The sequence below is a fragment of the Pelophylax lessonae genome, assembly GCF_965119305.1.
Source record: "Pelophylax lessonae genome assembly, chromosome: 1".
In the NCBI taxonomy this organism is placed as follows: domain Eukaryota; kingdom Metazoa; phylum Chordata; class Amphibia; order Anura; family Ranidae; genus Pelophylax; species Pelophylax lessonae.
Genome location: NC_138768.1, coordinates 807,125,887 through 807,197,975, shown reverse-complemented (window position 1 = coordinate 807,197,975; position 72,089 = coordinate 807,125,887).

The window sequence follows — 72,089 nt, the reverse complement described above, 5'->3', positions numbered from 1 at the left end:
CCTCACATCATAGACCCCCTACACAAAGCCCCCCTTACATCAGAGACCCCCCCACACAAAGCCCCCCTCACATCAGAGACCCCCGACCCAAAGCCCCCCTCACATCAGAGACCCCCCACACAGAGCCCCCCTCACATCAGAGACCCCCAACACAAAGCCCCCCTCACATCAGAGACCCCCGACACAAAGCCCCCCTTACATCAGAGACCCCCCACACAGAGCCCCCCTCACATCAGAGACCCCCCACACAGAGCCCCCTTTACATCAGAGACCCCCGACCCAAAGCCCCCCTTACATCAGAGACCCCCCACACATCAGAGACCCCTGACACAAAGCCCCCCTCACATCAGAGACCCCCGACCCAAAGCCCCCCTTACATCAGAGACCCCCCACACATCAGAGACCCCCGACACAAAGCCCCCCTCACATCATAGACCCCCGACACAAAGCCCCCCTCACATCAGAGACCCCCCACACAGAGCCCCCCTCACATCAGAGACCCTGACACAAAGCCCCCCTAACATCAGAGACCCCCCTCCCCACGGAGCCCCGCACATCAGAGACCCCCTTACACAAAGCCCCCCTAACATCAGAGACCCCCTACACACACACACACACACACACACAAAGCCCCCCTCACATCCTCACATCAGAGACCCCCCCACAAAAAGCCCCCCTTACATCAGACCCCCCTCCCCACGGAGCCCCCCACATCAGAGAGCCCCCCCTTACATCACAGACCCCCCACAAAAAGCCCCCCCCACACAGAGCCCCCCCCACACATCAGAGAGCCCCCCCTTACATCACAGACCCCCACACAGAGCCCCCCCCACGCATAGAGCCCCCCCTTACATCACAGACCCCCCCCTTACATTTTTTGAAGGAGAGAGATGTCACTTACTTTACGTTGTCTGCAGCATTTTTTTTTTAAACTTCCCGCCCACACATCCCCGGGAGTGTGGGCGGGTGGGAGGAGGAGAAGGGGCGGGGCGAGGAGGAGCTGACGATCTCTCCTCCCTCCCTGCACTGACGCCAGAGGAGAGATCGTCAGCTCCTCCTCGCCCCGCCCCTTCTCCTCCTCCCGCCCGCCCACACTCCCGGGGATGTGTGGGCACTGGGCAGGAAGTTAGCGTGGATTCCGTGGAAGGATCGGAGGCTGAGCTGTGTGAGAGATACACAGCTCGCCTCACTGCAGCAATAGGTGATCGAGGCACGGCTGCACAGCGGGAGGTAAGCGGCGGCCGCGGCCTGTGTTAACCCTGTCCAGGCCGCAGTCGCCGCTCACCTCCCGCTGTGCAGCCGTGCCTCGATCACCTATTGTTGCAGTGAGGCGAGCTGTGTATCTCTCACACAGCTCAGCCTGATCCTCTGCGAGCTGTGATGGCCGCACGGCGCCCTTGTTGCCCATGGCGCCCTGTGCGGCCGCACAGCTCGCACACCCCAAAGGCCGGCCCTGAGCCCCGGAAGATTTTACCCCCTTCCTGACCAGGTCCTATTTTGCGATTCGGCACTGTGTGAATTTAACGGACAATTGCGCAGTCGTGCGACGCTGTACCTAAACGAATTTGACGTCCTTTTTTTCCCACAAACAGAGCTTTCTTTTGGTGGTATTTGATCACCTGTGCGATTTTTTGATCATGCGCTATAAACAAAAAAAGAGCGACAATTTTGCAAAAATAACAATATTTTTCACATTTTTTATATGAAATTCCCCCCCCCAAAAAATGTAAAAATCTAAATTTTTTAACATTTTCGGCCAATTTGTTTTATGCTACCTATGTTTGGTAAAAAAAATCGCAAAAAGCGTATTTTGATTGGTTTGCGCAAAAGTTATCACGTTTACTAATAAACGGAAAGATTTTTGTCATTTTTGTTGGTTTTTTTTAACGAGTAATGGCGGCGATCTGCGATTTTTTTTTTTTTGCGATACTGCGACATTGCGGCGGACAGATCGGACCCTTGACTGACACTTTTGGGGTTACCAGTGACATTTCTACAGTAATCAGTGCTATGCATATAAAAATACACTGGCAGTGAAGGGGTTAACTTTTTTTTGAGAGGGAGGGGTTATGTGTGTCCCTAGGGGCGTGATTCTAACTGTGATTGGCTGTGGCTTGAGGTGTAGGAACAGTGATCAACGGTCCTACATAGTAGAACCGTATGATCACCATTCCTACACAGGGGAGAATGACAGGCGGCTTGTTTACATTAGCCGCTTGCCTTTCTCCCTCTGCACCGACGATCGCCGAGTGACTGGCGGACATCGGGTCCGCCGGTCACACGCGTGGGGGGGTCCGTGACCGCGTGGGAGCGGGAGCGCACGCTCGCTCCCTAGACCCTCACAGGCTAGCGACGTAGTACTACGTCGGTCTGCCTGTGAGGGGCTGACCACCGCAGTAAATAGTCGTGCGGCGGTCGGCAAGCGGTTAAACCCCTAACTTTACAGTAGATCTCTCCTAGGAACAGTTGACACCCTGCAACATAAGACCCACCACAGGAACAATAGACTCCCCACCAGCAACAATAGACCCCCCACCAGCAACAATAGACCTCCCCAGCAATAACAGACCCCCTCCAGCAACAGTAGATTCCCCAGTAGCCAGCATGAATAGGCCCTCCCGCAGGCAGCAACAAAGACCCCCCCCCCCAACAGGACATCCCTCCCAGCAACGACTGACCCCCTAGCAACATAAGACCCATCCCAGCAACAATAGATCCCCCACGAGCAACAGAAGAACTCCTAAGCAACAATAGACCCCTTCCTTTGCAAAATAAATCGCCTCCAGCATCAATAGACCCCCCAGCATACCCTAGCACCTTTTGCCATTACATACATCCAGTTCGGGAAGTGCTGGAACTGCGTTCCCCCGCGTTTCCGCTGAAAAAAGCCCTGGTTACAACTAACAGGACATGATCATAAAAAAATTGTTTTACATTTTATGTAGACATAGAACACTGCACTTACAAACATAACCCCTGCTATGGATTTTGTAGAAATATAATTATATTACAATCTACATAGACATTGATTATTATAGCATCCACATCCAGACTGTAGGATATCACCATAATGCAGTTCTATCATATTCCAAACAGCTAGAAAATACTACAGTCCTAACCACTGCATTTATTTATAACACAGTGCTAATACAGTCATATAGTACAACACCACCTAATGTAACTTAAAGCAGAACTGACGTTTATATGTAACAAACAGCAAGCAGACATGTAGGCAGATAGAGATTACAGTGAGAAGGTAAGAGATATACTCCAAAATTATATTGGTATGTATATCCCTCGCACCTATGGATATTTTAATAAATGGATAATAAAATTATAAAATATAAAAAATATTGGATATTAATATACAAAAAGGGGGAGGTTAAAAGCAGCTGCTAAAGGAAAAAAAGGTTGAATGAAAGGTAAGACCCCAAAGGTAATGGGGGTCTACTAAAGCGCTTGCTAGGATTGAACCAGGGATAGGCAATGGCTTGTCGGTATCCAAGGTTAGGAGATGGTAGGCGTATGAATAAAGTGCTGAGTGCTACTGTGTGAAAAATCAGAAAATGTGGAATCCAATAAATAGATAAATAAATATATGAATGGGTGACACGGTGGAATCAATGCTATGGGTGAGAGGAAGGTAATGATATATACATATAAATAGATAAGAAAATCACAATAAATATGAATATATTAACATATAAATGTGCCTTTAGTGCAAAAATTGTGCAAATTAAAGTCCAAGTAAAAAGTTCATAAGTGACTTGGGTGAAAGTACAAATAAATCTTGAGTGCCAATAAAGGAAAGTGCAGGTGCTCTGTGCTGAATCCTCCAATGATCCAATGCTGGTACTTGTGCTGTCACCGTGAGGAATAATAGGGGGATGCACTCACCAGAAGTATTGGGTCTTAGATACCATACGGTATTAAGACCTATATAAGCCTTATGGCCACCGGGGCAAGAGAGGTCACTGCTGGGCTTTGTAGTACCGTGGCGATCCGGAATCCCTCTCCTGGATGGCCTGGATCCTCAGGGTCCGATCAGGGTAAAAGGTCAAAAAGCTCCAGATAGTGCAGTACCGTTTAAAATAATCTTTAATGTAATAAGCAAATTCACAGTACATAAAAACGGGAGAATCGTAAGCCAAAAAATGGTGCCTGTGAGTGGAGAGCGGTGAGTGGAATGTGGAATGCACGCTGTACACGTTACGGGTGCCTGGGTGGAACGCAAGCCGGTACTCACCGCTCTCCAAATGCTTTGACTATTAAACTGGTTTGTGAATGTCACATGACCACCTTCAAATAGTACTGTAGTTGTGCAGGTCCCCATCCCCAGTGTTTCTCCTGGGATAGGTGGCACTGACAGCCAAGAGTGGTACCTGTGTTGTCAGATCAGCATTGTATGTCCAATATTCCACAAATATGGATTTAGCCCAACCCTATCTGCTGGCCAAATTTGATGCCATTTAGGGGTTTTTTTTACCAGGTGAATATGAGCACTTCTACCACTTGAAGTGCTTTTGTTATCACTGACCACTGGCATTTGTTCTGACATCAGTTTGAGATGTTATCGTGATCATTCCGAATTCATTGAAAGGTGTACTTGACCTCCTTCTGACCTGCATTTACCTGTGCTTAATGCCAATTTTGCATTCCAATAGACTTAAATAGGTATGGAAAACCTACTTGAAGCAAGCAAACACCTCTCAACACAGCTTAGAGTCAATTCACACCAGCCGTTGTGTTGGTGAAGCCTAAAGAGGAAGGGGTGTGGTTTACATAAGACGGGGAGGGGTCTTAAACAGGAAGGGGTGTGGCCTTGGCAGGAAGGGGTGTGTGATATTTAAAATTAGGGGGTGCATGAGTTTTGTCAGGCTTGGAGCAGCACAAAACCAAAATACACCACCGACTTACCCTGTGTATGTATATCTATCTATATATATATATATATATATATATATATATATATATATATAAAATAAATATATATATATATTTATATATATAAAGAGAGAGATCGAAAGAGAGAGAGAGAGAGAGAGCTAAACTAATCTGTGTCTTTCTATCTGCCTGAAGTTCAGCTTTAACCACTTTGCCGCTGCTCACTAGAGCTCTACTGTGGCAAAGTGGCTCTTGTAGGTCTGACGACGTAGACCTACGTCGCCGGACACTCCACCTTCTCGGCGGCGCGCGCGCCGCCAGAGGCTCGCTCCCGCTGTATTCAGTCACAGCGGGAGTCGGGCCAGGGGAGGAGCAGCGGCTATCACCGCTGCTCTTCCCCGATCGTCAGGGAATGGAGTGTGGAGATCCACCCGCTTGTGTAAACGAAGCGGGTGGATCTCCTAAGTGACAGGCAGTGTCAGATTGCAGGGTTCAGAATAGCTGAACATGCGATCTGTCCCTGTGTCACTCAGTCACCTCCCCCCACACATGTCAGTAAGCACCAGGCATACATTAACCCCTCCCTCTCCAATAAAATTAACCCCTTCCCTGCCAGTGTCATTTTTGCAGTAACAGTGCATATTTATAGCACTGATTACTGCAGTAATGTCACTGGTACCCCCGAAAGTGTCAAAAATGTCAGTCAAGGGTCCGATCTGTCCATCGCAATGTCGCAGTCCCACAAATAAAATTGCAGATCGCCGCCATTACTCGTTAAAAAAAAAAAAAAAACACCAAAAACTACAGAAATCTTTCCCTTAGTTAGTAAACGCAATAACTTTTGCACAAACCAATCAAAATACGCTTATTGCAATTTTTTTTAACAAAAATATGTAGCAGAAAACAAATTGGCCTAGAATGATAACAAAATTTGATTTTCACATTTTGGGGAGGGGGGGGGGGGGGAATTTCATATAAAAAAAATGTGAAAAATATTGTTTTTTTTTTTTCAAAATTGTCGCTCTTTTTTTGTTTATAGCGCAAAAAGTAAAATTCACATAGGTGATCAAATACCACCAAAAGAAAGCTCTATTTGTGGGAAAAAAAGGACGTAAATTTCGTTTGGGTACGGCATTGCATGACCGCGCAATTGTCAGTTAAAGTCGCACAGTGCCGAATCGCAAAAAGTGGCCCAGACGTAAGACAGCAAAATCCTCCGGTGGTAAAGTGGTTAATACCCAACTCTAGTCAAAACCTATTTTATGGTTTCAGTTGGAGTAGCTGGAGTCAGAAGGGACCTCTGCCAGAATTTAGCCTATTGTGGAGAATGGAGATGTACCTTTACTTCCTATACTGGTAACCACAAAGGATAAGAAAGAAGACCTTTCGAACAAGCATACAATTGTCAAAAAGGCTGTGCCAGGGGTTGTAATTTTTAGCCTCCAACCCATGACCTTGCAGCAAAGATGGCCATCTTGGCCGACACACACAGGACGGCAGCTTGTAATAGGAGCATGCTCAATTTCAATGAGTAAAAGTCTCTGCCAGGCCACTGTAGCTGTCACATAGACAGGTGCAATGACTGGCAGTGATGTGCTCAGTGAGGAAACTCCTAACAAGTCAAGTAGTAACTTGCAAAGCGCTATAGATGTGTCAGCACTGGTGCTTGTAGATCAGCTTAGAGCCCTCACGTGGAGGAAGTAGCATACTCCTCTACACCTGAAAGTACAGGAAAAATTCTTTGCTCCAGTGACTGAAATGATTGGTGGTGTGTGTGTGTGCTGTTGGAAAAAAAAAGGTTAGTATAGAAGGGACATTAAAGCATTAAAGCAAACCTGTCACGTTGCCCTGTATGGTTGAAGAAGAATAGAACTATGGAAGTTATACCCAAAAAAAAAAGCCAAAAAACAATGTCTCTGACTGTGTGAAGTAACCTTTCTCTAGAGAGGAAGGTTTTATTTCCTCTTGTGAGGGCATCCAGCAAGAAGAATGGTAAGCAGATAGGCAGCAGTGCCTTAGATCTTGCACTGCTGATATACATCTATGAGTCTGTAGGCACAGGAGTGCATTCCCACCCTCACATACTGTACTAGAACTTGATGATGATTTTTTCAGGTATTCTTTAGGCACAATGAACATTTCTAGATATTCCCTTTAACAGAGCAAATCTTCTGAGAGCTCTTTTGTGCGAGGCATCATTCACATCAGGCAATGCTTCTTGTGAAAAGCAAACCCAGAACTGGTTTTTTTATAGGGCAGGGCAGCTGTGATGGACACCTCCAATCTCATCTCATTGATTGGACTCCAGTTGGCTGACATCTCACTCCAATTAGCTCTTGGAGATGTCATTAGTCTAGGGGTTCACATACTTTTTCCACCTGCACTGTGAATGTTTACATGGTGTGTTCAATAAAAACATGGCAACATTTCATTCTTTGTGTGTTATTCCTTTAACCACTTGCCGACTGCTCACAGTATATTTACTGCGGCAGTCAGCCCCTCACAGGCAGAGTGACGTAGGTCAACGTCGCTAGTCTGTGAGGCTCTGGGGAGCGAGCGCGCACTGCCGAATGAGCGCTCCCGCTCGGTCACGGACCCCCCCCCCCCGCGTGTGTGCCCGGCGGACCCGATGTCCACCGGGCACTCGCGATCGTCCGTGACACCGGGAGAAAGGCAGGCGGCTAATGTAAACAAAGCCGCCTGTCATTCTCCCTTGTGTAAGAATGGTGATCATATGGTTCTACTATGTAGGACCGTTGATCACTGTTCTTACAGCTCAAGCCACAACCAATCACAGTTAGAATCACGCCCCTAGGGACACACACCACCCCTCCCTCACTACCCTCCCCTTCACTACCAGTGTCATTTTACAGTAACAGTGCATATTTTTAGCACTGATTACTGTAGTAATGTCATTGGTACCCCCAAAAGTGTCAAAAATGTCAGTCAAGGGTCCGATCTGTCCGCCCCAATGTCGCAGTCCCGCAAAAAAATCGCAGATCGCTGCCATTACGCGTTAAAAAAAAAACAACAAAAATTACAAAAATCTTTCCCTTAGTTAGTAAACGCAATAACTTTTACGCAAACCAATCAAAATAGGCTTTTTGCGATTTTTTTTTTTTTACCAAAAATATGTAGCAGAAAACAAATTAGCCTAAGATGTTAAAAAATTTTGATTTTTACATTTTTTTTGGGGAATTTCATATAAAAAAATGTGAAAAATATTGTTATTTTTGCAAAATTGACACACTTTTTTTGTTTATAGTGCATGATCAAAAAATCGCACAGGTGATCAAATACCACCAAAAGAAAGCTCTGTTTGTGGGAAAAAAACGACGTCAAATTCGTTTAGGTACAGCGTCGCACGCAGTGCCGAATCGCAAAATAGGCCCTGGTAAGGAAGGGGGTAAAATCTTCCGGGGCTTAAGTGGTTAAGCAGACTGTGATTGTCTATTGTTGTGACTTAGATGATGATCAGATCACATTTTATGACCAATTTGTGCAGAAATCCATATCATTCCAAAGGGTTTGCATACTTTTTCTTGCAGCTGTATATTTTTCACATTCTGCTATATAACATTCCCAAAAATAAATAAAAAAATAAAAATCACGTTTTCATCCTTTTAGCCCAAATTGTTTCCTGCTACATATTTTTGGTGAAAAAAAAAATCACAATAAGCGAATTTTAAATGGTTTGCGCAAAAGTTATCGCGTCTACAAACTAGGGGAAAGCTTTATGTAATTTTTATTTATTTATTTATTTTTTACTAGTAATGGCAGCGATCTGTGATTTTTAGCGGGACTGCGACATTGTGGCAGACAGATGGGACCCCTAACTGACATTTTTGACACTTTTGGGGGGACCAGTTACTATTACTATAGTGATCAGTGCTAAAAATATGCACTGTTACTGTAATAATGACACTGGCAGGGAAGGGGTTAACCTAGGGGTGATCAAAGGGTTAAGTTTGAGCCTAGAGGAGTGTTTACTAACTGTATGGGGGGATGGGCTTGTAAAATGATCATAGAGACCTGTGTTCCTATATAGAGGATCACAGGCGCTCTGTGATTATTTCAGAGAGAAGAATGGTCAGCTGTGTTTACAACAGCTGACTGTTCTTCTCACTCAGTGGGAAGCGATCGCGGGTATCTGGTGGCAATTGCGACCACTGGCCCCGTGCATCAGCATTCCCGCTGCCTAGGCGCGTGACCAACGTAGGGCTACGTTGGTGCACGCAGGAGAGGCTGCCTGCTGCAGTAAATGTGTGGCGGGCGGTCTTAAAGCAGTTAAATCCCGCAAGGCTAATTAACAGCCATGAGACTGTAGGCACAGGAAAGTTTACACACCCTCACATACCAGAAATTGCACATTCCAGATATAAAGTGGATCTTTTTAGGGCATTCTTTATGCACAATGAACATTTCTAGATACAGTGCCTTGAAAAACTTTTCATACCCCATGAAATGTTCCACATTTTGTCATGTTACAACCAAAAACATAAATTTATTTTACTGGGATTTTGTGATAGACCAACACATAGCGCCACATAATTGTGAAGTGGAAGGAAAATGATAAATGGTTTTCTAGATTTTTTACAAATAAATATCTGAAAAGTATGGCATGCATTTGTACTCAGCTCCCTTTACTCTGATACCCCTAACTAAATCCTAGTGGAACCAATTGCCTTCAAAAGTCATCTAATTAGTAAATAGAGTTAACCCGTGTGTAATTTAATCTCAGTATAAATACAGCTGTTCTGTGAAGCCCTCAGAGGTTTCTTAGAGAACCTTAGTGAACAAACAGCATCATGAAGGCCAAGGAACACACGAGAAAGGTCAGGGATAAAGTTGTGTAGAAGTTTAAAGCAGTCTTAGGTTATAAAAAAAATCCCAAGCTTTGAACATCTCACGGAGGACTGTTCAATCCATCATCCGAAAATGGAAAGAGTATGACATAACTGCAAACCTACCAAGACATGGTCGTCCACCTAAACTGACAGGCTGGGCAAGGAGAGCATTATTCAGAGAAGCAGCCAAGGAGGAGGAGGAGGAGCTGCAGAGATTCAAAGCTCAGGTGGGAGAATCTATCCACAGGATAACTATCAGTTGTGCACTCCACAAATCTGGCCTTTATGGAAGAGTGGCAAGAAGAAAGACATTGATGAAGAAAAGCCATAGGAAATCCTCATTGCAGTTTGCGAGAAGCCATGTGGGGGACACAGCTTACATGTAGAAGAAGGTGCTCTGGTCAGATGAGAACAAAATTGAACTTTGACCTTAAAGCAAAATGCTATGTGTGACGGAAAACTAGCACTGCATCACCCTGAACACACCATCCCCACTGTGAAACATGGTGGTGGCAGCATCATGTTATGGAGATGCTTTTCTTCAGCAGGGACAGGAAAGCTGGTCAGAGTTGATGGGAAGATGGATGGAGCCAAATACAAGGCAATCTTAAAAGAAAACCTGTTAGAGTCTGCAAAAGACTTGAGACTGGGGCAGAGGTTCACCTTCCAGCAAGAAAACAACCCTAAACATACAGTCAGGGCCGGATTAAGAGCATCATGGGCTTGGTGCTGAGGATTTTGAAGGGCCTTAAGGGCCGTGCCTTGGCATGCACCCAGAGGAGGAAGGGTGCAGCCATGCATGCCTAATTCAACATGGGATGCTGTCTCTGAAGCCCATAAACACATCCATGCATCGGCAACTGTCCCTCCTTGTCCGGCCTTCGTGCTGTGTGGGGAGGTTCTGAGGGAGCTGCCTGGGGAAGCGAGCATAGAAGCCAGACTTCTGTGTTTACAAGTGACAGAAGAGCGGTAACAGTGAATATGGCCAACCCGGGGCCTATATAAAGGTAGGGGCCTGGAGCTGCAGCTCCAATAGCCCCTACGTTAATCTGGCCCTGCATACAGTCAGAGCTACAATGGAATGGTTTAGATTAAAGCATATTCATGTGTTAGAATGGCCCAGTCAAAGTCCATATCTAAATCTAATTGTGAATCTGAGGCAAGACTTGAAAATTACTGTTCACAGACGCTCTCCATCCAATCTGACAGAGCTTGAGCTCTTTTGCAAAGAATAATGGGCAAAAATGTCACTTTCTAGATGTGCAAAGCTGGTAGAGACATCCCCAAAAAGACTTGCAGCTGTAATTACAGTGAAAGGTGGTTCTACAAAGTATTGACTCGGGGGAGCTGAATACAAATGCAAGCCACACTTTTTATTTTCTGTCCACTTTACAATTATGTGCCACTTTGTGTTGGTCTATCACATAAAATCCTGATAAAATACATTTACATTTTTGGTTGTAACATGACAAAATGTAGAAAACGTCAAGGGGTGTGAATACTTTTTCAAGGCACTGTATTCCATTTAACAAAGCACATTTTGCTTTTAGGTCTCCTTTAATTAATTAAGTGATATGATTTGTCAATAAACACTTACAGCTTGACCTTATGTAAACTCAACACAAGGTAGTGCCTTCATGTATTCCTATTATGTAGAATGGATTTTAGCATTTAAAAAAAACAAATTACGTGTAGTGAAATGAAAAAGGAATGCTTCAAGAAAAACTAGTTACACAGAAGTTTATGGAATATTTTGCATTCTGCAAAAACAGTAAAAGAATTTGGAGATTCCGCACAGACTGAATAGCAGACTGTCCACCCTGATCTCAATGTGTTATGCAAACGTGAACGTTTGGACACCTGGAAAAGCACACATTTACATACATGTAGTGAAAATATGCCTATTCATTGCAACAGCCACACCAGCATCTGTAACTGATGAAAGGCCCAACAATACACAACTGGCCTGGAATATGCCCAACTGTCAGATTAAACAATGAATCACACTGGCGCCAATATCCACTTATATACAATTAGAAGTTTTATAAATATACAGATTCAGGAATTTGTACCATATTGTTGAAAAATAATTTCTACAAAACGTGGCTCATTGGAGGGGATTAAATATGTAATAACTTTATGGGACATAATTATGTATGTATATACTGGTTCAGTCGTATTCAACTCTTGGCAACTTTGTGGGTCAGCTTTCTGGCACCATGAAATAAAGTTAAATACCTTTTTTCCAAAAATGTTCTGTGCAAATGTATTACAAGCTCAGGCTTGGGACTTGAATGCAGAGCTAATTTTTACACTCATACTAAGAATTTTTTTGACAGGTGCCACTTAACCCACCAGCATATCTTTGGAGTGTGGCAGGAAACCCATGCAGACACATGGAGAGAACATGCAAACTCCATACATATTATAGTGTCCTGGTCAAGATTTAAACCAAAGACGTCAATGCTGCAAGGCATAAGTACTAACCATTAATCCACTGTGCTGACCTCAAGACATCATGAGCCCTATGCATACTAAAGCTGACTATAAACATGGTGGCCAAAAGCTCTTTCTAAGGACCTGTGTAAACAAGCGTTTGTAAAATTTGTATGCTTCAAATGGGCTTTGTATTCCCACACAAGTTTATTGGTATGCAAAGCCTGCCTAAAGCAGGTGAAATGCAAGACAGAAGAAGGTCAACTGCAGGTCAAAAGAACCTGTCAATGAACTGTAAATGATGTCAGAAGTGTCTCAAACGGATGTCAAATTGATGCCATCAACACTAGCTCATAGCCTGCCAACACAGGCCCTAATGCAGCGTCCCACTCAGGACACGTGGGAACTGCAAATGTATTACTTCTTTGTCATTGCTGTATTGCCTGTCATTTTGCATTGCTACACCTGTTGCATCCCTGTTCATAGGCTGGTCAAGTGTGTTTAATACATCCCACCACTAGATGGGGATAGCACCACTCTGGGATATCTATCCCAGCTCAGGCCCTATTTGTGGTCAGTTGTTCTGTTCAGGAAGTCAGTGTGCAGAGTAAGTACAAGGTGGAGGGGTGAAGTTCAGTCAAAAGAGGGGACAAATTGAAAGTGCTCCAACCAAAGGGTAATAGCCACCAACCGGCAGCAAAGACCTTTGAGAATATAGGTGAAGGGTTTCTTAGCCACTGGCAACCTCACCGAATGTCACTGGATTCAAAAGGGACCAGAAACCGAGTCACTTACCAGTAAGCATTATACTGAACCACAGCCTGAGTCAAGACCTACCAAAACCTATTAACAGTGGATCAACAGAATTCCTCTATTTACCCAGAGACTGTATTCTATCTGGATGTTTATACAGCAACCAAAACCAGCCACAGTAAAAGTTGTGAGTTGTATCCTACCACTGTCTACCTCATTCTTCAATATTGCTACTACAACTGGTTGTACCACCATTAACGGTACTGGCGTCACGACAAATACCATCAAGGGACCTAGCCGCCACAAGCACCCTAAACACCACTGTCATCAAGGGCACCTCAACTACCACCTTGGCTAGTGTTTCCCTATCCCAGAGCGTGCCCGGAGGATTTCGTGCTGTCTTCCTCTTAATTGCGCGACCGGCCCAGGGAGGCTTTCTGCTAACCGTGAGTAATCCGATGAACTGTATTATTGCTGTCTCTTATCGGCCCACTGTGCACCTGCGGTTCTGGCATGTCGCACTAAGGAATCTTTTTTACAAACATGCAGCATGCATTGAGTATACCTGCATTTTTGTTTCTAGTTAGGAAGCAGGGAGAGTCCTGTGGGCCCCAGCAGGTATTGTGGAAAAACGTAGTCACTGGCCAGGAAAATGAATCCAAGCCATTCAAACTTCATCTGACATGGCAAGGCCAGAGAATGTTAAGTTGGCCGTACACCAGTAGAATTTCATTTACCAATTATTTTGTTTGATATTCAGATGATTAGTGGGGTCAAGTCAATGATCATTTAATTAAACTGGAATTTTCTCCTGGTTAGGTAAAGTAACTGCAGTAAAAAAACAGTAAAAATATCCATGCTTCCGAAAATAATATACCTCATAGAAGTGTTACTGATCCCAGTGCCGACTTACTTCCTGAGAATCATTCAACAACAAATGTCCAAATATATCTGGGGCCCCATCAAACCTAGACTCCCAAAGATGACTCTACTTACTCTAATCAAATGGTGGTTTACCCAACTTTACAAAAATTCTATTAAGCTGCCCAACTGGCTCAATTTACAAAATATCAGTTGGTCCAAGAAAATCCCCATTTGGTTGAGCTTAGAAGCAGTTGTTTGTGACCCACTATCGATCGATAATAGCCTCTGGTTACAACCATCAATATCTAACCTTATCACACAACAGTTGCTTGCTCTGTGGGATATGATCAAGAACCCCTCGGGTCTCCCCTCTTTTCATGTGCCTTTACTCTCCTAAAGAATCTGCCTTTTAACGGGCCTTTGTCTCTTCCGTCGTAATCCATGTTTTGGCTCAAATTTCACCAGGTTACATAAATTTTCAGCTTTCACCATCCTTAAATCTTTCTCAGCATTGCAAAAGCAGCATGGTCTACGCAGCTCAGAGGTATTTTGATACCTACAAATCAAACACTTCTGTACCACATATACCCACTCTGGGGCAGCCCTGGATCATATTAATACATGTGGAGTCAAGGCAAACATGTTAGCTTACATTTACACTCACAATTGATCAATATGCCCACCCGCACTGCCCAAAGTACACAAACCAATGGTAACAGATGATTGGAATGAGATTTAGACAGCAACAACATCTTACTCAAAAAATAAAGTAGCACTTGAAACAAACTATAAGGATGTAACTCCTTGGTACTTGGTCCCTGCCAGAATCTCCAAATATGTTCAAAATTACTCCACAACCTTCTTTCAAGGATGTGGAGAACTGTGCACTCATCTACATGTGTGGTTGTCATGCCCCATTGCTAATGGCTTTTGGTTACACATGCTTTGGATCTTGTCTACACACTCCTTGGCCACCATCAGCCCTGATCTAAAAATGGCTCTCCTAAACATACGTTCCCCAGATGTCCCATTAGAGCAATTCAAATTGCTATTACAGATTACCACAGCCTCTAAACAAACATTTAGAAAATCATTTTACAAACTCAAAATCAAGAAGCATCACAGAAACTAAAAATAGGATTACCCAGGATATGATACACAACACGGTTGAGGTTATTCTGACTAAAGATTTTTAAAGACACAAAAACATGGCAGCCATGGGTGGACCATTTCCTACCCTGACACTTTAACTGTCATGGACTTGCAATAAGGTGGGCAAGCTTACCTGTCCCTTCATGTCTGTATTAGAGGTCAGACTGCATTTCTGGTTCCTTTTTATCACCTCTACTTCCTGTTCCTGCCCCGCCCAGGTCATCACAGGAAGTCTATATTAACCAGTGCACTGCAGGTCTGCTTTGCTGTTCAACAGTGTTTGTTTCCTGTTTGCTTGATCTACTTTTCTGTGTACCGACTTTGGCTTGTCTCTGACTATCCCTGTTTTCCTGTTACCCTGACCTTTGGCCTGTCCCTTGGTTACCCTTGTCTGCCTGTTACCCCGACCTGGGCTTACCCATCACCATTCTGTGTGCCCTGAGTGGCTGCTTCCCTTCTCTCCCTACGGAGCGTGACCCGGGGGACCCCAGGGGCCGAGACCTGGGCCCAGCTGCAGCCAAGTCCATCCTCACCACTAGAGGCTCTGGTGAACACCTGCTGGGTCTTAGACTCCGTGCCCTGGGGAATCTTGGGCTCACGTTCCGGTCCATCCGCAGCAGTCTGCTATCGGGTTCACTCCCTTGTGCTGCACCCCTGCCTCCAACAGGGTGCAGTCGTCACCTGGCCACAGGTGACCTGACAGTTTCAACAGCCATGAACTTGCCGCACCCTCCAGACGATCCATTACAGGGCTTAGTTTGCAGACTCGAGACGCAAGAAGCTAATCAGACTCAGGTGATGCGATTCCTGCAGGAGCGGTCTTCCCGCTTTGAACAGCTTCAGACCTCGTTGGGAACCCTGAATCCCTAACCCCAAGAGCAACCAGTGGTTGGGCCTGTCGCGCCAGTCACAGATTCGCATTCACTGAATCTACCACCTCCAATCCATTTTTCTGGAAACTCCAAGGCCTGCAGGGGGTTTCTTAGCCAATGCACCATCCATTTTGAGCTTCAGCCGCAAAACTTTCGGTCTGATCGGGCAAAGGTAGCCTGTATTATTTCCCTCCTTTCCGGTGAGGCTTTAGCCTGGGCTGCCCCCCCCTATGGGAGAGGAATGATCCGGTAGTTTCCAACCTGTCTGACTTCCTGAAGCTCTTTCGTAATATCTTCGAGGAGCCGGCTTGGGTTTCTTCAGCGGCAAGTGCTCTTTTACGTCTCCGCCAAGAATCCCGTTCAGTGGGACAATATGCTCTTCAGTTCCGTATCCTCTCAGCTGAGTTGAGCTGGAACAATGAGGCCCTGGTCGCTACCTTTTTGCAGGGTCTCTCAGAACGAGTGAAGGACGAATTAGCGGGAAGAACCATCCCCGTCGGTCTGGACGATGTCATCTCCTTATGTAACCAGATCGATATTCGTTTTCAGGAGAGGTCCATAGAAAAAAGACGCCAACACTCCCTGGGACCTAGCCAGTCTGAGCTCCCCTCTCTTCCTTCCGTAGAGCATTCTCTGCCTCCTCTGCCTGAGGAACCCATGCAGCTGGGCCGGACCAGACTAACCCCCGAGGAACGTGCTAGGCGCAGAACTTTGGGCTTGTGCCTCTATTGTGGAGGCAAGGGCCATTTTCGTGACTCCTGTTCGCTTTGTCCAGGAAATGCTTGGATCTAATACATCTGGAAGGTGGAGTATTGGACCCAGAAACATCACCTTCCCGTCTCCTTCTTCCGGTGTCCCTTCATGTAAGCACTTCTCCCCAATCGACCCTTGAATATCTGGATTCTGGGGCTGCCGGCAACTTTATGGACTGGAGAACTGCTTCTTCTATGAAGCTCACCCTTTCACCCCTTTCTACGCCGTTGGTAGTCTCGGCTATTGATGGCACTGTTCTTCCAGGGGGCCCTATTTGCTTCTAGGGATGATCGAACTTTTCAAAAGTTTGGTTCGACCAGAACACCCGAACTTCCCGAAAGTTCGGCCCGGATTTCAGAACCCCATTGAAATCAATGGGACCCAAACTTCGGTAATCAAAAAACACCATTTTGAAGCCCTAAAACCCAATAAATGCCCCTAAAAAGTGCCTAGGGTCCTGGGTCATGCCCCAGGGACTATTAATCACACAAAAAAAGTTCTTAAAAATTGTCATTTTTGATAGAGAGACAATTATTGAAAAAATGATTGAAAAAAAGAAAATGAGATTTCTTTGGATTTAGTGTCTGGGATATGCCGGTTTTGTAGCAAGCGTTTTTTTGGGCATTTTTGGGGGGTCTTTGGAGGCAGGCATAACATCAGAACTTCTGTGTAGGGGTATATATACACACACACACATGTATGTATATATACACATACACATATATAGGTGTGAAAGTAGCAGAAACCTATGCTTGCACTAATGAAATAATTAACACGCATATGGCTTCTCTGCTATAACATCTATATATGTGTATGTGTATAAATACATATAAGTGTGTGTGTATATAAACCCCTGGGCGTTTTTGTAGCTGGCGTTTTTTTGGGCATTTTTGGGCGTCTTTGGAGGCAGGCATAACATCTGAACTTCTGTATAGGGGTATATATACAGAGAATAGCAGAGAAGCCATATGGGTGTTAATTATTTAATTAGCGCAAGTATAGGTTTCTGCTACTTTCACATCTATATATGTGTATGTTTATATATACATACATGTGGGTGTGTATATATACCCCTACACAGAAGTACAGATGTTATGCCTGCCTCCAAAGACGCCCAAAAAATGCCCAAAAAACGCCAGCTACAAAAACGCCCAGGTGTGTTTTTGCAGCAGGCGTTTTTTTGGGCATTTTTTGGGGGTCTTTGGAGGCAGGCAAAACATCTGAAATTCTGTATAGGGGTATATATACACACACACTTATATGTATTTATACACATGCACACATATAGGTGTTATAGCAGAGAAGCCATATGGGTGTTAATTATTTCATTAGCGCAAGCATAGGTTTCTGCTACTTTCACACCTATATGTGTATGTGTATATATACATACATGTGTGTGTGTGTATATATACCCCTACACAGAAGTTCAGATGTCATGCCTGACTCCAAACATGTCCTCAAAAAAGCCCTATAAATGCCTGCAGCAAAAAGCAGGGTGACAGGGGCGAAGCCACTATCCGGTTCTATAAGTGTCCTAAGAGAAACAATCTTTTCTCTATAGCGGTCACCCTGACATGAAAGGGTTTTGTCACCCTGCCATAGCAGTCAGAGTCAGTTAACCCTACACTACACTACGGTCCCCATACACTTAACACTTTCCCTACAGAAACTAGATTATTAAATCTAACTATAGTGGAAAATAGTACCCTAACTACACTAGATATCCCTTTCCTCACACTAATAATTGCTAAATGACACTTTGAAGCAGACGTAACAGAACGGCTTCCACTCTCTTCCACAGCTCTGTATTAAAATGGTAGAGATTTGGCGGGGGCTATCTTATATACTGGGGGGCGTATTCACTAATGATTGGCCTATGGACCCCCTAGTCACTCCAATCACATTCCTAGCATTCTCCTGCCCCCTCAATTGGCTTTTACTGATGGTTCTGGTCCAATCACTGGCTTTTAAAGCCCAGTTCCTGTCCCATTGCATTTTGGTCGGTTCTGGTTGCCGAATTCCGAACTTTTTCAGCAAAAAGTTCGGAATTCGGCCGAACCTCGAACAGTCAATGTTCGGGTCGAACCGATGGTCGACCCTAACCGTTTGATCATCCCTATTCGCTTCCAGACACTACCCATTAGGATGTCAATAGGGATTCTCCACCAGGAGTGGATATCCTTTCTCATCCTGCCCAAAGCCTCTACTCCCATTGTATTGGGCCTTCCTTGGCTACAGCTCCACTCTCCCCATGTGGACTGGGTCTCTGGGCAGATCCTGGCTATGGGCCCCTCATGTTTCTCGTCATTTCTTTCCAAGGTGACCTCTAAGGAGAGACTTCTGGTTGCTACCACATCGGTATCTTCTGACCTTCCCGCTGCATACAGCGATTACCGGGAAGTGTTCTGTAAGAAATCAGCTGAAGTGCTTCCTCCCCACAGGCCTTTTGACTGCGCCATTGACCTTGTTCCCGGGGCGACTCTGCCCAGGGGTCGTACCTACCCATTGTCCATCCCTGAAACCCAGGCCATGTCTGAGTATGTCGCAGAGAATCTTGAGAAAGGTTTCATCTGGAAATCCTCATCGCCTGCAGGAGCAGGTTTCTTTTTTGTCGCCAAGAAGGAAGGTACCTTGAGACCCTGCATTGATTATCGAGGCTTAAACGCTGTTACTATTAAGAACCGATACCCCTTACCCTTAATATCTGAACTATTCAATAGGTTGAAGGGTGCCTCCATTTTCACCAAGTTGGATCTCAGAGGGGCGTACAACCTCATTCGAATTTGAGAAGGTGATGAATGGAAAACTGCGTTTAACACTCGGGACGGTCACTACGAATACCTGGTCATGCCTTTTGGGCTGTGTAATGCCCCAGCTGTGTTTCAAAACGTTGTCAATGAAATCTTCAGGGAACTGCTGTACCAGTTTGTTGTCATCTATCTGGATGACATTCTGATCTTTTCAGAAAATGTCCACAGAAACCATGTCCGCACTGTACTCCAGCGCCTTAGAGAGAATAATCTCTATGCCAAGCTGGAGAAATGTTCCTTTGAATGTTCTGAGGTCCTATTTCTAGGATGCTTTGTCTCAAGTTTGGGCCTTCGTATGGATCCTGGGAAGGTCTTAGCCATTACCAACTGGCCCCTTCCTGCTAGTCTTAAGGCCACACAGCGCTTTCTTGGCTTCACAAATTACTATAGGCAGTTCATTATCGCCTTGACCAAGAAGGGTGCTAATGCCAAAGTCTGGCCCCCCGAAGCTGTCGCTGCGTTTCTTGATCTGAAACAGGCCTTTGTCTCTGGGCCTCTCTTGAGGAGACCTAATCCTGGGGATGCATTCTTTATTGAAGTGGACGCTTCTTCAGTGGGGGGTGGGAGCTTTTCTTCTTCAACTCTTTGAGAAGAAACGTCAACCATGTGCGTTCTTTTCCAAAAAAAATTCTCAGGCAGAGAGAAATTATGCCATCGGCGACCGGGAACTTCTCGCAATCAAATTGGCGCTGGAAGAGTGGCGTCATCTTTTGGAAGGTTCTCCTCACCACATAACGATATTCATCGATCACAAGAATTTACAGTACCTACAGAATGCTAAAAGTTTGAATCCCAGACAGGCCAGGTGGAGTCTTTTCTTTTCCCGTTTTAATTTCACGATTACGTACAAACCTGGTTCCTGCAACGGTCAGGCTGATGCACTTTCTAGGTCCTTTGACACTTTGGACGAGGAGTCCACTCCTGAACCTGAGCCGATCATCCCCACTTCATGCATTATTGCCCATTCTACCACCCTGGACTCGAAGATTCCTCCTGGTAAGACCTTTGTCCCCACTGAGCTAAGAACTAAGATTCTTCGTTGGGGGCATGATTCCAAGGTGGCGGGCCACGCAGGGTTTCTCCGCTCCTTCTTGCTCATCAGCCGTCCCTACTGGTGGCCTAATCTCCGCTCGGAGGTCAAAGACTATGTCAAGGCTTGTCATGTCTGTGCTCAGTCTAAATCCTCCACACAAGCTCCTGCTGGTCTCCTCATGCCTTTGCCCATTCCTAAGGAACCCTGGGCTCATATTGCCATGGATTTTATCACCGATCTCCCACTGTCGGACGGTAATACGGTCATTTGGGTGATAGTCGATCGGTTTTCCAAGATGGCTCATTTTGTTCCCCTTCCTGGTCTTCCTTCTGCTCCTGCCTTGGTTCCCATTTTTATTCGAGAAATTTTCTGCCTCCATGGGGTTCCTTCTCACATTGTTTCCGACAGGGGCGTTCAATTTACGTCTCGTTTCTGGAGAGCCTTTTGCAAATCCCTCAATATTGCCTTGGATTTTTCCTCTTCTTACCATCCTCAATCCAGAGGTTTTTCTTCGCACCTTAGTCTCTGCTCATCATGACGATTGGTCCTCTCTACTTCCGTGGGCGGAATTTTCCCATAACAATCATGTAAATACCAGTTCGCAGAAAACACCCTTTTTTGCAGTTTATGGAAGACATCCTCAACTTCCGCTTCCCATGGCCTGTTCTCCAGATATCCCAGCGTTGGCTTCAGCTCAGGAGTCCTTCAATTCTATCTGGAGTGACGTTTATGATTCCCTCCGGGTAGCTGCCGAAAAATTCAAAGGCTTTGCTGACCGCCGCAGGCGTAAACCGCCTTCTCTTCAGCCAGGGGACAAAGTTTGGCTCTCCACCAGGAACATCAAGCTTCGAGTGCCTTCCCTGAAGTTTGCTCCAAGATTCATTGGTCCATATACTATAATTTCTAAACTGAATCCGGTTTGTTTCAAACTTCAGATCCCCAAAAGCCTCAGAATTGCTAACTCCTTCCATGTTTCCCTTCTGAAGCCTATTGTCAGATCACTGGGTGGAGGCCAATGTGCTGAGAGGGCTTCCCTTGCAGCTCGGTGCGAATCACCCCTGGAAGTGAGACAGGAGGTGACGCGACCCAAGTAGCACTGGATGCTTGTGGTGGTGCAGGTGGATGGCTGAGAGGGATATCCGGGTCCCTTCTGAGAAGCTCCAGTGAAAGCAAGCAGTGCAGTGGTAAATGCCAGGCCGGGGGTCATACACGTGTGGTCAGTCCAAGTAACAGCAAGCCGGGGTCAGTACACAAGTTATCAGGCAGAAGCAGATCCGTGGAGCAAGCCGGGGTCGGTACACAGGTTATCAGGCAGAGGCAAGTCCGTGGAGAAAGCCGGGGTCGGTACACAAGCAAACAGGCAGAGACAAGTCCGTGGAGCAGGCCGGGGTCACAACAGGAAACAGGAAGCTGACGATAATCCAGCACTGGATGAGAGGGTGAGCGATCCTTAAGAGGAGGCTGGGTTGGTACGATGTGCGACATGACGCACACGCATGCGCACTCACCTAGATGGATCGTAGGCTGCACAGCGGCGTCTGAGTCCCTGACAGTGCCCCCCCCCCCAAAGGGCAGCCCCCAAACTGGTCTTGTTTTTCAGGGAACTTGTCATGGAATTCTTTTATGAGTTTTGGGGCGTGAATGTTACTTACAGGTTCCCATGAATTGTCCTCAGGGGGGTAACCTTTCCATTTGATTAAGTATTGTGTAGAATTACCCTTCTTCCGACAATCCAGGATGGACTCGATCTCGAATTCCGATTCCCCCTCCACCGTGATTGGGGGTGGAGGCGGCTCTTCCCTCCCTGGGAAGGGACTAGGCATTGCAGGCTTCAGCAGGGAAGCATGGAACACAGGATGAATCTTGTAGGAGCCTGGTAGTGCCAGTTCAAAGGCCACAGGGTTGATGATCCTCCTGATCTTGAAGGGTCCGATAAACCTTGGTCCTAATTTCTTAGAAGGGCATGAGATCTTTAGGTTGATTGAGGAGAGCCAGACTTCATCCCCAATCTTAAATGCAGGATTTTCCTTTTTCCCAAGATCGTGTAATCTTTTGTACTCCCGTTGCGCTTTTGCGATGTTATCCTGTAGCAGTCGATAATTGGTTTTAATGGTAGTTATCCGATCCTGTACTGCAGGAACTAATGACTCAGGTAAGATGTTGGGTAAAAAGGATGGATGGAACCCGTAGTTTGCCCAAAACGGAGTCTGGTTAGTTGCAGAGTGCAAAGAGTTGTTATATGCAAACTCCGCGCAGGGAAGAAACGGGACCCAGTTATCTTGAGAGCAGGTACAGAAGCAACGCAGATACTGTTCAAGGGTCTGATTGGTTCGTTCGGTTTGCCCATTACTCTGCGGATGATAGGCAGACGATAGGCAAACCTCAATAGACAGAGACTTACAGAGTTCTCTCCAGAACTTGGAAGTGAACTGAACACCTCTATCTGAGACTATACTGTCCGGGAGTCCGTGTAGCCTGACCACTTCTTTTATAAAGGCATTGGCTGTGTCAACTGCAGAGGGTGTGCCCATCATGGGCAGAAAGTGAGCAATCTTAGAGAGACGGTCTACAACCACCAGAACGGTGGTAAACCCGTCCATAGAGATTCCCTTCCATGGTTGTTCAGGGATTGGCAGTGGTCTCAGTAGACCCCAGGATTTAGTTTTAGCTCCCTTATTCCGCTGGCACGTGACACATGAACTTACATAGTTGGTAGAGTCCCGGACCAGATTTGGCCACCAGAAGAGACGCTGAATGAGCTCACACGTCTTCTTGACCCCGAAATGGCCGGCCAGCTTGTGGTCGTGTAAGGTTTCCAAGACCCGTAGTCTAGCTTGTGCTGGGACAAAGATCTTTTCACGGTACCCTAAGAATCCTTCTTGTCGTCTCAAGGAAGAGACAACCGGCTCTATACAGTGAACGGAAGCTTGCTGGATTGCTGACCGTAAATTAGTCTGGATAAGTAAAAAATTTTGAGCCGAAAGAATGGTGTTAGGCTCAGTCGTATTTGGAATGTCTGGAAACATCCGGGAAAGGGCGTCTGCCTTCCCATTCTTTGATCCTGGTCCTGGTCTGTAGGTTAGGTGAAAATTAAATCGAGAAAAGAACAAGGCCCATCGGGCCTGACGGGGTCTCAGGCGTTTAGCTGTCCTGAGATACTCCAGGTTTTTGTGGTCTGTGTAAATCATGATGGGATGAGCAGCCCCTTCCAGTAGGTATCGCCATTCCTCCAAGGCGCATTTTATGGCCAGAAGTTTCCGGTCCCCCACATCATAGTTCCTCTCAGGAGGAGTCATTTTCCGGGAGAAAAAGGCAACGGGGTGAAGAAGGGCCTTTGGGCCTAGACGTTGAGACAGAATTGCTCCAGTGGCTATTTCTGATGCATCTACTTCAAGCACATAGGCTATGGCTGGGTCAGGATGCTGAAGAATAGGTGCCGAGATAAACAAGGTTTTTAACTTGTCGAAAGCCATTTGAGCATCTTGTGACCAATGGAAACTGACCTGTTGACGAGTCAGCTGGGTAATAGGTGAAATAATTGTGGAGAATCCTTTTATAAATCTTCTATAGAAGTTGGCAAACCCCACGAATCGTTGGACCCCCTTCTTATCGGTGGGGGCTGGCCATTCCAGGATGGACTTCACCTTTTGTGGGTCCATGGAAATGCCGTTGGTGGAAATAATAAGCCCCAGGAATTGGATGGAGCTCTTTTCGAACTCACACTTTTCTGCCTTTACATAAAGACCATGTTCCCTTAGGGTAGACAGTACTCTCTTAACATGGACCCGGTGGAGCTCGAGGTTGGGAGAAAAGATGAGTATATCGTCCAGGTAGACGATGAGAAAGTTATCCAGAAATTCCCGGAAGATATCGTTGACCAGATGTTGGAAGGTGGCCGGAGCATTACATAGCCCGAAGGGCATGACCAAGTACTCGAAATGGCCAAAACGAGTTCTAAAGGCCGTTTTCCATTCATCCCCCTTCCCGATGCGGACCAGGTTGTAAGCTCCGCGGAGATCCAATTTTGTGAAGACCCGGGCTGAGCGGAAGCGTTGGAACAGCTCTGGAATAAGGGGTAGAGGGTATCGATTTTTAATAGTGATCTTATTAAGTTCCCTGTAGTCCACACAGGGTCTGAGGGTACCGTCCTTCTTTTCCACAAAGAATATGCCCGCTACTGCTGGTGAAGAAGAGGGGCGAATAAAACCTTTTTCCAGGTTTTCATTAACATAGACTCGCAGGGTCTCCAATTCTTTTTCTGACAGAGGGAATATCCTCCCGAAAGGAATCTCTGCACCTGGAAGAAGCTCGATAGGACAGTCGTAGGGTCTGTGCGGAGGAAGAGCTTCTGCCTTTTTCTTGTCGAAAACATCTGTGAATTCCCCATAGACTGTGGGGACGTTTTCGGGAAGATCCGATACTGGACCGACGGCCAGGCAGGCAGCAGGGATATTGGATCCTAAAGGAAGGCAATGATTCAGACAATAGTTAGATGTAAAGGTGACCTTTTTATTAACCCAATCAATTTGCGGATTATGGGCCTGAAGCCAAGGAAGTTCTAAGATGATAGGAAACATAGGTGAGGACAGGACATCAAAGCAAAGGAACTCTTGGTGATGGGAGTCCGTTGTGGTGAAGATGGGGTGTGTCTCTTCACCGACTGGTCCAGAACTGGGCAGGGTGCCATCCGCTAACAGGATATGGAGTTGTTGCTTCTTGGCTTGCAGAGGGACACCCAATCTCTTGGCTAGTGAGTGGTCCAAGAAGCAGCTGCTTGCCCCAGAGTCAATGATTGCCAGGAGCGGAAACTTCTCTTCTGCTACCTGTAGAGAGACAGGGAGAACCAGATGAGCAGGGGATGGTTTGGCAATTTGACAATTCAGCAGAGGTCGGGTGTAGCACTTACTGGGCCTTACTGGGCAGCTGTGCAAGAAGTGGCTGGATTCCCCACAGTAAAGGCAGAGATTGGCCTGGCGTCGACGTTGCCTCTCTTCAGGGGTCAAAGAGGAACGGATCAGCCCTATTTGCATAGGCTCCCCCTCAGGTCCCATGGTGGCGAAAGGCTCAGGATGCGGTGAGGCAGCAAGTGGAACCTTGGGCAGTACCCAGGTGGGCCAAGCCCCTTGAAGACGCTCCGAGCGTCTCTCCCGCAAGCGCCTGTCCAGCTGAATCGCTAGTGAGATCAGGTCTTCCAGAGATGCGGGGGCCTCTACCCGAGCTAGTTCGTCCTTAAGGGCTTCAGACAGTCCGTGTCGGTACTGGTACTTAAGGGCTGCCTCATTCCAGTCCGTGTCCGCGGCCCATCGGCGGAAGTCAACGGTGTAATCCTCCACAGGACGTTTATTCTGCTGTAGGGCGTGCAGAGCGGATTCGGCCGTGACTGTTCGTTGCGGATCCTCATATAGTTGGGCCATGGCCTCAAAGAAAGAGGTCACGGAATTCAGGGCTGGACTCTTTTGCTCCAGGAGGTTATGAGCCCAGGTCTAGGTTGAAGTGCCAAGTACAGAAGACAGGCGTTTTTAAAAGACCTGAATTTTCTTCGCTCCCCACGAAAGCGTTCAGGAGTGGGGACCCTGGGTTCAGGTGCGGTAGCCGTAACTGGTCCTTGCGGAGGGGAGACAGGCACCGAGCTGGCAGGAGGTTGATTGGGGTTAGCAGGAGGTGGTGAGCCTGCAAGATTTAACACTCGACCCTCCAGCTGGAAGTAGCCATCTTGCAGTCTTTGAACTGCTTGGGTCAGACTGGAAACTTGCTGACACAGTGCCTCGAGCTGGGAAGCGCCTCTGTCGGCCTCTGACATGGCTGGATTATACTGTCAGATCACTGGGTGGAGGCCGATGTGCTGAGAGGGCTTCCCTTGCAGCTCGGTGCGAATCACCCCTGGAAGTGAGACAGGAGGTGATGCGACCCAAGTAGCACTGGATGCTTGTGGTGGTGCAGGTGGATGGCTGAGAGGGATATCCGGGTCCCTTCTGAGAAGCTCCAGTGAAAGCAAGCAGTGCAGTGGTAAATGCCAGGCCGGGGGTCATACACGTGTGGTCAGTCCAAGTAACAGCAAGCCGGGGTCAGTACACAAGTTATCAGGCAGAAGCAGATCCGTGGAGCAAGCCGGGGTCGGTACACAGGTTATCAGGCAGAGGCAAGTCCGTGGAGAAAGCCGGGGTCGGTACACAAGCAAACAGGCAGAGACAAGTCCATGGAGCAGGCCAGGGTCACAACAGGAAACAGGAAACAGGAAGCAGGAAACAGGAAGCTGACGATAATCCAGCACTGGATGAGAGGGTGAGCGATCCTTAAGAGGAGGCTGGGTTGGTACGATGTGCGACATGACGCACACGCATGCGCACTCGCCTAGATGGATCGTAGGCTGCACAGCGGCGTCTGAGTCCCTGACACCTATAGTCCTCAATAAGTTCTCTTGTCCTTTCCCTACCATGGCACCGGTCTCTGAGGATAATCAGGAATACGAGGTCAGTCAAGTTCTGGATTCCTGACTCTGTAGAGGTTCTTCAGTACCTTGTTCATTGGAAAGGCTTTGGTCCTGAGGAGAGGTCTTGGGTTCCTGCATCGGAGGTCTTTGCACCTTGTCTGTTAAGAAGCTCATCTGAGGTGTCCCTCTAAACCCGGGCCCAGGCGGGGTAGGGGGAGGCCTCGTAAGAGGGGGGTACTGTCATGGACTTGCAATAAGGTGGGCAAGCTTACCTGTCCCTTCATGTCTGTATTAGAGGTCAGACTGCATTTCTGGTTCCTTTTTATCACCTCTACTTCCTGTTCCTGCCCCACCCAGGTCATCACAGGAAGCCTATATTAACCAGTGCACTGCAGGTCTGCTTTGCTGTTCAACAGTGTTTGTTTCCTGTTTCCTGTTTGCCGTGTGCTTGATCTACTTTTCGGTGTACCGACTTTGGCTTGTCTCTGACTATTCCTGTTTGCCTGTTACCCTGACCTTTGGCCTGTCCCTTTGTTACCCTCATCTGCCTGTTACCCCAACCTCGGCTTACCCATCACCATTCTGTGTGTCCTGAGTGGCTGCTTCCCTTCTCTCCCTACAGAGCGTGACCCGGGGGACCCCAGGGGCCGAGACCTGGGCCCAGCTGCAGCCAAGTCCATCCTCACCATTAGAGGCTCTGGTCAACATCTGCTGGGTCTTAGACTCCGCGCCCTGGGGAATCTTGGGCTCACGTTCCAGTCCATCCGCAGCAGTCTGCTATCGGGTTCACTACCTTGCGCTGCACCCCTGCCTCCAACAGGGTGCAGTCGTCACCTGGCCACAGGTGACCTGACATTAACTCTTTCTTATTGCTACTCTAATGTGACCTAGTCTGGGCATATTTACAGTCTCTCATACTAGGTGCTCTGTATATGGGGGATCCCTGGGAACTCCTACACCCCTCCCTCTCAGTACCCCTATCCTGCCACCTCCCTATCTCAGCTTCTCTACTTTCCTTATTTTATAACTTTACATCTATCTAAATGTACTCCTGATCTCATCCAAACATAAAAAAATGTGCATAATGCTTGGGACGTTGTTAAACTAAAATTCCCTATGTCATGTGCTCAGAATGTTTGCTGAATAATGTAACACCCAATGTATTTACTATGATGTTTGACACTGCAGAACTTAATGTTTTTTTGTATCTTAATGTTCTTTTAAGCACTTTGAAGAAATTCTAAACTGGCATTTCCGTTTGGTAAAAATCATACATATTGTAATGCTTGTATGCTAGCCACAAAAGAAACCTGTTTCTAATAAGTTGAGGATTTTGTTAAAGTAGCCAGTCTATACATAATTTTAAGGGCTTTCAAACTAAATTATTTGACCAAATGATGGCAAGATCAAATGCTCTGACAATTAATTTTTCAGAATTTTGAACAAAAGTTTGACCTGAAGACCAGCTTTAGTCAGGGTCGTGGAGGTGCCTGGAAAAATACAAAAAAGTCACAATTTTTCTCCCTTCAGGTCATCTGTCTCATTGGTAATCTCTATTTTGTTCCAACATTGGTTGACGTTTTATTAATCTTTAGGTCCACGGTGCACCATTATAGCATCCAAGGGCTGAGAACATGAACAACATTTCCAGAATGTCATTTGGCATTTCATATGTTCTGAAAAGTTTGTGCAATTTATCCCAGCCTCTTCAAGACAGACCCTGCTCGTTTTTCCCTTTGACTGATTTAAGAAATCCCCCAACTACAACAGTGTATTATAGACATTGTCACTCCAACCAAGAGAGGGAAATAACACCAGTTCTTATATATGAAGTTTTATGTTGTATCCCAATGCTTTCCAACGAAAGGATCAGAGCCTGCCCATGACTCCCACCCAACTATAGAACAGCTTCCATTTCCCAGGTCTTGAACACTTGCCACCATATAGAGGCCCCAAAATAAAGGGCATGATATGTACTCATCAAGCTAAACAGAGGCTGTCTAACTTATATAATTTCATTTGGTAGCAAACATTATTAGTGTACATTTTTTATGCTCTATCCCATTGTGGGTGAATGGATCTTCTATATGGTCAAAATATGAAAAAAAAAAATGTTGTAACTGAAGAATATTTGAGCAACTTGGACCTGGGTATGAACCAACATTCAAACTACCTGTGTCTGTCCATTTATTGTAGAGATACATACTCTTATCCTTATTACAACACATCCCCTTCCTGGCTCAATGTAAACAAAAGGGGTGGTAAATGTAATAAAATAAATAAACAAATGTGTGGCAGTCTCCCCAAGATTCATACTAGACTTGTAAGGTGGGGGTATGGATTTTATGTGGGAACACCATGCAAAAATTAAAAAAGAAAATATGCAAAAAAGCACCTTGCCCCAATGTTGATGAGCAAAAGGGCCTCTTTCTCCCCTTCCTCCATATGCGTTACGTCCCATGGGTGGGATTTCTTCAGCGGAAGAAGTCCCGCCCATGGTACATAATGCATACGGAGGAAGGGGAGGAGCTATATGACAGCACCCGCAGTCATTTATCTGTGAGCTGTACACACAATTGTGGACTCTGGTTACTACCTGATGTGATCTATAACGAGCACTGGGTCACAGTGCTAGTTTTGTAAGTGTGTTTATTTTTTTCAATAAATGAGGAATACATTAGCAGGAAGCCCTATGTATGTGCTTTATTTTTTTTATAAGCCAATACGTTGAGGAGTCTTGGATTGGAACCCAGTGAGAGAAGTTTTGTCCCGTTCATCATTGCCTATATCCAGATTTCTTGTAACTTGGTGGGTGTGTGAGAGAATCCTGCATTCCCATATTGAATACCCTGGAGGGGAAAGTGTGGCTGACCCATCTGTTAATTCAGGGGTCTACTTAAGAGGTGAGCAGTTATAGATACCTGTGGTGGAGGTTCCTTTGGCACTGTGTCACTGGCACTGTGTCACCAACAAGTTGTCTACATGCCAGCACAGCTCATCACTCATTCGGATCATTGTGTGTTCTTTTCCACGATGCCTTATACTTTACTACAGTCACATTGTATGTTTTCAACATTAGTGGATTGGCATTTCAAATACCGCACACAATATTTCATATAAAACACAAATATCTCATGTATTAAACGTTGGTGAATTGGCCACCTCAATGCCCCTTTACAATAGTGGTTGGTGGTTGGCAGAAAAACGCCCCTTACATTGAAGGTTAGTATAAAAATTCCCCTCTACTTTGTGAAACATAGAATGAGGGGAAAAGGGGATACGCCTGTATAAGGCCCTCTTTTCCTTATGGGATCGCAGGCAGTATTTTTTATTAACCTGGACATAACAAAAAACTAAGACACTGTAAATAAATTTGAATTATTTATTTGGAATTAATTTGGCCGCGGCTTTAGTATTGGTATACATTGATATTAACCATAAAATAAAAAATCATATTTACTCAAACAGTAAAACAGTTCAGCCACTAAGACTTGAACCGACATAAAACATATGAAAACAATATCATATAAATAAAACTGTCCCCTCCGAATTAAATACAAGAGGGACCACACCACATAAAAAGCCGCAACAAGGGGAAGGGGGGGGGGGCGGTAAGTGCTGCTGATGATCTTCTTCCAAGTTAACTGGCAAACCGTTGGAGTGCTGCCCTTATTTATAGAGGAAAATTCAAACTTTCCAGAATTTTCCATGGTCACCTGCTTTTATTGACCTATCCTAATAAGATCAAATTGGACTAACCAATCAAATTAATTTCTTGTTAAAACTGCTACTGAATAGCCCTGAATTATTAATTTTAACTGGCTGAAATACTATCTTATTATTTAACTGCCACGATCCCATAAGGAAAAGGGGGCTTTATACAGGCGTATCCCCTTTTCCCCTCATGGGATCGCAGGCAGTATTTTTTATAAACCTGGACATAACAAAAAACTAAGACACTGTAAATAAATTTGAATTATTTATTTGGAATTAATTTGGCCGCGGATTTAGTATTGGTATACATAGATATTAACCATAAAATAAAAAAGCATATTTACTCAAACAGTAAAACAGTTCAGCCACTAAGACTCGAACCGACATAAAACATATGAAAACAATATCATATAAATAAAACTGTCCCCAAAAGACAGGAGGGTGAGAAAAGGCACCCACCTGTCACACAGATCCCCAGCACGTGGCCTTCTCAATACAGGACTGAAAAGCTAAATTAAATATGTCCAAGTCAATAGATGACAAATGAACTCCATCGTGTCTGTAAATACCTTGAACGCCCCCTTCAAGGTCTACATGTCTGTAAGCAAAACCGAAAAAGGGGGCAAAAACTTAGAAACGGCCCTGTTGATCCTCTTTCTCACTTTATCAAAAGGTTTCAACACGGCTGAGTCTAACCACCTCAACCTAGGAACAATTTCAGAAAATATAATAACTAAATTAGGACAGGCCATTTTTATATGATGGACAGCACTTTTAATATTAAAAATCAAATCCAACGTTCCGGAGCTGACCCACGTCATTACCACCCAAGTGTATGAGTAAAATATCAGGCGCAGGCCAGCATAAATGTAACTTACTGAATTCAAATAGCAGTTTGTCCCAAACCATACCTCTGCGTCCAAACTAAAAAACATTAAAAGATTCAAAGGGAAGACCCAAGTTCGTACTGTATGATCTAGAAGCAGCACGATGATGAGCCCAATAGATGTAAGAGTGTCCAATAATCCAGACCACTCTAGGATTACCTAAAAAATAATCACACAATAAGGTTAGGACGAATATATAACTTGAAAGCATCAGACTTCCATCTACCTAAGCTTTTAATATCTGTGGATGCTAAACCAATGCGAGCTGCTTCAGTGGCAGCACCAATTCTAAAAGAATGCGATGAAAATTGAGCACCCCACAGATTTAAAGACTTACAACATCTTGACAGCACTGCATTAAATTGGAATTTTGTAAGCGGTGAAAGATCAGCGTGTATAAATACTGGCCCCCCAGAAAGAGGGCGGACAGCTAAATAACGAGAGAAATGCAAAACTGTAAGGTTCTGGCACTCTCAGTGCCTCCTATCACATCATTTCCGGGTGCGTTCCATCTACCTAGATAGATGAAGCACATATAGGTGTGTTTCCCTTTAAGAGTGCTGACATCATCATGAGGCGCCGGACTGAACAGCTATTTAAATCACCAGCTTTCACTCACATGTGTTCGTTCAACCGTCATGGTTGGAGCGTCCTGATCTCTGAGTTCAGCATGTCAAATCTACACGTTCCTGTATCTCGCTACCTGAACCTCTGTTTTCGGATCCTGTGTCTCGCCACCCGATCAACCCTGGCATGCTGTTTTCACCTTCACCCTTCTCACGACTACCCTGCTGTGTGCCTAGATGTGCCTTGATGCTAACCTGTCTTGAAGCTCTCATGCTTGCAAACATACCTCGCTGTCGGAACCACGCTGCGCTGATCCCTGTATCCCGCTAACGGATCATCCGCTCTTGTCGAACCTCTCCTCTGCTACATTGCTACTAGTGATAAGTACCCCACAGGGGAAACCTCAATAACCTTCATACTAAAGCTTACACTGTCTATCTCTGCATACTAAGGACTGTTACTACATCTGCACTATCTAGATTGCTAGCTCTTGAGCCTACTATCATCTGCTCTTGCACTGGGTTAGTCTCTCCTGTATGTCATCTGCTATCCTATCATCTACTACCATACATAATTGCTAACCTATCTGCATCCCACCTGTTACTATCTCATTCTCAAGAACATTCCTCTCAAGTGTCTGTCACCTATCGTCTCAACTCAACCTGTCTCTTCAGCCTATCACCTCTATACTACTATATACATAGATCACTCCAGGAACTTCTTATTGAGTGTGTGTATTTACTTGCTGAATTGAGATCATCCACACATGATGAGTCTTTGGGAGTTGGGATTGGTGTCTCAGCGTTTCTCTACATGACTACTGAAGTGGAATATTTCTGCAGCTGTAAATCCACATCATACATAAAACGCAGGAGCGTTACAAAAACGGGGCAAATCGGCAATCCTGGACAAGACCCTCTACCACACTGATCAGTTTTACTAAACTGTAGAAAAACATGCAATGTGGAGTCGGTCAACATGACATGTTGAAAACCCAAACCAGAAGGATTCTTCTTACTGACAGACACCAATTCAGATATACGCATTGCTCCAAAGAATGCCAAAGTGAAAACCGCATTAAACAGCATGGCCTCGTATGAAGAAAAACACAAAGAGGCAGTAACAGAACACAAAGAGCTTAAAATCTCAGGAGAAACCAAACTCCTATTGTCTGTAGCCTTGTGTGTTTTCTTGTAACCCTTCAAAGCACGTTGAACTGAAAAGAAACTTAAACAGGAATTTAAATTATTTAATTTCTGAAAAAATGAAATACCAGAAAGAATTTTATAAATATGTGACCAAGAAAATTAATCTTGCACCAAGCCCTCCAAAAAGGATAAAACGACCTCCTCAGAACAAACATCAACAGGGAACCCATGAGTGCTCAGAAAACGCAACCATAGAAACCAGGATGACTGATAACTAGTCCAGGATGAACACGCCAATGAATTACGAACATTCGTATATACTAGATGATGTTCCATAACTGCAGAGGGCACGGGACTCCTTGACGATCAGCAGACGGCAACAGGGAAAAGAAATGATCCATCTGTAAACGAGAAAGGGTATCGGCAACCACATTCACCTTACCAGGAATATAAGTAGCTTTAATTCAAACATTTAGAAAAAGGCACCTAAAAACCAAATAACGCAAAAAAACAATAACAGGCGGAGATTTTGAAGATAAGCAGTTCACTGCATACAATACGCCTTTATTATCTGTGCTAAACAAAATGCGCCGATTCCGAAAATGTTCCCCCCAAATCTCAAGTGCCACAATCAAAGGGAACAATTCTAGCAGCACAATATTCTTACAAAGACCTTTTTGAAACCAACGTGCAGGCCACACATCAGCGCACCAATGGTTACCCCATATGGCAGCAAATCCTAGCGAACCCGCCGCGTCAGTAAATGAACGGAAATCACTATCAGAAACAAATTCAGATTGCCAAAAAGACCTTCCATTAAAAACATTCAAAAATTTCAACCAAACCAGCATATCCTCCCTCAAATCAGATGTAACCCTTACATGAGAATAAGGATTTTTAAGACCAGAGATGGCAATATACATGCGCCTAGAAAAAATCCTACCAACCGGTAAAACCCGAGTCGCAAAAGCCAAAAGACCTAACAACGATTGCATATCTTTCAATAACACCTTCTTACGGCGGATAAAAAGACTCAACGCCTCACGCAATCTATCCAATTTAGCAAGGGGCAAACGTAATTCTTGCGAAACAGTATCAATAGTGATATCCAAGAACTCGAGACAAGTAGTTGGCTGGACAGTTTTTTCCAAAGCCAACTGGACACGAATTCGCGACACGTATCAAAAAAGAAATTCAAAGTCGTGGCACAAGAAGGAGAGCCATGAGGACCTATAAAAAGAAAATCGTCTAAATAGTGCAATAAAAATTTAGACCCTGACCGAATAGAAACAACCCATTCCAGTAAGCTAGCAAATTCTTCAAAATAAAAACAGGAAAGGGAACAACACATGGGGAGACACATATCGAAATAAAACTTACCCTTAAATGAAAACCCAAGGAATTAAAACATCGAGGATTAATGGGAAGAAGCCAAAATGCAGACCTAATGTCAGCCTTCGCCAATAATGCCATATCACCCGACAATCTAATCATTTGAATTGCATTATCAAAAGATGTGTATGACACAGAAGCCAATCCATCATCAATCTGATCGTTCAAAGAAGAACCGTGAGGAAAAGATAAATGATGGATTAAGCGGAAAGAGTTAAGTTCTTTCTTTGGTACCAAACCTAAAAGAGACAGACGAAAATTCAAAAATGGTGGAGAATCAAAAGGACCAGACATTCTCCCTTCAGAAATTTCAACTTACAATTTTTCTTGAACAATTGACGGAAATTCATCAACAGACTTCAAATTATTAACCAGCTTACATCCGATCCCGTCAAATTCAGGGATGAGAAAACCATGTGAAAAACCGTCAGTGAGAAGATCCGCCGTCCGCTTGTTTGGAAAAAGACGGAGCCAAGGAAGCATGCTTGATAGCTTCACCGGCGTTACCGCCCTTCTGAAAATTCTCCCGCGTGGATTGCTGTGCATTAGTCGTGGATAACCTACGAAAACACTTAGAAATAGGGTGAGAACCGGCACAACTAGCACATTCATGCTTATATTTACACGTATCAGGCCATCTGCATTGATCGTCATTATAAGCAAAGCAAATGCCTTTTCTATATAAAAAAGATAGGGGAAGTCACATTACCCGACACAGGCCTAGAGAAAACAGGCTTCTGGGGGAGGAAAAGATTGAGCCAAAGGCCCACATCCTTTGAACCCCATAATAAATGAGGACAAACAGACAATTTGTGTCTGAAAGCCTCATCATAAGCAAACCAAGAAGAATTATTAAAACTGCGATAAGCTTCCTGAATAATATCTATATGTTGAAAAAGACCCGTGCTCTTAGACGGGTATTTTTCACACAAAACACTCGCATAAACGCAAAAACCTTGCAACCAGTTAGAAAAAGTAACTTTGTTACAAATTTGCGTTTATCATCCTCCAATTTATCAGATTTATCACTCTTAACCAAAATATCCTTAGCAGAAGGCAGTAAGCTTAAAACATCCACAAATTCACCCTTCCATATCTTCTCCTTAACGGCAGATGGCAAATGAAAACCCAAGGGCGACAAAAAACATGGCATAGATTCTTTAAAACAAGATTCAGCATCAACATTTTTTTGTAAGCCACTAAAAGAAGGCTGCGCAGGCAAACTGTCCTGTGCAGACCAGACCACTGATGAAGTTGATGCAGGAACACAAGACGAAACATTAGACGTATTAGAAATAAATTTTGAAGAAAAATCATCCATAAACTTTGTAAAAGAAGAAGACAGCTGATTAATAAAAGCCACATGAATTGACTCACCTCCAGCTGCTTCACTCCTAGCAACCAGAGGGCTAGGCTGTTGAGGAGTGCAGTGCACAGGAATCGTGGCCACTGCCAGGGGAGCAGACGAAGCAGATAATGAAGCATAGTTGATTGATGTTTCAGAAGGGAAGACATCATGCTGCTGTACAGGATGGCGTTGTGATGGCTGCGGTCTAGGAGGAAGAGGGGGCCGAAATGAACGTCCCCGGTGGTTGTCGGAAGAGGGCCTCACTACGGAGGAGGAATCTTGAGGCAAACGATTAGGTGTCTTCTGCCGTTTACCGGAACGGGGCCTGGGCGGGGACGGGCTGAATTGCCTGCGCCTGGTACGGATCCTCTTCGCCGGCGCATCTTCCTGACCAGCTGAACCGGAAAGAAGAGGGGGGCCTGACCCGGAGACGGAATCGGATGACAAACATCCGCTCCTGCGTCATCCCAAGGTGGTCAGTAGGATAGATGCCCTCTTACACTAGTCTCCAGCTAGAGCGATAGATACTTACAATGGTGGTAGTAGAACATATGCCTCACTGGAACCATGATTGAGAAAAGTTGCACTATACAATCCGATTGTACAATCTCTTTGAGATCTACCAACAACCATGAGGTGCAATGGCCTGCTTCACTGAATACAAATGGATTGAATTGTTTAGGCTTATTTTGGTAAATCTAAAGGAAATTGAACAAAGAATATACAATCAGATTTTATAGCGTCTAGACAGCTTTAGAGTAATTAAGGCTTGCTGAATTCACTGATTGCTGCCCTCTTGTGAATGATTACCAACAGGAAGTGAGGGAAAATCTACAATAGGAAAACAGAGAACAAAAAGCTGGCAGAGGTTTTAGCATCCCCTCTACAACCTAACCTAAAAGCATTTTCCTGGTGCCTCCATGGCAGCATACTAGTGATAGAGCTCCGCCTTGACTCCTCCCTCAGGACCAGTGCATAGCATAAAAAAAGGCCTAGCCCCCATCCCATCATTCTCATTTTTTTCCTCATACCTCTTGACTGTTGAAAAATTGCAGTATGTCCATCCCTCTGCCATTTGGCAGCTCCCACCGGGTTCAGCCTCTCCCATGCGCAGTCCCAGTTCTTGGGTCTCTCAAAGCACTAAAAAGACTGGGAACCCCTTTTGTGGATCTTTTGGGGGTATTTTGTGCAGAGTTTCCTCAAAAGAACGTATTCTGTCTCCTAAAAAGTTTTTTGGTGTTTGTCTGGTGGGATTTTGCATGAGGACCAGCTTTCTGTCCTTTTGTCCACAGCATTGTATCTTTCAGATACCGGTTACTGCTCAACCTTTTTTGTTTGTTTGTTTCCTTTTCTTCTTCCAATTTATTTATGCTACTATTTTCCTACTTCTTCTTCTGTAAATCCTCACAACATGTTTGCCTCATGTTCTCATTTTACCGCCGCTCCCCTGTGTCCTCTTCCGTTTTGCCCCCTCATGTCCTCCTTCCTTCTGCTCGCTGGCCTTCAGCCTCACTTCTCTTCCCCTTCTTGTCTTTTCTGAGTGACGTCATGTGCGTGGCAGCGCTCGAAGACAAGCAGGGGGGGGGGGGGGGCGGCCCGGGGCAGCGCGCGTGCGCATGCGCTGATGCATGGAGCAGCCATCTTTAATATGGAAAACAATCGTAACATGTCCTATCTATTCCCCTGTCTCCTTTCTTTTCCCCTCCCAATTAGAGAGGAGGGAGGAGGATTTTCTTTCCCGCTCTCCTTCTCATCTTTATAAAGCTCATTTCTTTTCTTCTTCCCAGTGGTTAGCTGTGCCCTGCTTCCCACTGGGATCTGCTTAGCCCTTGGTACTTCTCCTTTTAAATAAAAAAAACAAAAAAAAACGAATAATAAAAAAAAAAAAAATATATATATATATATATATATATATATACATTCAAGAAGGGGAAGGAAAGGGGAAACATTTTGGGGAGGGTAATTTAAAAAAAAAAAAAAAGGGGGAATAATTTTTATCTGTTCTATTTTTATCTTATTTCAGCTGGTCCTTCTGCAACATCCTGCCTAGTGATGAGCCGAACACGGTTCGGTTCGCACCAGAACATCTCGAACAGGGGAAAACATGCAAACTCCATTAAAGTGGGACACGAACATGAAAAAATCAAAAGTCCTAATTTTAAAGGCTTAAATGTAAGTTATTGGCCAAAAAAGTATATGGGGACCTGGGTACTGCCCTGGGGGACATGAATCAATGCAAAAAAAAAACATTTTAAAACAATCATTTTTTACAGGAGCAGTGATTTTAATAATGCTTAAAGTGAAACAATAAAATTAATAACTCCTTTAAATATCGTGCCTGGGGGCCCCCTAATGTGCCTGTTTAGTGGCGCATTTGTGTGATGTATGTAGCCGCTGCAGCAATACTGACATTTCTAAAGAAAAAAATTTAATTTAAACTTGCTTGCGGCTGTAATGTATTGTCGGCTCCCGGCAATACAGATAAAAAAAAAAAAAAACGGCTTGGGGTCCCCCCCCCCCAGTCCATACCAGGCCCCTTGGGTCTGATATGTATTCTAAGGGGAGCCAAAGCTAAAAATAAAAACGGTGTGGGGTTCTCCCTATTATCCATACCAGACCCTTATCTGAGCATACAGCCTGGCTGGCAAGGATGGGTGTGGGGGCAAGCAAGTGCCCCCCCTCCTGAACCATACCAGGTCACATGCCCTCAACATGAGGGGGTGGGTGTTTTGGGGCATGGCGGGCTCTGCCCCCCCACTCGAAAGCACCTTGCCCCCATGTTGATGGGGACAGGGGTCTCATCCCGACAACCATGGGCTGTAGTTGTGGGGGTCTGCGGGGGGGGGAGGCTTATTGGAATCTTGAAGTCCCCTTTAAAAATGGGGCCCCCAAATCCCGTCCCCCCCTTGTGAATAGATATTGGGTACATCGTACCCATTCACCGAAAAAGTGTACAAAAAAATAAAGACAAAAGCCAGTTTTGGACAAGTCCTTCATAAAAAATAAAAATAAAAAAATAGTGTCCCTCGATGATCAGGTCATATATATATATAAATAACTTTGTGGTATACACTGCACTATCTGATCTCAACAAACTGTAAAAAGCAAAAATCTCTCTCCCTGCCAGCAATATATTATTAACTATACTACACTATCTGTTAAACTCACTACACTCCCTGAAATAATTCCACTTCTAAATCACCCACTAGCCAAGGGATTCTAACCCACAACCTCTCAATTGCAAACCTGGTATTCTACCACCTACGCCACCGTCAAGCCTGCTTAGGCTGAACACACTCTTCCTGCCTAACTAACTAACTTCTATCTAGAAGTTAGTTAGTTAGGCAGGGAGAGTGTGTATAACCTAAGCAGGCTTGATGGTGGCGTAGGTGGTAGAAAACCAGGCTTGCAATTGGGAGGTTGTGGGTTTGAATCCCTTGGCCAGCAGGTGATTTATAAGTAGAATCCCTTCAGGGATAGTGTAGTGAGTTTAAAAGCTGCCCCTGAGCCATGATTGGCTAAAGGCACCTGCCTTTGGCCAATCATGGCACAGATGATTTGATTGGCCAAAGCATGGAGGGCAGAGTCCTGTAATGTTCTGGTACCTCTGGTACCCTTATTCCACTTTCCACTTCAGTGTATGCGTCCCACCATTCTCTTCTGGTAGGTGCGCATACACCTTTAAGACCGATGCTGTCATCACTGAGCGCTGCAGAGCGGCTATTTCAACCGCCGGCGTTCTCACTCACATGTTCGTTCAACCTGCCTTGAAGCTCATATGCTTACAAGCGTACCTCGCTGTCGGAACCTCGCTGCTGATCTCTGTATCCCGCTACCGGATCACTCGCTCATACCGAACCTCTCTACTACTGCTTGCTATTAGTGATAAGTACCCCGCAGGGGAATCCTCCATAACCTTCCTACTAAGCTTACACTATCTAGCTCTGCATATTAAGGACTGTAACTATCATCTGCACTGTTGTTTTAGATTGCTAGCTCTTGAGCCTACTAACATCTATCCTTGCACTGGGTTAGTCTCTCCTGTATGTCATCTGCTGTCCTACCACCTACTACCATACATGATTGCTAACCTATCTGCATCCTACCTGTTACCATCTATACTCTCATGAACATTTCTCTCAAGTGCTGTTCACCTATTTGTCACTGTTCATACCTGTCTCTTCAACTCATCACCACTATACTGCTATATACATTTATCACTCCAGGAACATCTTATTGAGTGTGTATATTTGTATGCTGAATCAGACAGACCACAGTGATGAGTCTTGGGAGTTGGAATTGGTATTTCAACGTATCTCTACATGACTACTGAGTGGAGTTTTTCTGCAGCTGCAAATCCATCTTGTTTCAGAAAACACAGGAGCGTTACAGATTGAACGAACCTAAAATGGATTCAGCAGATTTACCCACTCAAGTGACACAATTAAAACAACAAGTGACTGCGTTAATACACGCTCTTACTGAATTAAAAGAAGACAATCAGGCTCTGAAGCAGCAGGTAACCCGTCTATCACAACTTGCCGCTGCTCAGCCCCCTGAACCCAAAATAAATCCTCCTCTAGTGTTTACAGGTGATCGCAAAAAATTTTGTGAATTCAAAAACGCCTGTCAGTTACTTTTCTTGCTAAAACCTCGTACCTACCTTACTGATCATATCAAAGTCTGTACTATTATTTCATACCTAACGGGTGATCCACGGGCCTGGGCAGACTCTCTTTTTGAGAAAAATGATCAGCTTCTCAACTCCTATGCTTTATTCCTAGCGGAACTCGCTAGTCTATATGATGACCCCAATAGGCAGAGTACTGCCGATATTCAATTGAGGTCCTTGAAACAAGGTAGGAGACCTGTAGAAGACTTTGTAGCAGAGTTCAAAAGATGGACCCTTGATTCAGGGTGGAATGATACATCTCTGAGAACTCAATTTAGACTCGGCCTATCAGAAGCCGTTAAAGACGAGCTCGCCCGAGCGGATTTACCGGACACCCTGGATGCTTTGATACAACTCAGTATCAACATAGACAGGAGGCTGCGAGAAAGAAAGGCTGAAAAAATGGGAATGCCACTGTCCAGTCCTTCTCGGATTTCGACCGTTAACCCTACTCCTATGGAGGTAGGAACCATACGCCCACCTTTATCAACTGCTGAAAGAGCCAGGAGACGATCCAGTAATCTTTGCTTGTACTGCGCATCCCCGGATCACATGATAAGCGTCTGTCCCCTTGTCCGCAAAAAAGAGGGTGAGTGTTCACATGTCCTCCTAGGGGGATTGACAACTTCATTTACTAACCCTTATCTTTTTGTTCGTTTGGACATTGCAGTGGGACCAGACTAGGATTACCACTAAGGCCATGATCGACACAGGATCTTGCGGAAATTATATCGATATACGTTTTGCTACTTTAAATAAAGTACCTATTATTTCAAAACCTAAACCTGTCTCTGTGAGTCTTATTAACGGTATTCCGTTATCTTCTGGCCCAATCACTAATCAGACACAAGCACTCCTAGTCACCACTAACGAGTCTCATACGGAGACCACTACCTTCGACCTATTGTCTTCGCCCCACTTTCCCATTGTTTTGGGACTTCCCTGGTTACACACACATCATCCAACCATAGATTGGAAGAAACGGACCCTAACCTTCCTCTCTTACTATTGCGAGAGTACGTGTAACCTCCCGTCTTATGGAAAGATCCTGTCTGTGGTGTCAGATGAGATTGCACCACTATGCTATCAGGATCTGTCCGAAGTTTTTCTTGAGAAAAATGCTCAAATACTGCCTCCCCATAGGGATTATGATTGCACTATTGATCTACTCCCTAATAGAGATGTACAGAACTGTTCGCCGGCGAACTTCGCATGTTCGCGTTCGCCGCTGCGGGCGAACATATGCGATGTTCGGTCCGCCTCCTATACATCATCATTGAGGCAAACTTTGACCCTGAACATCACAGTCAGCAGACACATTCCAGGCCAATCAGCATACCTCCCTCCCACACCCTCCCACCTCCTATAAATAAGCAAGGGCAGCATCCATCTTAGATCATTTCTGTGTTACTGAGAGCAGGGAAAGTGCTGGTGCTGCTGCTGCTGTTATAGCGGGGGACAGTTCCCGGTCTTGTTAGCCAGTGATCTTGGTACACTATATATCTATTGTCCCCAAAAGCCCTTTTGAGGGCTGGTATTTGTGTAATTTTTTTTGTTCTGTGATATATATATATATATATATATATATATTGTCCCCAAAAGCCCCTTTGAGGGCTGGTATTTGAGTATTTTTTTAATATATATATATATATATATATATATATATATATATATATATATATATGTAGCATGTCCAGAACCAGAAAAAAAGATCATATAGGTGTAAAAGGGGTTCCCACCATCCCTGCTCTACTGAAAAATTATCTTTTTTTTTCTGGTTCTGGACATGCTACAGAGCTGAAACTTCACAGGTACACTTTTTAGACCCCCTAGACACTAAATCACACAAAAAAAGTTCTTAAAAATTGTCATTTTTGATAGAGAGCCAATTATTGGAAAAAAAATTAACAAAAAAAAATGTCTTTGGATTTATTGTTTGGGGGGGTCTAAAAAGTGTACCTGTGAAGTTTCAGCTCTGCAGCATGTCCAGAACCAGGAAAAAAGATCATATAGGTGTAAAAGGGGTTCCCACCATCCCTGCTCTACTGAAAAATTATCTTTTTTTTTTCTGGTTCTGGACATGCTACAGAACTGAAACTTCACAAGTACACTTTTTAGACCCCTTAGACACTAAATCACACAAAAAAAGTTCTTAAAAATTGTCATTTTTGATAGAGAGCCAATTATTGGAAAACTTAAAAAAAAAAAAAATTTCTTTGGATTTATTGTCTGGGGGGTCTAAAAAGTGTACCTGTGAAGTTTCAGCTCTGTAGCATGTCCAGAACCAGAAAAAAAAATAGAATCAGGGTTAGGGCTAGGGTTAGGGTTAGGGTTAGGGCTAGGGTTAGGGTCAGGGCTAAGGTTAGGGTTATTTTTAGTGCTTAGGGTTAGAGTTAGAGGGGTAGGGGTAGGGCTACTAACTCTAACCCTAAGTATCTCACCGTAACCCTAACCCTAGCCCCTAACACTAAACCTAACCCTCTAACCATAACCCTAACCCTCTAACCTTAACCCTAACCCTCTAAGCCTAGCCATAAAAATAACCCTAACCCTAACCCTAGCCCTAACCCTAACCCTAACCCTAACCCTAGCCCTAACCCTAACCCTAACCCTAACCCTAGCCCTAACCCTAACCCTAACCCTAACCCTAACCCTAGCCCTAACTCATAATTTTTTCTGGTTCCGGACATGCTACAGAGCTGAAACTTCACAGGTACACTTTTTAGACCCCCCAGATGCTAAATCCAAAGACATTTTTTATTTTTATTTTTTTTTTAATTTTTCCAATAATTGGCTCTCTATCAAAAAATTACAATTTTTAAGAACTTTTTTTTGTGTGATCCCTCTCCGGCATGCCACAGTCCAGGTGTTTGTCCCCTTGAAACAACTTTTCCATTACTATTGTGGCCAGAAGGAGTCCCTGTGGGTTTTAAAATTCGTCTGCCTATTAAAGTCTATGGCGGTTCGCAATGTTCGCCGGTTCGCGAACATTCGCCGATGTTCGCGTTCGCCGTTCGCGAACAGCGAATTTTATGTTCGCGACATCACTACTCCCTAATTCTAAATTGCCTTTTGGTCATGTTTATCCTCTTTCGCAGGATGAACTTTCCCATCTCAAGGAATACTTGGATGAGAATTTGACAAAAGGTTTTATTAGACCTTCCACTTCTTCCACAGCTGCAGGACTTTTTTTTGTCCGCAATAAAGACTCAAGTCTCAGGCCTATTATCGACTATAGGCAATTGAACGCCATTACAGTAAAAGATCGTTATCCTTTGCCGCTTATCCCTGAACTCATTGAACAAGTGCGTGGAGCTACCTACTTTTCAAAATTGGACCTGAAAGGGGCATACAATCTAATCCGAATCCGTGATGGAGATGAGTGGAAGACAGCATTCAGAACCAGATACGGATTGTTTGAATATCTTGTAATGCCATTTGGGCTATGTAACGCTCCCGCAGCCTTCCAACGATTCATAAACGATATCCTTAGAGACTTACTTGATGTCTGTGTTGTGGTATATCTGGACGATATACTTATTTATTCACGATCCTTGTCTGAACATATAAAACATGTAAGACTTGTGTTATCCAGATTACTCACACACAATCTATACGTGAAACTAAAAAAATGCTTATTTCATAAAGAAGAAGTATTATTCCTAGGATACATCATATCCAAAACAGGAATCAAGATGGATATGAGTAAGATATCCTGTATTCAGGATTGGCCTATACCAACCACCCGCAAAGCACTACAGCGATTCCTTGGATTTTCAAACTTCTATAGGAAGTTCATCAAGAACTTCTCTGCCATTGTGAGACCTCTCACACAACTCACAAGTATTAAGAAACCATTTAAATGGTCAGATGAAGCAAATGAAGCTTTTCGCTTGTTAAAAACAAGCTTTACCTCTGCTCCCATACTACGCCATCCAGACCCATCCCTCCAATACATTCTGGAAGTAGATGCGTCAAATATGGCAGTAGGAGCAGTACTCTCCCAACGACCAACGAATACTTCACCACTCCATCCAGTCGCCTTCTTCTCTAAATCTCTAAGCAGCCCAGAGGTGAATTACCCAGTGGGTGAAAAGGAACTGCTTGCTATAAAACTGGCTCTGGAGAATTGGCGACATCTACTTGAAGGCACCCGATTACCAATACTCATATATACAGATCATAAAAATCTTCAATATCTTCAGACTAACAAAACCCTCTCCCACCGGCAGGTACGATGGTCACTATTCTTCCTAAGATTTAACTTCCTAGTGACCTACACACCTGCAGACAAGAATAAAAAAGCGGATGCGCTATCACGATTAACTGAAGATAATTGCTCCGAAATCCCTTCCATTCCTATAATACCCTACAAGCGTATTATTGGGGTTGTCCGTTCCTTGAAGGAAGAGATTCTGCACAGTATAGGTTTGGATTCACCTCCACCACAACTAACTACTGATGCAGAAGGCTTCCTCTACTACAACGACAAACTCTACATACCCCCTACTATGCGCACCAAGATCTTGGAATTGTCACATGATGTGCCTATGGCAGGACATATGGGTATGACAAAGACCCTTAATTTGCTTACCAGGCAGTTTTGGTGGCCTGATATGAAGACATCTATACAAAAATTTGTCTCTTCATGCAACGTCTGTGCCAGGTCCAAAATTGACACTACAAAACCATCCGGTCTACTATGCAGTCTACCAATACCCCAGACTCCATGGGAAGTTGTGTCCTTGGACTTTATAGTAGAACTACCACCTTCCAAAGGATTTAATACCATTTTAGTGTCAGTGGACCATCTGACAAAGATGGCACATTTCGTTGCTATTCGCAGACTACCTTCGTCCAAACAAACAGCGGAACTACTGATGAAACATGTCTTTAAGTTACATGGTATTCCAAAAACTCTTTTGTCTGACCGTGGATCACAATTCATCTCCAAGTTTTGGCAAGAACTATGCCACATACTACGAATTGAGCGAAAGCTCACTTCTCCCTACCATCCTCAGACCAACGGACAGACTGAAAGAGTCAACCAGTGCATCGAGCAATATTTACGTTGCTATACATCATACCTACAGGATGATTGGGTGGATCTCCTCCCTCTGGCAGAATTTGCCTACAACAACGCAACCCACAGTTCGACCAAACAGAGTCCGTTCTACTTGAACTATGGGTTTCATCCCACTATTCTTCCACCACGCATCCTTCCATCAAGTAACCCAGTAGCCTCAGACTATCTTACCCAAATAAAAGACTCTCTGGGTTTACTTAATACTACCATCTCACACCCTCATAGTCAACAAAAAAAGTACTATGACCTTCGTAGAAGACCTTCTCCTCAGTATGCTATTGGGGACCTCGTTTGGATATCAACAAAAAACTTAAGATTAAAGATCCCTAGCAAAAAGCTTGGGCCTCTATTCTTGGGACCCTTCCCAATCAGGAAACTTATTGGAAAAGCTGCAGTACAGCTCACATTACCAACAGACCTCAAGATACATCCCATCTTCCATGTGTCGCTACTGAAGCCCCATGTTCCTGACCAAGGAATAAGGCCTACCATCCCACCTCCACCTCCTGTACAAGTTGAAGGCGGAGAAGAATATGAGATAAAGGAGATTCTGGATTCTCGTATCCACAGAAGAAGACTCCAATATCTAGTACGATGGAAGAACTATGGGCCCCAAGACGACACCTGGCTGGATACCTCTGATATACATGCCCCTAGGCTGATTCGCAATTTTCACGCGAAATACCCGGAAAAACCAGTTCTAGAGGCCTTCCGGAGCCGGCCTTAAGGGGGGGGGGTACTGTAATGTTATGGTACCTCTGGTACCCTTATTCCACTTTCCACTTCAGTGTATGCGTCCCACCATTCTCTTCTGGTAGGTGCGCATACACCTTTAAGACCGATGCTGTCATCACTGAGCGCCGCAGAGCGGCTATTTCAACCGCCGGCGTTTTCACTCACATGTTCGTTCAACCTGCCTTGAAGCTCATATGCTTACAAGCGTACCTCGCTGTCGGAACCTCGCTGCTGATCCCTGTATCCCGCTACCGGATCACTCGCTCATACCGAACCTCTCTACTACTGCTTGCTATTAGTGATAAGTACCCCGCAGGGGAATCCTCCATAACCTTCCTACTAAGCTTACACTATCTAGCTCTGCATATTAAGGACTGTAACTATCATCTGCACTGTTGTTTTAGATTGCTAGCTCTTGAGCCTACTAACATCTATCCTTGCACTGGGTTAGTCTCTCCTGTATGTCATCTGCTGTCCTACCACCTACTACCATACATGATTGCTAACCTATCTGCATCCTACCTGTTACCATCTATACTCTCATGAACATTTCTCTCAAGTGCTGTTCACCTATTTGTCACTGTTCATACCTGTCTCTTCAACTCATCACCACTATACTGCTATATACATCTATCACTCCAGGAACATCTTATTGAGTGTGTATATTTGTATGCTGAATCAGACAGACCACAGTGATGAGTCTTGGGAGTTGGAATTGGTATTTCAACGTATCTCTACATGACTACTGAGTGGAATTTTTCTGCAGCTGCAAATCCATCTTGTTTCAGAAAACGCAGGAGCGTTACAAGTCCATGCTTTGGCCAATCACATAATGCACTGCCTGTGTGCAGTGCATTATGGATGTGGGAACTCAAAGTTCCCACAAAGAAGCCCATTTGTTTGCCATTCAGCGAACGACTCGCCGTTCGACTCGAACACGAAGCCCATCCCTAATCCTGCCATGAGTCATTCATCCCGCAACCAAGATCCTCGCACCTCCCATAGGTATAGGATCACCTCTCGTGAGTATTTCAAAATTTAAATGAGCGCCCACTTGGACTGACAAGTGTCCTTTGTTCCAGCCCTGCTCACTCCAAGAGATCGGGGAAATCACGACAATGACAGTCCGGATCGCAGATCCCGCTCATCCCACTACAGATCCTCGAAGAGGTCTAGATTAAGACACCATCATTTCACCTCTCCTCCTCCCCTTTCTAAGAAGAGGTGTTGGGCATACCGCGCGGTTCCTTTACCTGAGAAGTTGGTCTGTAAGGACTGTTTCAGAGACTACGCATCCAACCGAGAAGCGGAGAATCAGCAAGTGGTGGATCTGCTCAAACAAACGATGAAGGATTCCTTCCCAAAACTAGCAGCTCTAGTCCCCGTACAAACAGCCCCTTCGAGGACTCAGATGCAGGACAGGTACCCCAATGCTCCAGGTCCCTCAGGTCTCAGTACTCTTCGACCTCCCTCACCTCTGCTAACCAGAGATTCTTCTTCTAAGTACCTCTCGGAAAAGTCCTCCGCAGAAGCGGACCCATTGGGTTTTAGCTACGCCTTTGTCCAACCCTTTATCCAGGCAGCTAAGACGGTGATCTCTTGGAAAGATCCAGAGGACCCCCCTCAGAGATCCAAAACATATTTTTCTTTTCTAACTAAATTTCATGCCACTAGTAGAAGTAGCAGTAGTCCGTCTCACCAAGAATATCACCCTTCCTATGGAAAACTTTGCTTCCTTAAGGACCCCTTGGATTGGCGGATGGACTTAGATCTGAAAATAAGCTATTTGGCTTCGGGTGCCACCTGTAAGCCAGCTATTGCCCTCACCTCCGTGTCAAATGCCATTAGGGCATGGACAGATAACATTAAAACGGCCCTACGCCAGGACGTCCCCCTCATCTGCTGATTCTGAAGTTCCTTCGGAGGCTCCTCAGAGTATCGGTGCAAATACTAGCGAACCTTGCATTCTGGCCAAGGAGACTTCCATTTCCCGATCTGCTATCTAAGCAGTGCTTGTGCCACCCGAATCCTCAGAAGTTTGACCTTCGAGTTTGGAGGCTGAAAGGCGAAGGTTTGAGTCCTTAGGCTGTTCCCCAGGATTTATCTCTACACACTTGAAAGCCAGGAAGCCCCTCGTCTATCGCAATTTAGTCTAAAATCTGGAACAAATTCCTGTCTTTCGCCACAGGGCAGAATTTCAGCCCTAACTACCCCTCTACTACTAATATTTTGGTCTTCCTTCAAACAGGTTAGGACTCAGGCCTAAACTCCCTTAAGGTGCGAGTTGCAGCAATTTCTGCTGCAACCAACAAGAGATGGGCAGAAGACCCTTTGGTGGTTACCTTCCTCAAAGGAGTACTGAAGATTCGTCCTCCAGTTAGATGCCCTTTTCCTCAGTGGGATCTATCCTTAGTTCTTGATGTCCTATCCAATAACCCCTTTTCCCCTGTGGAGCAGGCATCTGTTTGGAATCTAACGCTAGAGACTGCTTTTCTCTTAGCCATCACTTCGGGTAAACAAGTTTCGGAGCTGCACGCCCTAGGAATAGGTGAGGATCATATCGGCTTCTTCCCGGACAGAGTAGAGCTTTGCCCTCTTCGGAGTTTCACCCCTAAAGTCTCAACTTCTAGCCATCTTCTAGAACTTTGGGCTCTACCAATTTTCTTGGACCCGGATTCAGAAACCCTTCACAACCTAAACATCTCTAGAGTGCTTAGAGCTTACTTAGAGGCTACCAAGTCATTCAGAATCTCAGAAAGATTCTTTATCATCCCCTTCGGGAAAAACAGGGGCAAACAGGCTACCAGCAGGACTCTATCATCTTGGATTATCAAACGAATCCAGAAGACCTATAAAACCAAAGGTATGGATCCCCCTGAATGCTCATTCAACCAGGGTAGTTTCAGCTTCCAGGGCAGCAAGGGCTAATGTTTCTTTGGAAACGGTTTGCAGGGCCACCTCTTGGTCATCATGCCACACGTTCTTTAAACACTATTGCATCGATCCGGGATCTCTCACAACCATGGGATTCGGAAGAAGGACTATTCAGGCTGCTATATCTTTGTCCAATTAAAAATCACTTATTCAGCAGTACCCACCCGTTGTGAGCTAGATATTTATCACAGGAATGCTGCCATAGAGGCCTGGTGCCTATCCATGGCAGCATACGCTCCCACCCCCGATATTCTGTATGACAGAGAATTATGGGATAGGGGGCTAGGCCTTTCTTTTATGCTATGCACTGGTCCTGAGGGAGGAGTCGAGGTGGCGCTCTACCACTAGTTTGCTGCCATGGATAGGCACCAGGAAAGGAAAATCACGGTAAGTATGATGCAATTTTCCGTTTTTGTTTCTGTCTATGTTGCTGTTGGATAGTTTCCTTCACTTCCTGTCTGGTGAGAAGGTTGTCTCCAGGACAGTGAGTAAGGCAAAATCTCTCTAATGGAGCCCCAGACAGAAATAAAATCTGATAGGGGTCCTAATCCTTTCCTATTCTATCCAAAAATGGCTATAGATACACTTTTATTTAGTTATATATATATTTATTTACAAAAAAGTAAAGTAAAGTTAGTTTTAAGAACAGCTGGTGTGCATACCTGTGTCTACCTGTATTAGCTTCCTGTAATCCCCTGTACAGCAGCAGTCAGATTGGAAGGGTAGGGGGCAGTAACCTATGCCAGTCAGGACAATGTGACTTTTCACAGCGCTGTCAGAGGGAAAGAGCGGAGGGGTGACCTCATCACTGTGCTGCTGCTCCTTCATTGTCCAATAACAGGCTAGAAAAGGAAACTGACCATTAATTTTCCCCGAAATCATTAGTTGGACAGGTTAGTACCATAAGCATGATTAGAAGAACTTGGTAAACTGTACACATGGAAAAAGATTACAGGTGTAAGCCCTGGTTCACACTGTGGCAAATTGTCATGTGACTTGAGAGTTAAGTCGCCTGACAAGTCACAGAGCATTAAAGGCAATAAAACTATTCTAAATGGTGCGACTAAAGTTTCTCCTACTTAGAAAAAGGTTCCTGCACTACTTTTAGTGCGACTTTAATACGACTTGCCTTGACGTCTGTTAAAGAAGTCGTATGCAAGCCGCAATGAAGTGGCCCAGCGATGTCGGATTCAAAGCCGCGTGACGTTGTAGTCGTAGCAGTATGAACCCAGGCTCAGAGCCAGTGGGGATGCCAAGGGACTTTTATCACTAAGTATATATTTTATATTAATTAACCACTTCCCGCCCGCCCTATTACAAAATGACGGCGGGAATGTGGTTGTGTTATCCTGACCGGACGTCATATGACGGCGGCAGGATAACACCGCTCTGGGCGCCCCCCGGGGGCGCGCAGAGCGGCGATCGGTGATGCGAGGTGTCAGTCTGACACCCTGCATCTCCGATCTCGGTAAAGAGCCTCTGACGGAGGCTCTTTATCATGTGATCAGCCGTGTCCAATCACGGCTGGTCACATAGTAAAACAGGAACAGCCGTTGATCGGCTTTCCTTAGTTCGTGCCTGACAGGCACGAGTAAAGGAGCGCCGATCGACGGCTCCCCTGACAGGGGGGGGGGTCGGCACTGGTAATCAGATCATTGATTACCAGTGCAGACCCTCGGGGGGGGGATGCCACTAGATCCACCAGGGATGCCCACTATGACCCCAGGGATGCCCACTATGACCCCAGGGATGCCCACTATGGCCACCAGGGATGGCAATAAGGGCTCAGGGAGCCCCCCATTGCCCTCCCCATCAGTGATGCCCACCAGTGTCCTCCCTATCAGTGCTGCCCACAAGTGCCCATCATTGCCATCCTTTAGTGTCGCCCACCAGTGCCCATTATTGCCCACCAGTGCCGCCTATCAGTGCCCATTAGTGCCCATCAGTGCCGCCCGTCAGTGCCGATCAGTGCCGCCCATCAGTGCCCACCAGTGCTGCCTATCAGTGCCCATTAGTGCCCGTCAGTGCCACCTATCAGTGCCCGTCAGTGCCGCCTATCAGTGCCCATCAATGCCGCCTATCAGTGCCCAGCAGTGCCGCCTATCAGTGCCCACCAATGCTGCATATCAGTGCTACCTATCAGTGCCACATATCAGTGCCTATCAGTGTCGCCTATCAGTGTCGCCTATCAGTGCCGCCTATCAGTGCCACCCCATCAGTGCCACCCCATCAGTGCCACCCCATCATTGCCTCCTCATCAGTGCCTGTCAGTGCAGTCTCATCAGTGCTCATCAGTGCAGGAAAAAACTTATTTATTTACAAAATTGTATAACATAAACAAAAAAACTTTTTTTTTTTCAAACTTTTCTGTCTTTTTTTATTTGTTTAGCAAAAAGTAAAAATCGCACAGGTGATCAAATACCACCAAAAGAAAGCTCTATTTGTGGGGGGAAAATGACATAAATTTGGTGTAGGTACAGTGTTGCATGACCGCGCAATTGTCATTTAAAATGCAACAGCGCTAAAAGGGGAAAATTGGCCTGGGCGGGAAGGGAGGGAAGTGCCCTGTATTAAAGTGGTTAAAAAAAGATTTGAACTATGTGAGGAAAAGTTGACAGTTATAAGCACCCCCAGCAGTACTATAGTTTGTCCTAACCCATCACTGCTGCTTTTACTAAACAGGCCAGTCTATATGTAAATGTGAAGAAAAAAGTAAATAAATTGTCATGGACTAAAAAGAGAACAAATAAACTAAATATTGTCATTACATACATCAACCACGTACTGTTATGAGATTACAATATATTTCAGGATCATTTAAGAAAAAGTAAAGCTTTAAACCTCATAACCACTCAAATTCTTCACCGTTCCAGTAAGGTAAGCTTACTGTGAACAGAAACTGCATTTTGTTCTGTTTAATGAGTCCAGTGGCCAACGTTGTCTGAGGAAACGGAAAAAGAAACTATATTCTCACCATGAATGAGGGACCTCAAATTATCACTAAACGTAAACCCCATTACCAGTTCAACAGACCTTTCACACAGTATCATTTTCTGTTTATCAGTCAACATTCATTTCCAGTATGTGAATAGCTGTATTATGAGTGTACAATCTCAGAAAAAAATGGTCAAAGCTTTTTCTAGGCACGCATACCCACATACACCCACACACGCCTACTTTTTCTCTCTGTCTCTTTTCCTTTCTTGCCTTTTCTTTCTCCTGTATTTGCAGCTTTTGCCATAATGTGGAAGTATGTTGTGATGCAAAATCCAAGCTTCCCGCAACTTCATTGCTCCATTGGGGCCATCTTCTCCCGGTCTTCTTCCAGGTTCAGGTTCTTTCGTCTTCAACCATTGGGCGGGCAATGATGATATTACTCCCATGCACAGAAGCTCTATCGTCCTGGTACCTGGCTCTTACCCCCCTGGCATTTTACAAATTTCAGAATTGTATGCAGCACAGGGCATGAACTTGACTTCACATGAAATGTTGGCAGGGAACGTGGTGGTATGACAGAAGAGTACTGAACTTTCAGCACTGTAGAGGCCAACAATTTTGAAGTGTCCGAGCTCAGCTGCACTAAAGATGATCTGATGGGGACACGCCCCCTCCTACCCTCTCCTCCATTGAGAAATGTTATTTCTCTGATTGCACTGCCTGTACCATAATCTGGAAATTGAGGAGGGTCTGATTAGTCACAGGATCAACCCCCTGGCCATCCACTATTACTAGTTAACCACTTTAAGACCGGAAGGATTTGCCCCCAATGACCAGGCCATTTTTTGCATTCCGGCACTGCGTTACTTTAACAGAAAATTGCGCAGTCGTGGGATGCTGTACCCAAACAAAATTGATGTCCTTTTTTCCCCCACAAATAGAGCTTTCTTTTGGGGGTATTTGATCACCTGTGCGATTTTTACTTTTTGCGCTATAAACAAAAAAAGAGCAACATTTCTGAAAAAAAAAAAAAACAATATGTTTCTTATTCTGCTATATAACATTCCCAAAAAAAAAAATTAAAAATCAAAAATTTTCATCCTTTTAGGTCAATTTGTATTCTGCTACATATTTTTGGTAAAAAAAAAAAAAATCGCAATAGGCGTATTTTAATTGGTTTGCACAAACTAGGGAAATATTTATGTAATTTTTTACTAGTAATGGCGGCGATCTGCGATTTTTAGCGGGACTGCGACATTGCGACAGACAGATCGGACCCCTAACTGACATTTTTGACACTTTTGGGGGGGACCAGTGACATTACTACAGTAATCAGTGCTAAAAACATGCACTGTTACTGTAATAATGGCATTGTCAGGGAAGGAGTTAAACTAGGGGTGATCAAAGGGTAAAGTGTGAGGCTAGGGGAGTGTTTTCTAACTGTGTGGGGGCGTGGCTTGTGAAATGATCATAGAGACCTGTGATCCTATATAGCAAGATCACAGGCGCTCTGTGATCATTTCAGAGAGAAGTACGGTCAGCTGTGTTTACAATAGCTGACCGTCCTTCTCTCTCAGCGGGGAGGGATCGCGGGTGCCCGGCAGCAATCACGGCTGCTGGCCCCGTGCATCGGCATCCCCGCTGCCTAGTGGGGGCGGGAGTGTGCCGCCGCAACGCACGCTCGCCCCCCAGCACCACGCGCATGACTGTGGTAGGGCTACGTTGGTTGGAGCAGAAGAGGCAGCCTGCCGCAGTATATCTGCGGCGGGGGGTCTTGAAGGTGTTAAAAAAAATAAAATAAAAATTCCATTATCTATACCAGTGTTTCTCAACCTTTTTTCAGACACGGCACCCTTTAAAAATGATGGACAATCTTGAGGCACCCTTTAAAAATTTTGGACACATAATTACATAATGCAGCAAAATTCGCACAAAGTAGGACACCCAGTGTTAGAGGGAATTTATTCTTCCAAAGCAAATACGCTTTTGCAAACTGGTACTGACTGGCATATTAATGTTTCTGTTCTTTCTCAGTTTTTCACATGGAAAGGGGCAGGAGAGGGGATACAAGGATGATATGTAGGCAACTGACATCCTTCATACCAACTGGTGATGCCATTGGTCGTTAGGACGCAGCTAAAAGGTTGTAATGGTGCACAATGAAATCCTGTGGCTTTGTGTAATAAAAGGCAGGGTTCATCCACACACTGGCTTGTATACAATTTTTGGGCAATTTTTAGGCATTTTGCCAAGGCATGCCTGAAGAAACCTCAAGGCACACTAGGGTGCCTGGGCACCCTGGTTGAAAATGGCTGATCTATACCATAGTTTCTAGAAGCTATACCTATAACACAAACCAATCAGTTTACACTTATTGGGATTTTTTATTATTTTTTTTATCAAAGACACGTACCAGAATACATTTTTTTGCCAAAATGTATGAAGAAATTTGACTTATTTTTATTTTTCTAATAACACATGAGATGAAATGGTTTATTCACTACTACGTGGACCACTGCTATACAATGATCCCTCACCTTTGATCAAATGCTGGACACGTTGCTTCTGCTGAAGAATCAATCTCTCACACATCATTTGATGAGTGGGCCCCCAATTCACAAACGCTTGCGCCCACTATTCATACCGTACAGTCTCACTTACTTATCTGCCTTGTAGGCTTGTGGTTTTCCTACAATGTTAAATTCTTTGTTTATGAATATCAGATACCAATCTCATGGTCACTAGCTTGTTTATTGTTATTTGTGCAAACTGCTTACATCCTGCTTTTATTTCTTGCAATACTTTGTTGTAAAGCCATTACTTTTACAAAATAAAAATATTTGAAGAAGAAATTTGATTTTTTTCTATTTTTTTATTGGCTATGTTTTATAGCAGAAAGTAAAGAAATATTGTTTTTTTTTTTTCAAAATTTCTAGCCTTTTTTGTTTATTTTGCAAACAATAAAAAACCCAGCGGTGTCCAAATAACACCAAAAGAAGGCTCAATTTGTATGAAAAAATATGAAAAAAAATTGTGTTTGGGTACAGTGTTGCATGACAGAGCAATTGCCAGTTAAAGTAGCGCAGTGCTAAATAACAAAATGTGGCCTCGTCATGAAGGGAGTAACACCTTTCAGAGATCAAATGGTTAATATACATTGTTTAACCACTTACCGACCGCCGCAAGTACATATACTGCGGCGGTCAGCCCCGTACAGGCAAAGTGACGTATGGGTACGTCACTCGCCTGCGAGCCAATAGGGGGCGAGCGCGCGCCGCCGGAGGCACGCTCCCGCCCCCGCTCGTTCACGGACACCCCCACGCGTGTGCCCGGCGGACCCAATGTCCGCCGGCCACTCGCGATTGTCCGTTACAGAGGGAGAAAGGCAGGCGGCTAATGTAAACAAAGCCGCCTGTCATTCTCCCCTGTGTAAGAACAGAGATCATACGGTCCTGCTATGTAGGATTGTATATCTCTGTTGTTACACAACAAGCCACATCCCAGAACAGCTAGAAGCACACCCCTAGGGACACACTTAACCCCTCCTACTCCAATAAAGTTAACCCCTTCCCTGCCAGTGTCATTTTAACAGTAACAGTGCATATGTATAGCACTGATTACTGTAGTAATGTCACTGGTACCCCCAAAAGTGTCAAAAATGTCAGTCAAGTGTCCGATCTGTCCGCCACAATGTCGCAGTCCCGCAAAAAAAATTGCAGATCGCTGCCATTACTCGTTAAAAAAAAAAAACAATAAAAACGACAAAAATCTTTCCCTTAGTTAGTAAACGCAATAACTTTTTCGCAAACCAATCAAAATACGCTTATTGCAATTTTTTTTACCAAACATATGTAGCAGAAAACAAATTGGCCTAAAATTTTTGATTTTTACATTTTTTTGGCGGGAATTTCATATAAAAAATGTGAAAAATATTGTTATTTTTGCAAAATTGTCGCTCTTTTTTTGTTTATAGCGCATGATCAAAAAATCGCACTGGTGATCAAATACCACCAAAAGGAAGCTCTGTTTGTGGGAAAAAAAGGACGTCAATTTCATTTGGGTACACTATCGCACGACCGCGCAATTGTCCGTTAAAGTCACGCAGTGCCGAATCGCAAAATAGGGCCTGGTCAGGAAGGGGGTAAAATATTCCGGGGCTTAAGTGGTTAATTCAATAAATTCTCTTCTGTTCTTTTTTTTTCATATATAGAACTCTTAGGTTGTAAGACAAACACTTATTACGTAAATGAGTGAAACTTCCTTTGTTTGTTGCTTAAGAATTCTGCAGAAAAATGCAGACATTTTTCCCTTTTTGGTTGTAGAAGAGGAGCATTGCTGCCTTTTGCTGAATCTGTACATTTTGGATCTGTAGTAAGAACACAAAGGCAGGTTACTATAGGAAACTCTTACTACTGCAGCATCTGAGGCATAAAAGAAGCTGGAGGTGATTTCAGTTTATCATCTTCCAACCAAAATGTACATTTTTTTTTAAAGTAGTTGTAAACTTATTATTCTGGGGTAGATTTATTCTATCTGGTGATATAAACAGCTTCTTGTTTATTATAGTGCATATATTTAGGGCTTAATATTGCAGAGTTTACCTTAACCACTTCTGGACCAGAAGATTTGCCCCCTAAATGACCAGGCCCTATTTTGCGATTCGGCAATTCGTTACTTTAACGGACAATTGCGCGGTCGTGTGACACTGTACCCAAATAAAATTTATGTCCTTTTTTTCCCACAAATAGTGCTTTCTTTTGGTGGCATTTGATCACCTGTGCGATTTGTATTTTTTTGCGCTAAAAAACAAAAAAGAGCGACAATTTTGAAAAAAGGAAATATTTTTCACATTCTGCTATATGACATTCTCAAAAAAAAAATTAAAAAATCCCAATTTTTTAAAATTTTAGGCCAATTTGCTACATATTTTTGGTAAAAAAAAAAAAAATCGCAATAAGCGTATTTTGATTGCTTTGCGCAAAAGTTATCACGTCTACTAACTACGGCAAAGATTTATGTCATTTTCATTGTTTTGTTTTTTTTACTAGTAATGGCGGCGATCTGCGATTTTTTTTTTTTGCAGGACTGCGACATTGCCGCGGACAGATCGGCCCCCTAACTGACATTTTTGACACTTTTGGGGGGTACCAGTGACATTGCTACAGTAATCAGTGCTAAAAATATGCACTGTTACTGTAATAAAGACACTGGCAGGGAAGGGGTTAACCCTATGGGTGATCAATGGGTTAAATGTGAGCCAAGGGGAGTGATTCTAACTGTGGGGGGGCATGGCTTGTGAAATTACCATAGAGACATGTGATCCTATCTAGAAGGGTCACAGGAGCTCTGTGATCATTTCAGGGAGAAAAACGGTCAGCTGTGTTTACAACAGCCGACCGCTCTTCTCTCTCAGCGGAGAGCGATCGTGGGTGTCAGATGCCAATCGGAGTCGCCTGACCCATGCATCGGCTTCCCCGCTGCCGTGTGGGGGCGGGAGCGCACGGCCTCCTAGCTTCACGCGCGCGACTAACGTAGGTCTATGTCGGTTTGCGCAGAAGAGCCACACTGCCGCAGGAAAAAGGTGGTTGGTGGTCGGGAAGTGGTTAATACCCATTTACTCTGTTCCCCTTCCCCTTTTTTCTTTTTACATATTTTTTTACTTTTAATGATTGTATTTTACATGTACATAGAATTCGGCTTTAATAACTTTGAGATGAGATAACAGTCACGGGTATATTGCTTTGTTGGGCATTCTGACAAGGAGCACTGCAAATCAGGAAGTAGTAACTGCATATGTAATGGGCCAATATAACTTCCCTCTATGTACGTATGTCGTATAATTACAAATTATAAACAGTAACAAAGTTTTTAACATTAACACATCAATAAGATTCGTTTTATGAAAATGGGGTCTTTTACATTCTTATCTGTTAAAAAAACAAAACATGAAAAGACCATACATTTTTAAAATAACACCCTGTAGTCTCTCGTTAGACTGAAGTTCTTCAAAAATGTAAATTCATCCGATTTGTAACCACTGCTTGATGTCACAGAGGGACAGGCTTTCAGTAACTCAAGAGGAAGTAAAATATCATGTGTAAAATTGAAAACAGCTGACGGTTTATTTTTTGTGTTTACAGAAACATATGTTTCATTCACATTTAGTCTTTATTGCATTGTCAACTTGAGCGTGGTCTTTCCACCCACAGATAAGGATAATCTACATACCGTACACAACGTTTGGCGTCATTTAAGTGCTGGAATTGTGATGATGTCACAGGTCACAGAAAGCACTCAACGATTCCAAAGAATGACTTACTAAGGGATTGTAGAGTGGATCAGGCTCCTCTTCCATGCCCCCAAGAGCCCTTACCCCCCCTTCTATACCTGAATGCTTGGCTGGAGTTGACAAACAGGATACAACTTTAGATTGAAAATCAAATAATTCAATTGTAGCACTACTCCCTGGGGAGCTGCTTGAAGCGGATTCCCCTGGGTTACCCATAGCAACAACTAAGCAATTCAAAGTACATTAAGCGTTTGGCTCAATCAGAAAACAGTCCAGGGGATGTGTTTTTTTTTTGTGGGTTTTATTTTAGAACTTGGATAGGAGAAGGGATGAGTGGGATACTCCAGCTGGATGAACTATGCACAATTTTAGGACTTCCAACTATATTGAGTGTTGCAAGGCTGCTGCTTCACCTTGCCACTGTAGTGATTTGATAAGTGAACTGTATAGTGAATTACTCTTCAGGGCCCTGCTTGGCACCCCCTTTACTATTGCATACTGTGTGAGCTGACCTTCTATCCTCTGACTTCTCTGGAGGGGTCCCCCTTCCTGGATGGACCCCTCCAGAGAAGTCAGAGGACTCACGGACACTGTTTTTCCCAGATGACGCTGCCAGCAGCTCCACCGTCAGATTTCCAGGATCCTTCAGGTTTAGCTCCACATCTGACTCACTAGGCCGACTGCCTGTGACCACCTTACTAGACAGCAGAGGGAGAGACAGCCGTCACCCTTCTCCTGGGACTCTGCTTCCCGCAAAAGACCCCTGTCACATGTGCCCTTGGCTTTTATGGTCAATCCCAGGATGCACTGCGGTAGTGCCCTCCCACTGGAACTGCTACAAAAGCCTGTTTGCCACTGGCCAGGTTTCCTCGACTGTCCAACAGGCATGACTAACAGATCAGGCTCCCCTGATAAGCAGATGGAGCATAATAATGCTTTTTCCTAGCACCTATCTTCCCACTGACCCCCATCAACTGACTATACTATGAGCAGGGGTGGCCCCCCTCAGGTCAGGCCCCTTGACACAAGTTCCTGTACTCACGGTACTGCAGAGACAGATCCTCCAGTGTCTTACCACATAGCACCTCTACAGAGAAGAAGGCAGCCGCCCCCTCCCTCCGGGACTCTGCTCCCCAGATGGTGGGGATGGATTTGGCTGCTTGCTAACACCAGGTCGCGGTCCCCCGGATTCCCTGGTGGAGCCAGGATCAGGTCAAGGACCAATAGCCGGTAGCGGATAAACAGATCAGGATCAGGCAGGAGAATAGTCAGGACAAGCCAAGGTCAAAGGCGGGCAGCAGGTAGTCAGAATCCAAAGACAAGCCGGGTCAGGTAAACAGGAACAGCAGACTACAAACAGGCACAGGAAACAGGAGAGCTGAAGATAACACAACAACTTTCTGTAGTGACAGCTGTGTTTAAATAGGCCAATTTGGTAGCCTCGAGCTATACTGAGGTAGCCTCTAACTATTCCAAGGTAGCCTCTGACTATTCCAAAGTAGCCTCTGACTTTTCCAAAGTAGCCTCAAACTACTGCAAGGTAGCCTCGAACTACTGCAAGGTAGCCTTGAGCTATTGTAAGGTAGCCTCTAGCTATTCAAGGTGCCTCTTCGTACGCGCAAGCGCATAGGCATTCGCCGGTTGGCGGCGCCAGTACGCCTGGGCAGGGTATTGATTCCCTGACACCCATGCACCCATTCATCGGGTTTCCTCCCACTGTCCAACATGCCTATTGGACCAGTGTGAAACACTCTCTAGACAGAATGGGTTGCACTCTGAGCACAATGAGTAGACCTCACTAGCCGATCCTGCTCTCTGATAGGAAATATAGATTTACCTGCAGCTCTTCTGGTAAGCAGACAGAGCGCAAACTTTACTTTCTCACTAGCACCTACCTAGGAAGGTGCTACACTACATTTGGACATTTCAGATCGGTCACCATGCGTACGTACTGACAATCAATGTTAGAATAGTTGGCAATCTCAAACACATTGTAGCTTTCTTGGTAGCCTATTTTGACATTTTACAGCCTGTGAAAGAAGCAGATTTGGGGGCTAAAGCACACTGCAGTTAAATAAAATAAAAAAGCTGCTTTTACAGGCAATTGAGCTTTCATTTCTCTGTCTAAGGCCTCTTGCACACTGCAGCTTGAAAAAGCTCAATACAGCTTTTTTTTTTTTTTTTTTTACTGAGCTAAAATACAGCCCATTAATGGTAATGTGCTGTCGGGATTATTGGGGGTTATTAATTAACTAATAGAATAAAAATGATTTTAAAAGCCATGTATTTCATATTATGCATAAGAGATTCTGAATGGTACAGCATGGCGTCCATCTTGTTTTTAAGGTGAAATAGAGTTCATTATGTACTTGTTAAACAAAATGTCTCTCACAGGCTTACAAAGGGTCTGTGGTTTCAACAGAGATCTTTGTATTTCTATGTAATCATAAATAAGATTTCTTTTCACATCTTTATCAGATAAGACTCAGTCAGTCTGACGCTATGTTAAGGGGGGATATCTCAGTCTGTCTATAAGTATATAACAATGGACAATACCCCAGTATATTCATAGCAGACATTTAAAGATGAAATATATATATGTTTTTATAGATACATTATTCTATGTGTGTGAAGATATTAGCCATAATTATGTCATTATATTATGTAAGGTATATATATATATATATATATTTAGGAACATTATATTTCCTTTTGGGTTTATATTATTAAAGTAGTAATCTTACTTAGACTTAGAACTAAAGTGAATACTAATTACTTCATTTTAAGGCATGTGGTAGGAGTGTTTATATAAGAATTACTTTGGACTAGTTTAGTGCTCAAGGTGTCGTAAATTCTACCAACCTAGACTATGTCTGACAGCCCTATGGCATGGTCAAATAAGTAATCGCTTTTCACTAGCTAGAGGTCAATAGGTCATCAGATAACAAAATGTTTTAATTATGTTAAATACAAAATCTAATGAACGGTACGATACTGCCCTCTGGAGACAAAATACCAGGTGCAGTCTTGAGATAATTTTAGATATTCCCATATAAAGAAATATTATATTGTGTTAAATAATATAATCATTGAAATGGCATTACTTGCCAAGGTGAATGATGGAGATACAGGTGGACATTTATGTATGTACTGGGAGTCTGGACAAAGTTTTATGTTGTGTTTTATGATTACTCTTACATATAGAGAAATCATCATTTAATTTTATTATACCAAGTATTGGGTTAATTATCAAAAGAGGTGTGTCTCTGACCTCACCAGTTTAGGTATAGAATATCCCAGCCAATTGAGATAATGTTTCATCCCTCTGGGTTTAACTTATGGTAATTTTTATAGCTCTTTGTTCTTACCATATAAAAGACCAACCCAGATGAGAGAGACACACATTACACTGCCCATCAGACAATACACTTACACACACACTATTACATTCCTCGATAGACTCATCCAGACATACTCCATATTGTCCACATCATTCATCTGAAACTTGGAGGAAACTCCTCCCTCACTGGCATCCATCTTAAGACTCTGGTAACGAATTGAAGCTAGCGGCCATCTTAAGTGTGGTAATTATGCCTTGCTGTATTATTTGATTTTATTCAACAATTGTTTATTCTTTCCTTATATGTTTTATATTGCACATTTAAGGGTAATGAGATTATAATCCCAGCCGTATAAGCCATGGTAGATTTTTCTCTAAAAAGCTGATTTTTGTTTTTATACATTTTTATTAATATCAGATTTAGTGCATTATTTGCAATTTTAAGTCTTCCGTTTTGCATGGCTTATTCTCATTTTATCTGCAGTGGAATGACTTTCAACTATGCATTACACAGACCATTGTAGTCTGTTTATATAGAACATTAATTTATGGCTTATACTATACCTGGGAAGAAATGGTAATCTTGCTTTCGTTTTACTTTCACTTTGTTTTACTTTCACTTTCATTATTGAGCTAAACATCACATTGCATTGATTATTTGAAGTTAGTATTTTATGTAGAAGTTATCTTTTTGTGTCATTTCTTGTTTGATCATATATTGTGTTTACATGTCTTGAGAATAAATATTTTATATATATATTCCACACTGTAGACTGTACTCACTAAGATTGGTATATGCTTTTAAAAAGTAATTAATCAATTAAAAAGAATTCACGACATTGATTTATGGCATAAGTGGAGATTCTTTTTTTTTCACAGATCTTTGCTTATTAACCATAAATAAATACACTGCTATATTCAGAGCAGTATAAATATACTGACATAAGTACGAGCGCAAGATATTTATTATTAAATATTCTTACAGTGCCTATGCACACAGGCGCGTAAACAAGCACCGTGCATTCTTTAGTAAAAAAAAAAGAAAGAAAAATTTGCTTTTTTGCTTTTTTGGTCAGTAATATACGCCTCCTGCACAGATGCACACAAATATGCTTGAATGCCTATTTACATATTGAACGCAAGAATACGTTTTTTGCGCAATTGCGTGAAAATGCTCAGGTGCTCGCTCAAACAGAAGTATCATGTGCAAGAGGCCTAAACGTTTGAAGAAGCTTGTGCTTTTTTGTGCATTTTTGTGTGTTTTTATTGAGCTTCTTCGAGCTCCTTTAGGCCTCTTGCACACGATACACCTGTTTGAGCAGCTACTTTTTCAGGCGTTTTTTGGATGTATTTGCGTATATTTTCACGAAAACGTATTCTCACGTTCTTGTTCTGCATAGTATGTAAATGTGTATTGCGCACATTTGTATGCAATCGCGCTTAATTACTGACCAAAAAGGCCTCTTGCACACTGCAGCTTGAAAAAGCTTAGTACAGCTGTTTTTTTTACTGAACTAAAATACAGCCCATTAATGGTAATGTGCCTATGCACACATGCGCGTAAACAATAGGGATGATCGAACTTTTGAAAAGTTCGGTTCGACCAGAAAACCCGAACTACCCGAAAGTTCGGCCCGGATTTCAGAACCCCATTAAAATCAATGGAACCCGAACTTCGGTAATCAAAAAACACAATTTTGAAGCCCTAAAACCCAATAAATGCCCCTAAAAATATAATATGTATATATACACATATATAGGTGTGAAAGTAGCAGAACACTATGCTTGCGCTAATGAAATAATTAACACCCATATGGCTTCGCTCCTTTCACACCTATATGTGTGTATGTGTATAAATACATATAAGTGTGTGTGTATATATACCCCTATACACAAGTTCAGATGTTATGCCTGCCTCCAAAGACCCCCAAAAAATGCCCAAAAAAACGCCTGCTACAAAAAAACGCCCAGGTGTTTGGGCATTTTTGTGGACGTGTTTGGAGGCAGGCATAACATCAAAACTTCTGTGTAGGGGTATATATACACACACACATGTATGTATATATACACATACACACACACCTGGGCGTTTTTGTAGCAGGTGTTTTTTTGGGCATTTTTTGGGGGTCTTTGGAGGCAGGCATAACATCTGAACTTGTGTATAGGGGTATATATACACACACACTTATATGTATTTATACACATACACACATATAGGTGTGAAAGGAGCGAAGCCATATGGGTGTTAATTATTTCATTAGCGCAAGCATAGTGTTCTGCTACTTTCACACCTATATGTGTGTATGTGTATATATACATACATGTGTGTGTGTGTATATATACCCCTACACAGAAGTTCTGATGTTATGCCTGCCTCCAAACACGTCCACAAAAAAGCCCTATAAACGCCTGCAACAAAAAGCCGGGTGTGACAGCCAGGGGCGAAGCCACTATCCTGTTCTATAGCAGATCTAAGAGAAACGATCTTTTCTCTATAGCGGTCACCCTGACATGGAAGGGTTTGGTCACCCTGCCATAGCAGTCAGAGTCAGTTAACCCTACACTACACTACAGTCCCCTGACACTTAACACTTTCCCTACAGAAACTATATTTTTGAATCTAACTATAGTGGAAAATAGTACCCTAACTACACTAGATATCCCTTTCCTCACACTAATAATTGCTAAATGACACTTTGAAGCAGGAGTAACAGACCTGCTTCCACTCTCTTCCACAGCCCCTGTATTACAATGCTAGAGATTTGGCGGGGCTATCTTATATACTTGGGGGCGTATTCACTAATGATTGGCCTCTGGACCCCCTAGTCACTCCAATCACATTCCTAGCATTCTCCTGCCCCCTCAATTGGCTTTTATTGATGGTTCTGGTCCAATCACAGGCTTTTAAAGCCCAGTTCCTGTCCCATTGCATTTTGGTCGGTTCTGGTTGCCGAATTCCAAACTTTTTCCGCAAAAAGTTCGGAATTCGGCCGAATTTCGAACAGTCAATGTTCGGGTCGAACCGATGGTTGGCCCGAACCGTTCGATCAACCCTAGTAAACAAGCACCGTGCATTCTTCAGTAAAAACAAAATAGAAAAATCTGCATTATTGGTCAGTAATTTACGCCTCATGATCGCGCAAATACATGGGATTGCGCACAAATATGCGCAAATGTGTTTACATATAGCGCAGAACAAGAACGTGAGAAAAAATAATTTGCGTGAAAATGCGCAAACGCATTTTCAAGAAAATACATACAAAAAAAAAGTAGATGCTCAAACAGGAGTATCGTGTGCAAGAGACCAAATGCAGAATTTTCTATTTTTTTTTTTTTACTGAAGAATAGGGATTATCGAACGGTTCGGGTCGACCATCGGTTCGACCCGAACATTGGGTGTTCAAAATTCGGCCGAATTCCGAACTTTTTGCTGAAAAAGTTCGGAATTCGGCAACCAGAACCGACCAAAATGCAATGGGACAGGAACTGGGCTTTAAAAGCCAGTGATTGGACCAGAACCATCAGTAAAATGTGATTGGAGTGACTAGGGGTCCAGAGGCCAATCATTAGTGAATACGCCCCCCAGTATATAAGATAGCCCCGCCAAATTCCTAGCATTGTAATACAGGGACGTGGAAGAGAGTGGAAGCAGCTCTGTTACTTCTGCTTCAAAGTGTCATTTAGCAATTATTAGTGTGAGGAAAGGGATATCTAGTGTAGTTAGGGTGCTATTTTCCACTTTAGTTAGATTTAATAATCTAGTTTCTGTAGGGAAAGTGTTAAGTGTAAGGGGACCGTAGTGTAGGGTTAACTGACCCTGACTGCTATGGCAGGGTGACCGAACTCATCCATGTCAGGGTGACCGCTATAGAGAAAAGATCGTTTCTCTTCGGTCACATATAGAACAGCGATATGGCTTCTCGCCTGTCACCCGGCTTTTTGCTGCAGGCGTTTATAGGGCTTTTTTGAGGACATGTTTGGAGTCAGGCATGACATCTGAACTTCTGTATAGGGGTATATATACACACACATGTATGTATATATACACTTACACATATATAGGTGTGAAAGTAGCAGAATACTATGCTTGCGCAAATGAAATAATTAACAGGCATATGGCTCCGCTCCTATCACACCTATATATGTGTATGTGTATAAATACATATAAGTGTGTGTGTATATATACCCCTATAGAAGTTCAGATGTTTTGCCTGCCTCCAAAGACCCCAAAAAAATGCCGAAAAAAACGCCTGCTCCAAAAAAAAAACGCCCAGGTGTGTTATTGCAGGCGTTTTTTTTGGGCATTTTTTGGGGTCTTTGGAGGCAGGCAAAACATCTGAACTGATTAGGGGAGGAACCATAGTCTCCAGCAGGGGAATGCCCTATTTGACATACCCAGAAGTGTGGGATAATATTGGCACCAGAAGCTCTGCATGAGAGTGAAGATTTAGCACACTGGCCACCTGACAGGTAAGTAGTAAGCTGCTTTTTTCACAAGCTATTGCCTCTTGGAATTTGTTTACTTCCTGACATGGTTTCTTCACAGAAGTGCACCCTTTATGTGATTAAAATTCTTCCTGACTGCATTTTTATTACAACTGACATCTAAAAGATATGAACAGGCCATTTTTTGCAAAACAGCAGTGTGTTACTTCAACTGACAATTGCGTGATCATGCAACGCTGTACCCAAAATAAAACGCTGTCCTTTACTTCCCACAAATAGAGCTTTCTTTTGGTGGTATTTCATCACCTCTGCATTTATTATTTTTTTGCGCTATAAACAATTTTGAAAAAAACAAAAAGACAATATTTTTTACTTTCTACTATAAAACATATCCAATAAAAAAATTGAAAAAAATTGAATTTCTTCATACATTTAGGCCAATATGTATTCTGCTACATATTTGATAAAAAAAAAAAAAAAAACACACCAAATAAGCGTATATTGATTGGTTTGTGCAAAAGTTATAGCATCTACAAACTATGGAATATTTTTTATTCTTTTTTAGTAATGGCAGCGATCAGCACTTATATTGGGACGGCGATATTGTGGCGGACATACTGACACTAACTGACACTTTTTGGGGACATGTGACACAATTTTAGCGATCAGTGCTAAAAAAAATATGCGCTGTCACTATACCAATGGCACTGACTGTCCCAGTTTTGTCACTCTGACCAACGATCAGCGATCAGCGGGTGCAGGAGGACATTGGTTACCATGCACCTGCTGATCAGCTTCCACTGTGTGTAATCACAGTGAAAGCAAGCCGGCGGTGGCACACATGCAGGCTCTTTACCCGGAAGTGTTGGATCACGTATCTATACGTGATCGGGCAAACAGATGCTGTTCTGTAGCAGTAAAACTGCTATAGGGCAGACCTTAAGTGGTTAAAAGTACCACCATCCAAAGCAATAAAGGAAACCTGTAGTGAAGGAATATAGAGGTTTCTATTGCACTCTACTCTACTCTACTCTCTACTAGGGATAGACTGATTATCGGCAAGGCCGATATATCAGGAACCGATATGCACTTTCCCCGATATATCGGTATCGGCCCCGGAACTGGCCGATGTTGACGATGTTTTTGTGACGTCATTCTGCCTTCTTAGGCCACCTCCCTCGCCTTGGACTAGTCGGGACTAGACTTGCGGGAGTGTATCGCAGCCATACACCCACCCATAGCAGCCCAGTGCCAGCCACCCACATCCACAGGCCCTGTACCAGCCAGCCATAGGCACTGTACCAGCGAGCCAGCCAGCCACCCACAGGCCCTGTACCAACCAGCCACAGGCACTGTACCAGCCAGCCAGCCACTCACAGGCCCAGTATCAGCCAGCCACCCATAGCCCCTGTGCCAACCACCCATCCACCACAGGGTGCCAGACAGCCAGCCATCCACCACCACAGGGTGCCAGACAGCCAGCCATTAAGCATTAATTAACAAAAAGCAAAAATTAACATGTTCAGTACCAGATTTGTGTAAAAAATTGTCTTTATTCTTCAAAACTTTAAATGTACTAAATATCGGCCCATAACGGCCGATACTGATATGTTGTGACCAAAATATCGGTATCGGCCCTGAAAAAAACGTATCTGTCTATCCCTACTCTCTACTCTTCTCTACTCTACTCTGCTCTGAAAATGCTAACTGGCTGCCATACTGGCCAAATGGCTTTAAAGCTGAACTCCAGGCAGATATAAAAGGCATAAATTAACACAGTTCTTTATGTAAATGCTAGCTGAGTAAGTATACCTGGTTATGACTGGGTATTAGTCTCTTGCAGTCGTTGTATAGCAGAACTCAGTCAAAGAGAGTGAGAAGCAGCACAAGGAGCCAAAAAATCACAGCGTGGGAGTGGGGAGAAGACCTGTAAGTAAAAATGAAAGAATATTTCTACTGCCCTGCCAGACAGGATTGGGTTAGGTGAAGAGTTGTGTAAATCTCAGAACTGAATGGACAAACATGCAATTTCTTTGGCAAGTTAAACACCTCCCATATAAAGCTATTTCATCTGTGAATTTAGCTGTCTGCCTGGAGGTCAGCTTTCTGAGGAATGGACAAATATGCAGATCAGGAATTTAATAAGACTTTCTTATCTGTCAGGTAAATAGTATTTTTAGAAAATGGTCTGCAATGATAGCCTCATAGGAGAAAATAAGAGAACTTCTAGTATGGCTTTTTAGGCAGGGAATGGTTCCCCCCAAGGAGGGGTAACTTGCTATAAGAACACTTTGGGGAAAAATTTCTTGTGCCAAAAATGATGGCCACCAATGGTGCCAGTTTGGACAACTATGTAAGTGCTATGTAAGTGCTATGTAAATTTGTCTGCAGCTGTTAATTCCATCATATTGACCATACCTTGAAGCTCTAAATTTGCATTTCCGAGATTGAATTAATCTGCTATTCTGAGGGTTGCCTAGAGTTCTCCCAGTGAAGGCCTACCACTTTTGTTAGGATTGAGTGACTACTATCCCCTAGTAAATGCGTGGCACTGGCCACCAGGAAACAAAAGTTTTGGCCGAAGTGCCACCACCCTCCACAGAAAATTGCATGACATGTTCCCTGTATAACATACACTATACTTACTCTCAGTATTTGGAATGAAGGAAATTTGTAGGCTTCAGATATGCATTTGTTTCAGTATTACGAGAAAGAGTGGCTGGCTCAGACCAGGAAGGTGGGAAAATCAAAATCTAGTCATGTAAAGGAAGTAACAGTAGATTGTAGCAATAGATTGATTGTAGATACTAAGCCAGTTCAAAGGTAAAAGGAAACGTTTTCAGTGGCCATTGACATTATTTAGGAAATCCGATACAGATAGATGTATCATGTCAGAAGTTCCCTCTTTGCTGTTTCCTGTAAACTCTGACGTGTTTTGACAAAGATGTGACTTAGTTTACGCATACATAAAATCTCTCCATATCCTTGCAGAATCTATTGGACTTTATGCTATCTTGGGAAGCACACCTGTAAGACTTTTGTACAAAGAACTTCCTTGATCTGTAGTGCTATATCTGTAGGCTCCTTGGTATGCAGAAGAGTGTTTGGCAGCTTTCTTTTCTGCAAACTAACCCAATTTTTTAATTTTATGCCCAGCATTAAATTTTTTGTTTTTAGGTTTGGATAGAGTGAGAAAGAAAGAGAATTCCTGCTGGGTTTCTATTGCTAGAGTCAGGAACCATGGTGCCAGCAAAGGCTGCAAGAAGTCAAATGCATGCATGGTGTCCAATTGACACTGAACACTCATTTACGTGAGAACTTCACAAGATACTCAAGCCTGGTGGCCCGGTTCCCCCCAAATTGTGTATTAATGGAATGGCAAAAGGTGATAAAGATTGGCAACTGTAAGAAAAGAAGATTCTATCCTATGGGTATGGTTACCTGTTTTTTTCTAATTTCTATTTCAGTTTAGGCTGATTATTGTTTGAATCTGTAGTTCTAATTTAAAGTAGAACTCCAGCATTTTTTTCCCCATGTAGTAGAGCATTACTCCCCCATTTCCTGCGGTGGACTGTTCCTGCCGCCCTCACGTCCAGATCCAGTCTATGGGTGTAATGTCATCAGGAACAGTCCATTCACAAGACCACAGGAGCGACGGGCACTTAGAGGATCGCCGGATCAGCTAAGTATATCTCTGCTCTCCTCACCCCCTAGACAAAAACGAGAAGTTAAACCATGCAGTGTGGGCACAGCCCTGCTGCATGGAAAAAAACTTTTTCCTGGAATTCTTAAGTGTTCTGATTCTCCAGTGTTCATGGGGGCATTCCCCATCCGGGGGGGTGACGTATTTCTCTACTGGAGTGAACACCTCTGTTACATCTATTCCTGCTATAATTATCTACAGGCATATGCTCTATATTGGATTTTGCATGTTGATGGACCCGTGTACCCACTGAGCCCCCATGTTCCTGGTTCCATTATAATTGTTGGCTATATGGAGACCTCCTTTTCGGTTCTCCCAAAGATACAACTAAGTATTCCCTACCTATTTGAGCGCATCCTGGCAGTGCACTCCAGAGAGAAAAAAAACCCTTGTTACATCTTATACCTACTCTGAGGTCCAATTTTATCATCATTGTCTTCCACCTCAATTTGTTTTCTACTCATAAAATAAATATACCAGTAGCTCCAGACGAAGCTTGCTACATAAGCGAAACATGTAGGGCAATCTGGCTACATGCAACTTCTACTCATCAACTCACAACTCATACATGGTGTCACTCAGGGACGTTTAAACAACTCTCATGTCATCGTCCGTGAGACCCATTTAATGTGATGTACCATTTTGTCATCTGTTTTTGAAATGTGACGATGTACCATATGTGTGACTACTATATATATGTTCACTGAGGCAAGATGCCTTCTCATGTTCTCTTTTTTCTTATTCGATTTTAATCAATGATCAATAAAAATATACAATTTTAATTATCAGTGCCTATAAAGTCCAAAATCCTTTTTCTTTTCCAATTCCATTATGACATCAGGAACAGTCCATTCACAAGACCGCAGGAGCGATGGGCACCAGTCTTGCACTTAGAGGATCGCCGGATCAGCTAAGTATATCTCTGCTCTCCTCACCCCCTAGACAAAAACGAGCAGTTAAACCATGCAGTGTGGGCACAGCCCTGCTGCATGGAAAAAACTTTTTCCTGGAATTCTTAAGTGTTCTGAAGCATATCTACTAATGCTGCCTCATCTTTACTACATAAACATCACGTCAATAAAATGTAATTGGAACAAAATATAACCTGACTTTCATACCAGAACTCAATTGTATTTTAACTGCAACCTTGGGCATCCTCCTATATGCATTATCTAGATATTTTCCAAGGCCCCTGCTTTTCCCGCAGCTTCAGATGTTCTATATCTCAAACATTCTAGATTATATTAATTTAGATTCAACTATGCAAACAAATGACATTTGATTAAGGGTGTAGTTTGGTTCTGCCCTATACCAAAGGCTTGTAATGTATGGTTACTTACTGAGTCTGCTCTTCCAAAGAAAGCTCTTTTTTTATGAATCACCCATTGATCAGCAGAGATTTCAGAAGAACTGCGCAAAAGAACCATAAAGATAAATAAAGCTGCAAAACATTTTTTTAGAACTTGTCATTCGTCAATAGGACACGCTGTCGACAAATGAGGGAAATATGGCATTGTTGCAACTCTCCTTAGGAGTGGGTGTTCTGCAAACATTATGGCAAGAGAGTCACTATGCAATGCTTGAGGAGGTAAAATGGGTAACCGCATAAAAACTGCAGAAATCTTTTGAACTCAGTCACCTATTTTAACAGAAATGCCAAAATAGTATGATGTTTATAAAAGGACACCAAAGAGACGATGACTTCACTCCAAAGGAATTGCTGCATTTCTTAAGCTTGCATAGGACCGCCTGGATGTGTTTGATACTATTGCTACAATGTTCTGTGATTAGACAAGATAAAAGTCTTAAAATTGTTTGTTTGAAGGATAAGAAACACATAGTTTTCAACCTAGACTTATGGAAAGCACTTTCTTTTTTCCCTACCTTCTCGTGCATCACTCTTGAGACATCCCCCCCCCCCCCCCCCCAATTGCCTTGAAACCTAATGCAAACTTTATGTACAGTCCCTGGCCTGCAGCAATACTTCTTTCCATCATTTATTATTATTATTATATAGTATTTATATAGCGCCGACAGTTTACGCAGCGCTTTCCAAC